The 70,664-nt window shown below is 48.1% G+C and overlaps 3 protein-coding genes and 1 long non-coding RNA gene across 10 annotated transcripts in view; 2 read left to right on the forward strand and 2 right to left on the reverse strand.

The window, feature by feature from the left end:
- Positions 1-3,914, forward strand: part of LOC128800298 (gametocyte-specific factor 1-like) — a 9,045-nt gene extending 5,131 nt beyond the window's left edge. Inside the window, exons 3-7 of one of the 2 annotated variants that reach the window (XM_053965423.1) lie at positions 272-398; positions 1,019-1,105; positions 1,785-1,845; positions 2,628-2,708; positions 3,233-3,914. In XM_053965423.1, the coding sequence (XP_053821398.1) occupies positions 272-398; positions 1,019-1,105; positions 1,785-1,845; positions 2,628-2,708; positions 3,233-3,251 (375 nt within the window). In that variant the 3' untranslated portion in view covers positions 3,252-3,914. The remainder of the gene's footprint in view (positions 1-271; positions 399-1,018; positions 1,106-1,784; positions 1,846-2,627; positions 2,709-3,232) is intronic. The other variant, XM_053965422.1, reaches the window with a different exon arrangement.
- A 2,935-nt stretch (positions 3,915-6,849) lies between these two features.
- GOSR2 (golgi SNAP receptor complex member 2) lies at positions 6,850-23,847 on the reverse strand. Of its 4 annotated transcripts, none has more exons than XM_053965412.1 (6): positions 23,789-23,847; positions 21,408-21,472; positions 19,275-19,383; positions 17,831-17,963; positions 14,932-15,072; positions 6,850-10,926 (listed from the first exon to the last, which is right to left on the reverse strand). In XM_053965412.1, exons 1-6 carry the CDS (start codon positions 23,815-23,817, stop codon positions 10,765-10,767), a joined length of 639 nt encoding a protein of 212 aa, XP_053821387.1. In that variant the 5' UTR covers positions 23,818-23,847; the 3' UTR covers positions 6,850-10,764. The 4 variants fall into 4 exon arrangements, with proteins under 4 accessions (XP_053821387.1, XP_053821388.1, XP_053821389.1 ...); XM_053965413.1 differs by lacking the exon at positions 23,789-23,847 and adding an exon at positions 23,690-23,709 and having other exon boundaries at positions 21,408-21,471; XM_053965414.1 differs by lacking the exon at positions 23,789-23,847 and adding an exon at positions 23,594-23,600.
- Positions 23,848-24,081: 234 nt separating this feature from the next.
- LOC128800339 (uncharacterized) lies at positions 24,082-30,802 on the forward strand. 3 transcript variants are annotated; one of them, XR_008434947.1, is made up of 5 exons: positions 24,082-24,241; positions 24,542-24,766; positions 24,994-25,235; positions 25,590-25,666; positions 30,736-30,802. It is a non-coding gene; the product is annotated as an uncharacterized LOC128800339 (long non-coding RNA). The 3 variants fall into 3 exon arrangements; XR_008434946.1 differs by lacking the exon at positions 30,736-30,802 and adding an exon at positions 26,021-26,111; XR_008434945.1 differs by lacking the exon at positions 30,736-30,802 and having other exon boundaries at positions 25,590-25,784.
- A 35,494-nt stretch (positions 30,803-66,296) lies between these two features.
- WNT9B (Wnt family member 9B) overlaps positions 66,297-70,664 on the reverse strand; it is a 7,888-nt gene continuing 3,520 nt past the window's right edge. The window contains exons 2-3 of the mRNA XM_053964924.1: positions 67,742-68,007; positions 66,297-66,773 (exon numbers count right to left, since the gene is read on the reverse strand). Of these exons, the coding sequence (XP_053820899.1) occupies positions 66,297-66,773; positions 67,742-68,007 (743 nt within the window). The remainder of the gene's footprint in view (positions 66,774-67,741; positions 68,008-70,664) is intronic.

Below are 70,664 nucleotides of genomic sequence, written 5' to 3' on the forward strand. Positions count from 1 at the left end.
GCACTGCAGGCAACTCTAGGGAGTTTGCTGAGAGTCTTTTCCACTTCAGTCAGGATGGCTCAGTTTCTGTGAATTGTGTTTGGAGGAAAAGTCATGTTCATTTCCCCTTTTGTATTTAGTAAGTGTCTAACCAATACATTGCAATTTCTTGTTTATTTTTGTATTTTTCAAAGCAACACCACAAATATACCAGTCTTTTTTTCCTACTTATCAACAAGAGATAAGTGAATATGAGAGATGTGGCACATAATTTTGGTTTTCCCATGTCCAGAGCAACCCTGAAATTGCAAAGAAATTGGCCACATGCCCCTTCAATGCTCGTCACCTGGTTCCTCAGGCTGACCTCAGCGACCACATCATGAAGTGCAATGACAAAGCCTTCGTGGAGCAAGATGTGGGTAAGAGACCCCCTGTGCTCCTAGGGAACTGAGGTGTCCTCGTGGAATAACCCAAAAGTGGGAGGCAAATGGTTGTCTATAGTTGTGTGTGACACAGCAGCTTTGGGGAAACTTGATCTCATTTGCTTGGCTTCATTGGGCAGTTTCTTGAGAACATGGCAGATGCTCTGGGTAGGCCTTGCATGTATTTTGTTACCAGGCTTGTTGAATGGAAAGGTTTTACCCAAAATAGTACAGCAAGTGCCTCTGGAAGGAGGAGTGGGATGCATTTATGGCCACAAGGATGGGCTGCTCCTCTTGCAGCACTGATCTCCATTTAACTCTTGCACACCACAGGGCACACAGTTTTCTGTCTTCTGTAGAGGTGCACAGGCAGTGATGCCTGCATCCATGTCAGCAGGTTTCCTCTTCACTCCAGAATTCCTGCTCAGGTTCCAGAGAGCAGAGTCTTTTCCTTTTCATTGAAAAAGGCAAATTTGAAGTTGCTGCATTTCAGCTGTCCCCAACCTGTTTGCTTTGGGTGGGGCTTCCTCTAAAGCCCAGAGGTGTTTTGCAGCTTGAGCCAAAGTGTTTAATGGATTTAAGGACTGCTGGTCACTGTGTTTTCTGTCTTCCTGAAGTGAGCCGGTCCTGTGAGTCCCCACAGGAGCAGCTGAATAATGGGAGCACATGGCAGGCACCTCCATGTGCTGAAGACTGGGAAACAGGTGAGGAACTTGTCCATCTGCTGCCTTCTTCCTGGCCATGTCTTCCAGATCCTCTGGGGACAGTGTGAGGACAGGAGTGCTGTTTGCTCAGGGCTGCCTTGTAGGACACTTTGCTTATGCTCCTTCATATGAACATGGATCTCTCCACCCAGCAGGCTTGGCTTGCTATAGAGAGCAATCCAAAATGCCTGCCAGAACGAGCATGGGAAAAGATTTCCAAGCATCCCTTCCTCCCATACTTTTGTACCTTATGTGTGGTGATAGCAATGGAAACATGTTCCTCAGTGAAGCAGACACATTCCTCATAGGTCAACTTTTCCTCTCTCTTGAACATGGAAAAATATGAGAGAGATATTTCTGATCACAGAATCCCTGAATGGTTTGGCTTGGATGGCACCTTAAAGTTCATCTCATTCCATGGGCCAGGACACATTCCACTATCCCAGGCTGCTCCAAGTCCCATGCAACCTGGCCTTGGACACTTCCAGGGGTCCAGAGGCAGTCACAGCTGCTCTGGGCACCCTGTGCCAGAGCCTCACCACCCTCACAGAGAACAATTCCTTCCCAGTATCCCATCCAACCCTGCCCTCTGGCAGTGGGAAGTCATTTAAGGCACTGATCTGATGGTGGTTTCTGGGGTTTCTTAGTTTTGGGTCACAACATCTGCTTTCTTTCACAGACTTGCTAGAGGGATCTGAGTCTACTTTTGTGTGGGGTGTGATCAACTCTGCCATGAAAAGGTAGGGAATGCAAGTTTGATTCTTTACATCAGTGTTTATTTATACAAATATTGCAGCCATCTCCCAGCCTCACCTCAGTGGCTGGACAGGAGCTGTCTTTGCTGCTGTACAACCCTGGGAGGAGAGATACTGTTGGTTCAGTGTGTCCTGCTTCCTCACATGGCCTGGACCAGAGCAGGAAACCCTCAGGAGCACTGATACTGCTCTTGTGTGCCTGTGGCCTGTGTTCAGGGATGTCTGATGGCTGTCTGGGCAATGTGCAGAGAGAATAGTGGTCCCCTTGAGTCCTTGGGAGATCTCTTGTGAGCTCCTGCCTCCTGGGGCCTGGCAGATGTGCTGAAGTTGGGCCCTGTGTCAGCAGAACCCTCCCTGGTGCCCTTTCCAAAGGGTGGTCAGAGTTTGGGGCAGGGGGAGCAAGGAGCTCAGTGCCCAGCTGTGAACAGGAAGGGGCTGCCCTGGCTGGCTAGGGGATGTGGTGAAACCACCAGAGCTGCCCAAGGTGTTTTAAGGCTTATTTAACAGGTTCATTTACAGTCCAGCAATAATCCTGCCCCTGGCAGCTCTGAGTTCTGTGTGAGCTCTTCCATAGGGGCTGACAGCAGCACTGCCTGGTTCCACCTTTCAGGCTCTTTACAAGACCTTTGAGTGTTCAGAGCACATCCAGCTCTCCTCAGCACCACCAGCATGGTGGCACAGCACCATCCCCCAGGGCCTTGCTGCAGTAAAATGCATAAATGTGAGCCAGTGCATTTGCCAGAATAACCAAAGTCACTTAATTCCAGCACCATCAGGGACCAGAACAACTCCTTGCCCTCACGGATGCGGCCCCCTGAGACTCTCCCGTACACCCTGCCTGCAGGCCTGTGAGTACTGAGCATGGGGCTGAGGCACCCAGGCCAGAGCTGGGGACAGCTCCTGAAATCTCTGGCTGTAGCAGCACTTCGTGGCTCCCACTGCATGGACAGGAGGGGTTGTATGGAACAGCTGCTTCTTGAGAGCAGCTTCTGAGGGAATCTGCTGCTGGGATCGTCTTCTGTGTCCTTCCTTTGAGGCATCCTCTCTGTTCTTTCCTTGCTCCATTCCTGTGGCCCAGGTTAGGCAGAGCTGCTTCCTGGCCACTTCCTGTCTCTCTAAACACACCATTCCACAGCATCCCCATTATCCCCTTTCACCCCCCACCCTGCCCCTGACTTAAACCAAATGGTTCCTTTGCTTTGTGCTCTGTTCACTGTCAGGCCCAGCTAAGTCAGAGCTGAGGTGAAAGACAGTCCTTAAACCAGCACCACTGGGAGAAGAAGCTATCAAATTCCATCTGGGGGAGGGAGAGAAGGAGCTCCCCATGGGGAAGCGTCTAATGCTGAAATCAAAGATTTTTATTTGCCTTTAGCAGCATAGCAACAGCTTAAAGATCCTTTGAGGAATGATTGTCCTGGTTCCCATTAGGAGCAACTGAAGCTGGTGCTCTCGGGGCACTGCGGACACAGCTCCTGCACAGCCAAGGACTGCAATTGCCACAGTGTTGGGCTGAGTCTGGCAAACCAAACTGAAATGCCAGTTGTAGACAAGCCTTGCTGCCAAGGGGACAAGTGCTGCCTCTGCACAGGCCACTGTCCCTTGGGGGAGCGGGGGAAGTTGTTGTATCTTTGCCCATCTCATGCAAAAATTTTACCTTGTCCTTTCCAGAGTTCGGAATATTAGTTCCTCCCCTTGGAACTTAGTTTTGCCCCAGCAGTAAGTGTCTCCCTGGTTTGGATGGGAGAGCTCCTGCAGAAGACAGGCATGCTCTGGACCTGATGGCAGGACTCTACACCTGGCTTTTATTGCATGATGTGTTTCTTGTAATGTTTGAATATGTGGAACTGTCCTTGGTTACCAAATGTTTCCCCCAACCACTTGTTTTAAAAGTTACCCTCACCTTTACTTGGTGAATTTTGTTACTGTTCTTGAAAAAATAGACTGATAAATGTACACAGAAACCTTCCCATCCCAGCCCTGGTGGCTCCCTGTGAACAGGAAAAACATCATAATTGCCAAGTCTCTGGTTTTTGTAACAGGCAAACTTAGAAGTATTTTACTGTGTGTGCACTTTTTGTTTTTATTTTGTTGGAGTCTGAGTTTGTCCACTCGGGGTATGGCAAATGTTCAGGTTGAGTTTTAAATCGTGTTGTCATTTGCAGAGACTGCTTTGAGAGCATCCTGACCTTAACTTTTGCACCTTCACACCTTAAGCCTTACCTTTGTCACCTTAGGCCTTACTTTGTCTCCTGTGTGTGAGGGACTTCTCCAGGCAGACCTTAACAGAGAATCCTCTGCAAGTTCCTTGCATCACACACAACTCCAAACAGGGGAAGTTTCAGGAGGACACTGAGGTGTTTTTCCAGTTTCCATTAGAGTTTTGCAGTTTTCTAATGCTTGAAACATGTTTAAGAGCTCTTGGGTACCTGTTCTGTATTAGGGGAGGAAGGGAGTAGGAATGGTTTAAATCAATAAAAATACATGTTTAGGACTGAAAATGTTCAGATCAAGCAGTACATTTCTAAACATGCAAAGTACAAAATGGGATCTAAAGATACAACTATAAAGAATTAAGAAGCCAGACATAGTGTTTGTCTAGAAAGAGATTAATTCCTTCTTATTTTCCCCTAAAGACTGGATTTCCACCATCTGTATATTAACACTAGAAAATAACTACATGTTGACTGGAATGTGCAAAATTAGGATTCTTTTAAAGTTCTGTCAATTTATGTCAAGGTTCTTGTTGGCAATTTAGAATAAAAATGTTTTAAATGCCTTGACACAATGCTTTTCTTTAGAGCCAATAAGTGCTGACATGGGAACCTTTCCTTTTCACCTTCATTTCTTTTTTGTCACTTGGAATGAAAGTGGTGACAAACACCAGCTGTGATTGTTTCTGCTTTGACAGCAGTAGCTCATTTGTAGATTTGTGGGCCAGAGCACTAGAGTTTTACAGGTAAATGCCATAATTGGCAGTGGGTGAAAGCTGCTCCTGTTGGGACTCACATTTCTGTGCTGTGGAGGAGGAGCCATTGTTCCCTCAGTCTGGGGTGAATCCAGCAGCCCAGCCTTTCTGGAGAGGACCAGGCTTGGAAGGTTGTGGTTGTGATTTCCAACACCCCACAAGAGCTGGTGGGTAGGGTCCATGAGAAGGGGTCTGTTTTGTAGGGTGGGTGCAGCCCGCCTGTGACTGACACCTGAGATCTCACATCCCAGAGTGGCAATCCCATATCCTTCTGGGCAATGTCCTCGAGCACATCCTGCACCTGCCACCTCCTGTGAAGGGCAGGGGGGCTGTGGCTCTGCTGCTCCTGCAGTGCTTTAGGAATGTTGGGTGAGCCTCCCCCAGCTCTGCTTGTGTTGTATTTGACACATTATTCAGGGGTGTCACAGGGTGCCTCCATGCTGGTGACAGAGAAAGGATTTTGCTGTGACATATCCTGGGTTGAATCCTCAGTTTCTTGTGCTGGGTGGGTCGTGCCGTGCCAGAGCCTTCACCCCATTCCCCGGAGGCTGGATGTCCTTGCCAGGAGCAGATGGGATGTAGTCAAAATCACAGACCTCTCTGGAAGGGACCTTAAAGCCCATCCAGTGCCACCCCTGCCCAGGACAGGGACACATTCCACTGTCCCAGGCTGCTCCAAGCCCCAGCCAGCCTGGCCTTGGACACTTCCAGGGATCCAGGGGCAGCCCTGGGTGCTCTGGGCAGCCTGTGCCAGGGCCTCACCACCCTCACAGGGAAGAATTTTTTCCTAACATCTAATCTAAATCTCCTCATTTAGTTAAAAACTGTTCCGCTTGTCCTATCACTGCCTGTGTAAGAAGTCCCTCTCCCTCTTTTTTGTAAGCCTTTAGGCACTGGAAGGGGCTCTGAGGTCTCCTGGGAGCCTTCTCTTCTCCAGGCTGGACAGCCCCAGCTCACTGTTCCTTGCCACCATTTCTCCTTTCTGTTCCATGAGCAGGGTGCTCTCTCCTTGGCCCTTCTGTGCTGACCTATATCCCTGCCGAGTGCTGTTCCCTCTGTGCCTTGGCTTTCCTGACCCCATCACTGCACACCCGATGCAGACATCCCATAATGGCCCATAGCAGCAGATCCCTTTTGCTGTGTCCAGCACAGCCAAGGGCTTTGATGATATTCCTGCCCCGCATTTGCGACTCCAGGATAATTTCCAGTCCTGCTGGGCTTTAATTTCTACTGCCCCTTTCCAGAACATTGATACAACTCTGATCCCTGATTCCCCTGTCCCCCTTCCATTCTCTTGGCCCTTCCCCTCCCTAAGCCAAGGCACAAAGATATCCAAGAGGGTGTAACAGGAGCCCAACGATGCCTGGGGGGGAAGAGGGAAGCCCCATGCCAGGATTCCCGTGGGGTGTAGGGCTCGCTCAGGGGGCTGGAGAGGGCTCCGTCACCCACGGACTTTGTGGAGAGAAAGTGAGGCAGGAGCGGGGAGCTGACAGAGCTTTTCCCTTTGGCTGGGGAACCACAACACCTTCACCTTTTATGGCCTGGGAAGAGCTATTTTCCTCCTCCAGCTGAGACTTCCAGCCCTGGGCAGTGTTACCATGGGCTTCTAAAGGAGGTTGATTTTTAACACATGCCCTTGTTCTCAGACATTCCAGGGTTAACCTGAGGAAGAGTGAACAGGGAGAGGCAGACACAGAGCAGGCTTTGGGCCAAGTACAAGCATCCTCTGGTACTTATCTACACTATCTTCCTTCTAAATTAATTATGTCCCACCCAATCATTATCTCTTATCACTCATTATCTCCCCCTCTATTCTGCACATACCTTACCCCCATTTCATGGGTTTTAAGTACTCAAATACTGACTGGTTTAGTTTGTTTAAAAACCTTTCCCTCTCAGATTTAACCCCAGCCAGCAACTAAACATCACAGCTCACTGCCCCCCACGCAGGGAGATGGGGGAATTGGGGCAGGGGGAAAAAGTAAAACTCAGGGGTTGAGATAAGAACAGTTTAATAATTGAACCAAAGTTAGATATATTTAAAAATAATAAAAAAATAATGAGGGAGGGAGAGGGGGAGACATAAAACCCAAGACAGACAAGTGCTGGCCAGTACAGTTGTTCACCACCCTCTGACCCCTCCCAGCCCATCATTCCCAGTTTATATACTTGGAATGACTCTCTGTGGTGTGGAATATTGCTTTGGCCAGTTCAGGATACATGTCCTGGCCCTGCTCCCTCCCAGCTTCTTGAGCCTTTGCTCACTGGCAGAGGCTGGGAAACTGAAAAGTCCTTAATTTAGAGTAAACACAAACCATTGCTGTGTTATCAACATCACTCCCATACTGAATCCCAAACACAGCCCTGGGAACAACTGCTGGGGAGAAAATTAACTCAATCCCAGATGAAACCAGGACATAAAACCTTTCCTGGATTTCTTCCACATGCCCAGTCACACTCACACCCCCTCCTGAAGCATCAGTCCCATTTCCAGCTGCTGCTCACAGTGTCAAAGCCCCTCAGGGGCCCACCCTGGACAGGACCCAGTGCAGCCCCATCCCAGCACTGCCACAGGCTGGTCCCACCTCTGCATCAAGTTCACACATACAGCACTAACAACTTTCTGTATTCTTTGCTGGGTATTTTCTGATTTAATGTTTTGTAGCTGTGGGCACTGGAATTACTTCAAAACAATTTAAGAGCAAGAGGAAGATAATCCAACCCCTTGATCTTACATTATAAACCCACAATCTCTTCAACAACCACATTTTGCTCTCCAAGCTCTTCCTTCACTTCTCCTAATTAGAACCCCCTCACCTGCATCACTAGCAGGTAGAGAGGAAGGTCAGGCCCTCTCAGGATCTAAGGGGGAGGCCTGGATGTGCCCCCAGCTGCCTCCCATCCTGTTCCATCACCCACCCCTTTCACCACAACTCTGGGGCTGCCCCAGCCTGGCACATCCCACCAGTCTGACCAGTGAGGCCCAGCACAGGCTCCTACTCCTTCCAACCCCAGTGCAGTGGGACCCATTTCTTACTGTGACCCAAATGGGAGCCCCCCACAGCAGCCCCCTCCTCCATCCACACTGAACCAGGAGCTGGTCCTGCTCATTTACTTTGGCCCCAACATGTTGGCTAAGGTAAAAAAAAAAAACTTCATTTTGCTTGAAAAAAATCTTTATTCACAGAACATCACATGAATCATGTCCCACCCTTGCTCCTTTATGTATAAAATACTGGTAAAAAGTTTTATTCCAGAGGCAAGTGAATTCCCACAGAGTCCCCTCCTAAGACCAGCTCACCCCAGAGCTGGAACTCGTGCCACAGTTTGGAAGCAGAAGTGAGGTGTTTGGTGAGGAAGGAAACACCACCAAGCTGCAGCAGCAAAGCCTCCAGGGCTCCAGCTCGTTTCCTTTGGCAGGGACAACAATCCCACCAGGGCTCCAGCTCATTTCCCACTGCATCCAAAGGGGAGATGTGGGACTTGAAGGAACCACCCATGTCCCTGCCATGTCCCACTGCCATGCAGGTTTTTGGGTTTCACACAAACCACCTGAGCTGCCCTTGGAATCTCTTTGGATTTACAGGCACCACAAACGTGTCTGATGTCACACGTCCCCAAATCCAGTTCCCCAGGTGGTTCCTTCAAGCCCCCTGTGTCACCTTTGGATGTCATGGGTAGCAAGGACACTTGGCTCACCAAGGGGAAATCAGCCTGTGCAGGGACAAGGAGACTTCAGAAGGCAAAATAAATCAACAGGAAAACATCTATTAAAATGCCAAGCTAGGCTCAGAAACAGAAAAAAAAAATCCAGTTCCAAGTATCTTATGGTTCCTACCACAGCCCAAAAGGAAAGAGATTGTGTGTAAGAGCCAAGAGATTGGCTCCATCTTGGTGTAAGACAAACCCTGCTACACCAGGTCACAACTAAAGAAACTTTAAACAATGACAGCCTTAAACCATAAACCCCAACACTGTAAAATCCAGTGGAACTGGATCAGTTCATTAGAACTGCCAGGGACCTCATACAAGTGCTCAGCTGCCCTCTCAAGGACTGAATCCATCAGATTTCATATCCAAAATAAATTTCAGGCAAATTTGGATTTATGATTTCTATTACACAGCAAGACAGATGCCCCATCACTGCAGATTTCCTCTTCCTTTTAATTCCTTACTTCCTTGGGCTCAAATGAAAACCAGTTCCATGCTTTGCTACAGTATTTCCTTGGAAAACCTGGACAAATGGGGAACTTCAAGAGCAGGAAACACTTCAGAAATATCAAATACGTGGAGAAGCCCATAAACAGGGGCCACTGGTCGCTCCAGGTGTCTGGCTGGGCCCCACCTCAGCTCTGGTCACCAGCACGGCCCTGTCTTATAGGCCATATTCCCTAGAATTCCTTCTAAAATTTTTTTCTATTATTAAAACCCTTTCTCCCAGTTTGCAACAGTTCACATATTGAAAGCAAAGCTCAGTGCGGTCAGCAAATGTAGAGCTTGTGATTAGTTACTAATCCAGAGACCCACAACCATTGCAGACAGGAAACAGGGAAGGAATTGCCAGCACGAGGCCACATCATCTGGGTATGACACTTCTGTGCCACTGTCAGACATCAGGGAATGCTCCAGACTTGCCACACATGGGATAGGAACGGATCTGTGGGGTGACTGAAATGGATTATGCCCAAAATGCCAGGATGGCCCCTCTATCAGACACGCCCAGGCAGCAGGGGAGGCAGTGCCAGGCTGAGACAAGGATCTCACAGCTCCAATGTTTCACTGGGACAGGGAATGACCCCAAGGGGACGAGTGCGAGCCAGGAGGAGACACATCTGAGTGTCCTTCATAGGACTCCAGAGGTGCAAAGGGTACCACAGGGAACGCCCTTCCCAAGGGTGGAAACATCCCCATCCCAAGGCACAGACTTGAGGAAACTCTCCTGATCAAGCTGATTTTCAGTGCCAGGGCCTGTTGTGCTGATCCCACCATTTCTCTGGCCTGTTCCAGCTCTGTGGATAATCCCACATCTCCAGGGAGTACAGGGGGACTCACCTGCTCCATCCACTCAAAAGTTCCAGCTCCAGAGCCCCAAACCCAACCAGCACCTCAGGAAACGAACGCAGCTCCCCAAACCTCTGTGCTCCAGCATTAGAAATGTCAGTTTTGGAGGCTGGATTTGGCAGGAGGCCCAGGGAGATGCCACAGGCCTGATGTGTATCCCAGTGGAAGCAGGAGGGAGCATGGCACTCAACATCCCCTGGGAAGCAGCAGGGCAGAGAGAGGCACCAGAACACCCCTCAGAGGAGCAGAGCAGCATTTCAGTCTAAACCAGAGATCTGTGCTGGCTAATACTGTGTGTGAAGTTAACTGAGGTTATAACCGTGTTCTAAGACTCTTCCCCACACATCCTCCTCCTCCAAGCAAATGGAAGCACAGATGGGAGCCCTTCACCTCCCAACTCTTTTTGCACACTCAGTCCCACAGGCTGAACTCAGGCCCATGAACACTGTGAAATTCTCTGTGCCATTCTTGCACTGTAAAATGCAGGGGTCAGGTCAGTGCTGGCCAGCACAGGAAAGACTCGCTGCATCCTAGGCCGTGCCTTTGCATCCTCCCATCCCTGTGTGCCCAAAGGGACATTCCTGCCCTGCTACAGCTGGGCACAATGTTCACTTCTGCTTCCTATTAACCAGACCATTAAACCTGCAGGCTTGAGGGGAGAGCAGTAAAGGCCAGGGGTTATTTTCACAGGGCCATTCTCAAGCACAGTGTCCCCAGACACATCCATTTCCAGATCCATCCATTTCCCGACATGCCTTCCACGTGACACTGTCCGAGTGGGATTTGTAAACTCTGAAGTCCACGGGAAGGGCTCATCCAAAGCAGCACTCAGAGGAAAGTCAATTCTGGAGACAGTCCTCTTGCAGGAGGTGAGCAGCTCATGTCAGGTACTGCACAACGAGGAACATGATGAGGCAGGTCACGGCCATGCCCCCCAGCATGAGGAACTTGTCCTGGAAGGCGCGTTTCTCGATCAGCCGCATCACCGTGTTGGACAGGCCCAGCATGTTGGCAACGTCCAGGATCTTCTTGTGAGTGCCCTGAGGACAACAACACAGTAGAGACACAATCACCCTCATGCTCTGAGCATTCTTACTCCACAGTCCAAGAGTATTTCACCATGGGTGGTGAGTGATGGATTGTAATCCATGGAACTTCTCTCAGCCAACCATCCCTACCATTCCACAGGAGGTGGCCATGGGACCCTGGGAACAACTGGGTGTTTGGACTGATTAATTCATACACATGAACAGGAATATGGTTAAAGACAAAACAATCTGTCTGGACAGAGACAACATAAAAAGTGTCTCAGAAAAATACACTCCTTTGGGAGGAGTAAGAGTTCTGCTGGTCCTGTTCCAGTCACAGTCTAAAAAGAGCTCCAACCAGCCAAGGTTTTGTGCAGACCTCCCCTTGCTAAAGTACAGTTCACACCAACAGACTGAGAAGGTCCAGACACTAGCAAGGTAAATAGCAGAAAAAAGGCAGATAAACATGTAATTAATGCCATGCCCTGAAATCCTTCCACAGAAAAGCACAGGGTGCTGCACGCAGGACACCTGGCATTATTAGGAATATGGTGTGATATAGATCACCAATAGGTAATCTATATCACCTATTGGTGATCTATATCCACCATAGATGAGCAGCAAGGACACAACAGGAATCCTCCTGCTTTATTTCAGGGAAGTGGTTGGAGGAAACAGTATGAAATACAGGCACAGAGATGTGCTCCAGGCACAGGTCAGGGTGGGATATTGCCCTGAGTGGGGAGAAGGGAGAGGACTCAGGGATGCAGAGTCCCGGTGGCACAGGAGGTGAGAAGGACCCTTCCTGGAAAGCTGGACACAGTGACCCACCTGTGGGCAGGCAGAGCACTGAGACACTGTCCAGGACAGTGGCCAGGACCCTCCTCACACCCAGGTGTGCACAGGGCAACTGCCAGGAGGGACAATGGACAGTCCCTCACAGTGACACCTGGGCTGTCCCTGAGAGAACACCCCACTTGAGGATGCTGTAACACTGCCTTCATCTCTGAGCCAGGTGAACAGCACAGATTCCCATCACACTGCTGAATCCCATGCTTTGACTTTGAAATAAAAACTTCAGCCTCTCTTCTTTAGCCCACATTATTTTTGGTCTCAAAAGAGTGAAAATGTGAAAACTGGATTTTTTTTTTTTGAGTACAAACCTGACTCAAGATCAGGAAGGCTCTCCAAGGACAGAATTTAGACCAACTTATTAGACTCACATGCAGAAGTTTTTCAGTCCATAAAACAGAGATTTGCAATGCCAAACTACATTATCAATGCCTTGTGTTCAAGGCAGTTCAGGCCCCTCACTGACGTCAGGCTGTGTCTCTGCTAGTCCCAAGTAACCCATCTTTTCCAGTTCCCACACCTCCTATTAACCCCCTGCACACTGCTCTCAGGCTCAGCACCTCCCTGTCTCTGCAGAATCCTTCCACAGTGCTTCAGAACAAAACCAAACCTTGCTGGGAGAACAGAAACCAAATATGAAGCTTTAAAATGAAAGCAAACAATAGAAAGGGAAAACTCCTCAATTCCTGCAGTCATGGAACAGTGGATTTGTACAACTGGATCAGTTAAAGGGACAATCTAGGGAATACTCATTCCATACCTGTCTATTTATACCCAATATACACAAAGTTACAGAGAATAAAGCTATTAGTGTGCAAAGGAGGGACACGAGGGTGGGGAAGGGTCTGGAGGGGCCACAGGAGGAGCAGCCGTGGTCGCTTGTTCAGCTGGAGCAGAAGGGACTGAGCCCAGACCTCCCCAGGGGCTGCAGCTCCTCCTGAGGGGCAGCTCCAATCTCTGCTCCGTGACAGGGACAGGAGCCAGGGAATGGCTGGAGCTGGGCATGGAGAGGGTTGGGTTGGATATCAGGAAAATAATCTTCCAGCAGTGGGTGCTGGCACTGCCCAGGCTCCCCAGGGAATGGTCACTCCTGGAGGCTGCCAGAGCTCCAGGAGCATTTGGACAACGCTCCCAGGGATGCACAGGGTGGGATTGTTGGGGTGTCTGCAGGGCCAGGACTTAGACTCAATGATCCTTGGGAGGCCCTTCCAACATGGGATGTTCCATGATTCCACATTAACACATTTCTCTTTGTAAGCTGTCTCTACAACAGCTGCTTCTGACAGATGTTCTCAGGCAACAAAGTCAGTCTCAGAGTAAGAAAAACTGAGTTAAGGGGAAAAGGAACATGAACAGACATTTCCTCACCTGCGAGGGAGAAACAACATGCCCCTGAACACCCAGGAACGTGATGGCCCCAAAAGCACAGACCCAGCAAGTCCCTGCTGCAGGACTGGCCCAGAGCTCACGTGCCTGGCAAAGGCTGGAGAAGAGCCAGGAGGCCCAGGGAGACCCAGCAGGAACCAGGCAGTCACTGCCAGCCAGCCAGCAAAAGCAGCCACGCTGGACTGGTGCTGCTACAAGAAACAGCATTTCCTCATCCCTGCAGGGCACCAGCTCCTGCCAGGGCTCCTCTATGGCACCTGTGAGCTCTCCTGTGGTGGGATGCACCTTCTTCTCAGGAACCCTCCAGAATCCATGTGCTTCATCCAGTCCTTCATGAGAGATTGCCTTGGATCAGTGATTTCCCAGCTTGGAGAATCAACTCCACTTCCCTGTGTGCAGCACAGGGACACTGATGATTGGATGTTTCAGGCCAATGTGAACAGTCACCAAAGCAACCCAGTGCTCAACACAGTGGACAAATGTTTACAATCCTCTCAGGGGTGCAGGAACTTCAAGGAAGGTGCTCTTTCCAAAAAGCATTCACAATCCCAATCTTCTCCATGCACTGAGTCCTTCCAGCCTTTTCCTCATGAGCTGGCAGCAGAACCCCTCCCTCTCCCCATCACTCCTGTGGCCAGACTGCTCAGCAACACCATTCCTCTGCAATGAACACTGAGCCACCCACTGAGTCCTCTTCAAGGTTTTTCTAGTAATGGACCTTGTCTTAAAACAAATCCATACTCACCAGGTCAGTGAACAAGTGACCTGAAGCAGAAGCTAAACCTCATCTTGGAAAGAACTCAGCTTCAAACTCTGCTTTAATGTCTCCACATAAGATCTGTGAGTGCAGGGCCTGCTCACCAGACTAGGGAGCAGGGAAGGAGCTGCAGCCCTGCTTTGGGCCTGTGCTGGTCCTGTACAGGGCTCAGGGAACACCAGGCAGCCTGGAACCCTGGGGTCAGGACAGCAAAGTGCCCATGCACACCCAGCTCAGCTCCCTGAGTGCAGACCCGGCTTGCACTGCCTGCCACACCATGGAGCTGCAGGTGTGACAGACCTGACCAAATCTGGGATTTATGTCATTAAAAATGCCTAAATCTGGCAAATACATCCCAAAACAAAGCAGTGCCACAAAACCGAGAACAGCAGTTATCCCCATCTGAAGATGAATACAAGAAGCATTTCCCTACATTTTTCTCAAGTCCAGTTTCTCCCCACACACTTCTTATTAAAAAGTTTTTTATATCCTTGAGCTTTTCACTCAGAATTGACCATCACTTTCAACAGTATACAAAATAAAATAAAAGGCAAATACTTGCTATGAAGAGACATGCAGAAATGCAGCTGTTGTCAGCAGGGAAGGAGGAACTGTTGAGGTGCATTATCTTTATTACTAATCTTAACCACTGCTCTACAGCAGCTTTTTGGCTGCTTGGAGTGATGCTAATCTGAACCAACATCTCCCTGCCAGCCACTTACTGCCTTTCCTGAACCTTAACAAACAAACAACAATCACCCAAAGAAAAACAAACATAACATTCAGCACTCCAGATGCTGCCCTGCAGGTGAAGGCCAGCCAGCCCCAAGAGATCTTAAAGGTATTCCTAACAGGATGGTAAAATGTAAAGATTTCAAGTTGTTTAAATGAAGTTTGGGCCTTTCCAGCATCCTCAGCTCAGAGCAATGTACTGAGACAATACATATATTGATTCTACTTAGCCTGTTCAGCATGAACACAGAAAAATGTGGGGTCTTTCTGGTAAAAAATGATGCCCCCACCTTTAATGTGACTCTCTGGTCCCTCAGCCCCGCCAGGATGTTGGTGCCACTGCCAATAAGCTCATCCATGCCTCGGTGGGCACTCTGCAGGGATTCATTAAACTGCAAGGTTTCGTCGATCGGGATGGTGGTGTCAGAGTCCTGTGGGGAAAGCAGGGACTCAGTTACCTGCTCACTCAGAAACACAACATGCACCAGCAGACACGGCCAGAACCCAACAGGACTGCCAGGACTGTGCTTACACTTTTTTTTTTTCATGGTGATTTTAAATACAACATTGATATTTAAGTGAAAAGAGTCATTTAGAGAAGATAAGGAGGAAGCCAAAAGGCAAAGCTGAGCAGCTGCTCAACTGTAAAGAGATCTCAAGGATGAAAAGAGTAAAAGCAGAGAATTTTTATAATCTCAGCAGGAAAGGGTACTGCAGAAGAGAACGTCAAAGCTAACAGAAGGTGTTTAAGAAGGTGTTAAACTCCAAGAAGGTGCTTAGTCATTGATCACTACAAGTGAAAGACTTGTAGAAGATTTCACACCACATTTCTGAGCAACAAAAGGCCTGAAAAAATGTTTGGAGATGACATTCTAAACATTTACAAAATAGTGCAAATTTCTGGCAGTCCAGACAAACAGACATGAGCCTGGTTCCCTGAGCTCTGGCTCACTCATCACCCAGGGCCCTATTTAAAAAAAAAAATTAAAAATTAGAAATTTTCATGTTTTTCCAGAAAAGATGCATTCACTCAACTAGGAACTGGGAATCTTGAAATGGAAATGACAGGGTAAAACTCTAAGCTGGACTGCACAGGAGGGCAGGGATGGGATCACCCCTGTCTGCCAAAGGTCTCCAGGTCACTGTTTCTGGACACCACTCCGTCCAGAGAGGCAAGGAAATGGCTCACTACTCCCACATGGTTTAGAGCAGGAACTGGTAAGGGGCAAGTGTTGGGAACACTGATCACCTGCTCCAGGTGCTCAGAACAAGAACCCCCCAAAGGCAGAACTCACAGTCATGTGAATGAATGGCACCCGGTGTGCCCAGCAGCTGCAGGTGACACACACATACAGCACAATGTGTTCTGCACAGACTCTTTGGTAAAAACCCCAAATGTTCATCTGAAAATGCCATGCAGGACCTAAGGTCTGATGCTGCCCTGCCTGGGCAGGGGTTTTACTCACTGTGGAGAAGGAAGAATCAGGGACAGAGCTCTCAGGGGCCCTGGATGAAGGGGCTATGGCAGAACACACAAACCTGGGCCCCTGTGAACACAGCACCAAGGCTCACACAAGTTTCTGAGCAGAAGCACTTAGATTTCCATGTGAATGGCTCTTATTCCAGATATTTAACAACTTTCAAACCAGCAGATTTCATTTCTGTACAAGTTTTTTTTATCCACTATAAGGCAGCAATAAAAATAGAGAAGTAGATTTGTGACCCTCCTCAAGGAGATGGGATGGCACCAGAGCTGTTTTTCTGCTTGTGATTTTCTCCAGGTACAAGGAAAAGCTTTAAAGATGAATACCATTTTTAACTCTTGAATTAAGCAAACTGTTCAGAACACTGCTACAGATGTGTTCCAAAAGCTGTTCTGGATGTTCCAGTGATTTACTCACACACTCAGCTGACATCTCTGATAGAATAGGGGAGTATATGAATAGGAACTGTGGAAAGCTGTAACCAAGAGAGGCTGATAACTGATAAATAAATCATCATTTTCCTATTGAAGGATCATTTTAAAGCCACATTTTTGTAGCAAACTAAAAAGAAATCCATATTTTGTATTTTTTTCATCTACCATACCTTTCAAGCCCTGAAGGAGAAAATAACCCATTTGCACATGGGTTAGCATGCTGTAAGCCTGCTACTGCTCTTTAAACTATTCCACTCACACACCTTTTGTTTTTGAACAGCAAATTTTCCTGTAGGAAAACTTGTCCCTACTTGCAGGGAAACACCACAGTGTTTAAAAACAACAAATTGCAGTGTTTCCTTCAAGCCTTGTTTATAATTTTGAAATAGCCAACAAAATACCAGACATTATCTTTATGGCAGGCTTTGAGAAATGCATTAAACTGCCCAAATCTCAGTTAATTAGGATTGCTCACATTCTTTCTTTCTTGTGTTAACAATGACTTACAAAATGTTAGGTGAGATGCCTTTAACAAAGAAGGGAAATAAAGAGGGAAATCAAACAAAAATGTAAAAATAGTATTAAAAAGCCAAAAACAAACAAATAACAACAAAAAAAAAAACCCTTAACAAAAAACCAAACAAACAAAATTTAAAAAAAACCACTCAAAAAAAAACCCCAAGACTAACTTTTCAATTGCAGAAAGGTGAAATCTAAAAGCAAGCCTACATTATTCAGAGCAAAATTCCCCCAGCAATTTGCACCGGGGGACTTCCTAATGGAGGAACTAACAAGAACAAGTAGAACACATTCATGTTATTGGGAACTTTTGACTCATTTCTAGGCAAAAAGCAAGGGCTTTGTCCCAGCTGTGTGATTTGTGTTTGGTTACACTGAAGTTTGCTGACACCTGCTGCCAGCAGGGTGTGTAAAAGTCAGGCTTTTCACAGATCTCAGGATCTGGCAGACATTTGACACAAATCCAAGTGAAATGTACACTTTGGTACCTACCTCACTGACCCTTTTACAACTGCTATGTAAATCCAGGTGGATTGCACTGAATAAAACAGGAGCACTCTGGAGCCTTTTCCTGTTATCTTAAGAGCCCAGCTTTTCCTCGAGAGCGGTACTTTCTCCCCACATGTTTTGATTCCTCTCTACCTTTACTCACACTCTCAGCAGCTTCCAAGAGTCCTGTTTACACGCTGCCTGCCTCCCCCCTGCTGGAATTGAGCTGCTGGAGCACAGAGAGCCCCAGCAGGGATATTTACGTTGGTGGTGAAGGTGCGGGCCAGCAGCTCCTCGCGCTGCCGCTCCTGCTGCTCCCGCAGGTACCGGCGGTGCTGGAAGTTCCTCAGGGCTGTCTGCAGGTGCTGCACGTCGTATTTCAGCTGGTCCACTCTCCTGCAAAGGACCAGCAGCACAAAAACACTCTGCTTTTCTGGTGCTTTTTGTACCAGCAAAGGAGCAATTAATTGTAAATTAATAGCATTGAACAAGTAATGATGGACTCTGCTTCACTACAAGATGCAGGACATCCAGTGCTAGGCTGAAATTCCACACCTACATCCTCCCTGTCTCATTTTTCTACTACACAGGTGATTATTCATTTTAATCGATTATTTAGCCTTCAGGCTAATGACAGAATGTGAAGCAGATCTCCTGAGCTGTCTTGGACAACCTGTCCCATGGATTGTCTCTTCAGGTGTTATGTAACTATCCATTACTCATTTAACACAGATTTGGGAAGATGGTAGCATTTGTACAGGTTCTATTTTAGGACCCTCCCACTTAACATAAAAGATGATGCTTTACAGTTTCTTTAATTAGCAACATGTTCTAATTTGAGGTTTTATTAACAGGAGGTTAAAAGTTTGATGTTTTATTAAAAGGAGCTCAAAAGTCAGTGGGCAATACAGGAGACACCTCAGACATCTCCACCGGGCTGAAACAAATCATGTCCAGAACTCCACTGTCCCTAATTAAATGATTGATGAAATTTTATGTGTGATCACCAGACTATCCTGGTCTAGTGGAAGGTGTCCCTGCCCATGGAGGGGTTGGAATGTATCTTTAAAGCCCCTCCCAACCCAAACCATTCCAGGATTCTACAAAGAAATCAATGACTACTTCAGATACTGGCCTCTTTCTTTAATACAGGTGACATGAAATCCACCCCTACTATCTACAAGGACCTTTTTGGACTAAACATTAATAACTGAGTCACACAATTAATTAAGAACAGCAAGTCCTGATGTCTGTGGTCCAACATCTTGCTCAAACTATTGCTCACTTTAGAAAACTCTTTATTTCAGTCACCAACAGCTTGGAAAATGGCCCAGAGAAAATGACAACAAATGAAGGAATTTTACTCTCCACCTCTAAAATGCCATTAAAAGCAAGTGACAGAGAGAGCACCCAGAGAGAGCATGTTCTGCTCATCTGAGAACAGAGCCATGAATCCAGCTGCATCACCAGTCTGGACTTGATGATCTTTGAGGCCTTTTCCAGCTTTAATGATTCTCATGATCCTGGGGTTAAATGCAGGAAAGTGATTTTGCCTCTGTGCCTCAATTTTGCTACTGTAGTGCACAGAGATCAGTTATGCAAAGTATAAAGATTTCACACAAATCAAAAGGCAAAGGGCTTCAGTAAATTTAATTAAAATAATTACAAAGACTACCCTGCACAATCACAGCAAAACAGTGAACTCACAGTTTGGCACTCTGCCTCTTGTTGGGAGGTTCTTTGCTGGACAGGATTTCCAGACGTTCCAAGTTGCTGAATATGGTGTCTATTCTTGCCTGAATCTCATTTTCTACCACTGCAAAGAAATAGAAACAGGATTTGACTTGAATTAGACAACTGCAATCTGATGAAGGCAAATGCTCAAAAGCATTCAAAACAATATGCAAAATCTGACAGATGCAAATCTTTACTGGATGAAAATAACCAGGTAACTGAGAACTATAAATACAATGAAATGTCACTTCTTTAGGTCAGTAATTTGACACTCTCCCCTTTCCCTCCTCCTCTGAGAAGGCAGCTAGGAAAGCCCCTGCTCATTCCAGACATCTGAGCCTCTTTCCCCATCAGCTCCATGAATTAGGATTTCAAGCCCACACATTCCCTCTGCAGCCCTTTCCTGATCCCTCAGCAGGATTTGTTGTCACAAGAACAGAGAGAAGCATCATCAATCACCTGCCAACTACTGCACACACCAGGACTTCCCAGAAAACCACTCTCAGCAGCACCCAGAGAAGCAAAGAGCACACACGACCTTGTCTTTGCCCCTGGATCTCACACAGACAAAGAGTGACTGACTCACAACCAGAGACAAATCAATGAAATTGTCCTAATGCAGCTCTCCATCATTTACTGCACTGAATTCAACACAGGAGAGCTGACAGACATTCACAGCAACTTTTGTCAGACCAAACTACACCACTACACATTTTTCTGAGCAAGAAGGGACTATTTGCTCCAAGTTGGAAAAGGCAAACTGCAAGTTTGATTTCCTGGACCCTATTCCTGCTTTTCAACCATGGATAATCCTAGTTTCCATAAATTCTGAAATACACTTTATAGAGAGAGAAATAGATACATATATTTATTCATTTATGTTAACTGGCAAACCAACTGTAAACGATGGAAACTACATAATGCTATCTCTTGAAATGGTCTCAAGTAATAGAAGAAAAACAGCAAATTATACTAATTTTCAGGGCTTTCAATATCACTGCCAGTGAACAGCAGTCTGGGAAGTCTGGCATTGTAGAAGGAGTAGTACAACTACCACAGAAACCACAACCAGAATTAGTAAGTTACTATTTATTGATGGGATATTTATCAGAGCCCTTCCTAGAGCCCAGTCATGTTTCACAGATATGTTTAAGGTAAGAAAAGCCAGTGAACACGTGCAGAAATTAATCCAGGCAATGCAGTGTCCTTTCACCTCAGAAGTTCCTGATGAAACCCATTAGAAGTGACTCATGCAGGAATTAATGGTTCAAACTCGGGTCCAAAATACACATGCCAATTCTACACTGGGGTAAAAAGTCCTGCCACAGATATCAGAGCATCTTATTATTGCAGTCATTTATCAGCACAGGGTTATAGTCCAAATTTACTGAGGCAATTTCAGACCCAATGGCTCTACACACTTCCCATAAGCAGGTGGAATTACAGGTTCTGACTCTGATGTAGCAGCAATGTCAGGAGCATCCTGCTGAAGTTCCTGCACACAAAATCACAGCATCTTCCCCAAAACTGCACTGAGCATCTTTAGGGGAAAGCTGCCAGTTGGTGGATGCTGAGGGAATAACACCACAGCAGGGCAGGCTCAGACACATCTCAGCTTTCCGAGCTCCTCACAAACCAGCCCAGAGGTGCTCTCAATCTGCAGCTCTGCCCACACCAAGGTGTTCATTAATTCCAGGTGTTCAAAAACCTCCACAAGTGCATCACTGTGGGGGCTCTGATCTGTTTGTGCAGAGGGCCTGCACAGACACCCTGACCATGAGTTCCAAAATCTAACAGCACCAAAAATCTGGCATTCTACCACGACATTAAAGAAGCATCCACAGCAAGCACTCTCTTGACAGTTAAAGGATTACAACAGGAAGATGAAACAAATTCTTGTCCTGTCTTTTTTGGTCTGAGCTCATACAAAACACCACCTTATTGAATGCACCTTATTTCAATGCATTCTGAATTGGTGATGTGTCTCAGCAGCTGATCACAATGGCTCAAGAGCTAAATTTGTTCCAGTAATGACTGTAAATTTAATGAGAAGGCATACAGGGTTAAAGATGTAAACTAAATCAACCTCCCTCCCTCATTACTTACAGTGCACTGACTCTTTGTCTGAAGTCTCCAGGTGCCCCATGTAAGACTGGACCTCATGGACCTGCCTGTCAGGACATAAAAAGAAATGAAGAGAGAAGTCAGCTAACAGACACAGAATCATTTCTCAGCACCTCGCTTTTCAGCTCTTTTTACTGAAATGCACTTTTTAGAAGAGCACAGGAATCAGCAACACAGTGTCAGAGCAGACAGCCCATCCCTGACCACCAGGTCCTCAGCAGGAAGCAAGCTGTGCTCTCACCTCATATGCACCTACAAAGTAATTTAATTTAAAAAGAAATCAAGGTGAAGGTTACGAAAAGCACAGAACAACTTTTCTACAAAAACAAGCTGTTCAGCTTGGTCTGGAGATGACAGTGGGAATGATTTTTACAGTCTCACAACATGTGAATTCACAGGCATTAACTGAAATTAAAAGCTTTTAATTATAATTAAAAGTTACTGTGGCTGGACAAGCAGTGGCATAGGAAAACAAAACAAAAAAAAAGTATTGAGGCTTGTTAAATTCTTCTGGAACTAGGCAGGCTTTAAGGTGTCTTCCAACCTGAACCATTCAATGATCACAAAATAAGGCACTACAGAAATGGGAACAGGAGAACATCCAGTCCCCATATCCAGAACAGCTGCTGTGACATTCCTGCATTTCCAGATCTCCAGAAGGATGTCCTGCTCTTCCCTACACGGTCACTCTCTCTCATTATTCAGCGACAGAGAAACAATAATTCAACATATAATTCAATTCAAGTCTCTTACCACCCCACCTCCCTTAACAAAACCCCACAAAGATGCAAATTACCATGGGAATTTGGAATACTGACTTAACTGTGTCCTTTGGCCCCTTTCCCATGAGTTATTCACATGGGTTGCCAACAGAACCGCAAGAATTTTTGCCTTATTTTGCAATTCCCACACCACTCCTCCCTCTCCAGAGCGGCATTATCTGTGAAATGTGGGATTTATCCTCAAGGAGCCACACGCCTCCCAGAGGTGGTTTAAACTGTGGCAGCCAGACAGACCCCTTAAACCCTGCTGCAAAAATCCTTATAAGCGGGCGTGCTTTAAATAAAGCAGTAAATAAATCAGTAAGCGGGAATCGCCGCTCCGGTGCCCCGGGCCGGCCGAGCCCTCGGGGCTGATGTGGCACACGCGGTTCGGGGTTCTGCTCCCTCCGGCCTGGGGTTTTATGGGGAAACGCTTTTCAAGGGCGCCGAGGTCTGTGCGTGTCGGCCCTGGGCTCCCGGCCCGAGCTCCGCGCACCCCCGGCCCCTCACACTTTAAATAAAGTTATTTTGAAGGTTTGAGGCGATGCCCCCGAGCCTCCAGACAACGGCTGGTGTGACGGGACAGCCCTCACCCCCCTCAATCCCTCACACTCCCCCAATCCCTCACACTCCCCTCAATCCCTCACACTCCCCTCAATCCCTCACACCCCCCTCAATCCCTCACACTCCCCTCAATCCCTCACACTCCCCTCAATCCCTCACACTCCCCTCAATCCCTCACACTCCCCTCAATCCCTCACACTCCCCTCAATCCCTCACACTCCCCTCAATCCCTCACACTCCCCTCAATCCCTCACACTCCCCTCAATCCCTCACCCCCCTCAATCCCTCAAACTCCCCTCAATCCCTCACACTCCCCTCAATCCCTCACACTCCCCCCAATCCCTCACACTCCCCTCAATCCCTCACACTCCCCTCAATCCCTCACACTCCCCTCAATCCCTCACACTCCCCTCAATCCCTCACACTCCCCTCAATCCCTCACACTCCCCTCAATCCCTCACACTCCCCTCAATCCCTCACACTCCCCTCAATCCCTCACACTCCCCTCAATCCCTCACACTCCCCTCAATCCCTCACACTCCCCTCAATCCCTCACACTCCCCTCAATCCCTCACACTCCCCTTAATCCCTCACACTCCCCTCAATCCCTCACACTCCCCTTAATCCCTCACACTCCCCTCAATCCCTCACACTCCCCTCAATCCCTCACACACCTCAATCCCTCACACTCCCCTCAATCCCTCACACTCCCCCCAATCCCTCACACTCCCCCCAATCCCTCACACTCCCCTTAATCCCTCACACTCCCCTCAATCCCTCACACTCCCCTTAATCCCTCACACTCCCCTTAATCCCTCACACTCCCCTCAATCCCTCACGCACTTGTTGGTTTGCCGGTACAGCCCCTCACACCTCCCATCCCTCACGCACTTCTTGTTTTGCCGGTACAGCCCCTCGCATCCCCCCATCCCTCACGCCCTTGTTGGTTTGCTGGTACAGCCCCTCGCATCCCCCCATCCCTCACGCACTTGTTGGTTTGCTGGTACAGCCCCTCGCATCCCCCCATCCCTCACGCACTTGTTGGTTTGCTGGTACAGCCCCTCCATCCCGCACCGGCTCCGCTCCGCACACGTCACCTCCCGCCACTTCCGGCCCCGCCGCCTCTCGCTGCTTCCGCTTCCGCCTCCCCCGGGCCGCGGTCGAGCCCCGCGGACCGCCAGGGGGCGCTGCAGGACCGGCGTGGCGCGCGCGGGGCGGGGCCGTGAGGGGCCGGGCGGGGCCGGGCGGGGCCGGGAGGGGCCGGGAGGGGCCGGGCGGGGCCGGGCGGGGCCGGGCGGGGCCGGGCGGGGCCGGGCGGGGCCGGGCGGGGCGGCCCTTCCCACACGAACCGTGGGTGGCTGCCTCCGTCCGCCGCGTCGGAAACAGCGGCTGCAGCCTCCCGGCACGGTCACCGAAAGGGGTGTCAGCTGCGAGAGCCGCGTGGGGTCGCGGAACTGCATCCCCCGCACGGGAGCACGGAATGGATTCATGGTACAGTGCCACTGTCCCCTGCCATGGCAGGGACACCTCCCACTGTCCCAGGCTGCTCCAAACCCTGTCCAACCTGGCCATGGACGCTCCCAGGGATCCAGGGGCAGCCACAGCTGCTCTGGGCACCCTGTGCCAGGGCCTGCCCACCTTCCCAGGGAACAATTCCTTCCCAATATCCCATCCAGCCCTGCCCTCTGGCAGTGGGAGCCATTCCCTGTGTCCTGTCCCTCCATCCCTTGTCCTCAGTCCCTTTTCAGCTCTCCAGACTCTGAGCTCTCCCTGGATTCTTCTCTTCTCCAGGTGAACACCCCGAGGTCTCCCACCGTGGTTCCATGCAGGGGGATCAGCCCTGGAGCAGCTCCATGGCCTCCTGCCCTGAGCAGCTCCACATCCTCCTGATGCCGAGGAGGAGCTGGACACAGCTCTGCAGCTGGGACCTCCAGAGGTCACCTGGTGACCAACACACCTGGAGATGCAGATACTGAGCTGATACCTCCTTCCTCATAGGATGAATCCTTCCTCCAGGTATCCCTTCTAAAACAGCTCGTCCTGCTCTTTCACCATTACACCTGTCCTGCACCGTGTCTTGCTGTCCTGTTCAGTGTTTCTTTGCAGGGAACTGCCTGCACTTCACAGGTTTGTTCACACATGGGCAAGGTCACTTTAGGGTGTCTATCCTGCAAATAGGTTTGCTTTCTTAATAATCCTGTTTTTTCTCTATACTTAGGGATACACTAAATTCTCTCCTACAGGATGTCACCCATTCATGGTGGAACTGCAGGTTCCTGCCCTATCTGACAGAGCTTTTCCCTGGGGCTGCATGAGAGACTGCTTTTCAGTTTACTCTTCATTGTTTGGACCAGATAATCCACCACAGTTAAAGCCACACCTTTTCCTTGTATTGGGCTACAACACCCAGTATCTTTATGGTCAGAGTCTGCTGAGCCACCTGAATTCCTGTCACCTTTTACTTCATGGGAAAAGCAAGGAGAAGGTAAATTATAAAAAAAACCAACGTGGTGGGAAGGTATAGCCCAGTTAGTCAGGGCAGCAGGATATCAGAGGCAGGATATCAAAAAGCTCAAATTAGGACCATAACTCTGTCTTGTCACTGTGGTTTAATGGAAAATAGTTCTTGTCAACAAATGTAACTTCATGCTAATAAGAGCTTGATTGGGAAAAATTGGGAAAGGCTTGTATTCTGTAAAACATTCAACTCCATACCACAAGATCAATAATTGAAAAGTCTGTAGCCTCTGTCCTCGTGGTCCAGACAAGAACTCAGCTCTCTCCTTCTCCACTATTTCTTCCTTCTAATAAATGTTGTCATTTTATACTTGTTCCTCAGGCTTTGAATTCCCCTGATGTTGAGCTGATTCTGCCCTTTTCTGGGTTTGTGCTGCCTGTCCCACCTGTGATGTGAAGGTAAACCTGCTTTATCAACAAGAATTATGTCTTAAACTGGGTCCATCCAGATAAAATGCTCTAATACTATTGAATAAAATGCAAAAAATAAAATACACTGATTTAAGTCCTAAACTTCCTTCAGCATCCTCAGCCTTGTCCTGCACTTAGCTTAGGCAAAACCGAAATAACTGTACAGCAAAAATTCAGGCTACTGAAGGGTGACAAACGATGGAGGAAAAGTGAGAAAATACTTTCAGAGGTGGGGAAGCTGAAGGCAGACACCTCCTGATGTGAGACTGGGCAAATTGGGAAACCTGGGGGCTGGAACAGTTTCCAAAGTGTTGGGTTCTTTCTGTTGTTGCTCATTTGCAGTTCAGGGTGAGCACCTGAAGAATGCAGCCTTGTCACAGGAGAACACATCCCTGAGCACCACACAGATATAAAAGAGGGAAACAACAACACATCTTTAATTAATGACAGATTCTGTCCCTGTGGGTCCATCTCTTGTGTCTCAGATGATGCATCAAACTTAGTCTGCCCTGCCCTGCCATGCAGCCAGCCAGGCCTCTGGCAAGAGATTATCCCCTGGATGTCAAACAGCAACTCAAGCCCCAGAAATCAAATCAGCCCAAGGATAAACAGCATATCAACAAAACTATTAACTGCAGCAGTAACAAACACATCCACTCCTGTCCTTTGCTCCCCCTTCCCTGGGCCATTAGACCCCATTTTCAAACACTCCTGGAAATAGGTTGAATGGAAATAGACTCTGGGATTCCCTCCTGGCCAAGGCTGCGAGAGGTATCACAGGAGCCTTGATGAAATGGCAAGCACTGAAAATACAAGAGCAGATTTCCGTTCTTTTGTGAAAAAAATTGATTTTTGTCAGAAACAACATGCTGCAACCCAGCGTCTGTTCTTGTTAGACTTCAAGTCCTTCCAGGAGGAGTTCTTCAGCAAATTGGCTCATTTAGACACAACAGCCAGGAGCATGGAGAGGAAAAAAAGGGTTTTGTTCAAGGAAAGCCTCTGTATTGTAAACAGGATAAAAGGGGATGGAGAGAGTCACTTATCACTGTCTCTCATGTCCCCAGGTCATTCCTGTGTAGCACCTACTGGAGAAAAGGGATTTTATATTCCCTGCTCTCGAAGAACCCCAACTGGGGGATTTTCTATCACACAATCTGCAGACCCCGTGTGCATTCAGCAGCAGCTTTCAAACCCCATTGCTGTTGCCATTGCTCTCCTCTGCCTTGTGAAGCCTGGCAGCACCCAAGGTAGAGCTGGATCCTCACAGAGTCTCCTTTGCTCTGCCTGCATGAGCCCATGTCCCACTCACATCCATGGCACTTGGGTTCTCCCCAAAAACACTGATGCTCTGTTTAATATCAGACCCCAATAATGCGTCTCTCCCTGTTTCTCTGAGCGTGATCCCACCAGGCACAGAAACTCTCTACCCCCTCTCTCTTTCTCTTCCCCCCTCCCTCTCATTTTGGGACACTCTCTGCATGCTTTGCTGATACAAATAACTGTGACTTTCAAAACAAAGGAGTGCCGAACCCCAGGGCATTCCGCCCGGGAGAGACGTTTGGATGAGTGCTTGATGGAGACTGCAGTGAGTCCAGCTGCAGGCCATGGGCTGCATGTCCCAGCTCTGACAGGTTCCTGGACACAAGGCAGACCTCACAGCATGCCTCTCAGCACTTCCAGCCTGGGGAAGGGGGCAAAACGAGAAGGGGAGACATGACAAGAATGCTGGAAACTCATCTATCAAATTTCTTGGGCTCCTGGGTGATGTGCTGGACCCAGGTCTCCCTGGGCAAGGAGCTTTTTAAAGACACATTGCACCTTCCTGCTCATCTTCCCAAAATAAGAATGTTTCTGCACAACTGTCACAGTCAGTTTAGAGACTGATCTGTGGCTGTGAGAGTCACAAATGCTCAGACCATCATTCCCTTCTGCATAAATATCTCAGGGAAAGGGATGTGGAAAGGATGGGGAAGGCCAGGCCAAGGGAAGGAGTCAAGGATCATCTCTGCTATTTCACTCCCTTCCTCCCTTCTGCAATGAGGCAGGGAAATATAGCAGGAATAGGAATAAAAACAAAATATACCCAGTGGTGAGGAACACTGCAGCATCCCCCAGCCTGAGGGATCTTTGAGACACAAATGGCTTGGAGGTTTGGAGAATCCTGGGCAAGTGTATTTTCCTCGTGCTTTCATCCATCCCTGGTGGTACACGGGGCTGCTGGAGGTGAAATACTGACCTTGATGGATTTTTGATGTAGACACTGCCTGGCTCTGTTAGTAGCCCCATGCCTCCACTGTGCTATAAATGTTATATTATCATAATATTGATTAAACACAACTCAGTTCTCCATGTAGGACTGAGTTCCTCATGCCTTTTCCCTGCTGATCCTGCCTGTTTGACCTTTTTGATGAAATTCAGGAGCAAAGAGCCTCCTCCAACATAGCCAAGGAGGCAGAAGGGGCAAGAAATTACATTGCCTTCCCAGACAGTGCACAAATGAAATGTCAATAATCCTGCCACTACACCTTCCTTTTGCCCAGCATCAGGAACCTGTTAGGAACCTCAGCTGCCTTCAACTGAAATGGCATCCCCCCTCAATTCCAAATCCCACAGAAATCTCTGAGTTTTGGCCTTAAAAGCTTTGGCTTTCAAAATCTTTTGAATTTATTTACTGGGCAACCCTGTTTAATAATAATACATAATACATATATTATGGCAGATTCTGTCTGGGCACTATTAACCCTGAAGTGGATGTGCATAATGTTACACTTACATAGGAAAATCTTAAAATCAGTGAGCAATACCATGTACCTTTATCCTAATTTTTCCAGGGGTCAAATCTCTCTGAAATGTGTCAAGAATTCCATTGAAATTAGACAACATCATCAGCTGCTTTGGGAAATTTTAGGGGCAGATCTTTTATGTTCTCTTTCCCACTGAATAAGCAGCCATTTCCTGGGTCTAATTTTGGTAAACCAATCTGGATAACTGAAGTTCATTAGCTTAACAGGTTAATGCTGAACTGTTTCCCAAGTCAAATCTGGATGTCAGTCTGCCTCGTACTCACATTTTGTCAATATTGGGGATCTTAAAATGAAAAAAAAAAAAAAAAAAACACCCAAAAAACTGAAAATTGTTTTCATCTGCATTTCATCCACGGGGTAATGCAGGCATGCGGAGCTGGCCATGCCGGGTCCCTCTCCCTGTGTCTCCCCGCTGGCTGGGATGCTGCAGGGGCTGTGCTCTGTTTGTTGTTAAAGCAGCCTGACACAAAGAGGCCCCGGGAGCTGCATGCACCCACAGGATGGATGTCAGCTCCTGTCAATCCAGCCCGAGTCCCCCAAGAGGGAAAACGGGATTGTCTGCAGCGGTGAGGGGGAGAGCTTTCTCATGCATGTCATAGAGGAATTTTCCTAAAACCTTCCCAAGGCTCTTGTGTTAATGCAGACCAGGAGAAAGTGTGGGGACAGGATGGAGGCATAAAGGATGGAATTCACCATTCAGTCCTGCCTGGCAGCTCCTGTGCTAGTCACAGAATCATGGAATCCCAGGATGGTTTGGGTGGGAGGGAACCTTAAAGCCCATCCAGTGCCACCCCCTGCCATGGGCATGGACACCTTCCACTGTCCCATGTTGCTCCAAGCCCTGTCCAGCCTGACCTTGGACACTTCCAGGGATGGGGCAGGCACAGCTTCTCTGGGTAGCTACTGTGGGTCCATAGTAGCCAGCCTGGTGTGGCTCAGTGTAACCACAGCAGGGTGGTGCTCTCCAGGCCGTTTCCCAAGGCCCAGGTAAGTCAGGTGCTCTGTGAGAGGGGTCCCAGGAGTTTCTGATAGCCCAGGAAGCTCTGGACTGTAGTGACACTCAGGAATGCACAGCACAGTTGGAGATAGGGATCCCTTTGGAGTGGATCTCTTTACCAAGCTTGCACAGAGTACCCAACACACCCCACTGAGGAGAAGATCCCACTCTAGCACTGACTCTCCTGATGCTCTTACAAACCTTTTCCTCAGGAATTTAATTTCATCATCTTCTCACAAGATGGTTTTGGTACCTGTGGGTAACATGAATCGTATTTCCTTGGGTCTGGAAAACACCTGCCAAGGGATGGAGAGGCAGATTGTATCTCACGAGCTTTTATATTCCCTAAGATTGAGGCTCCCTCAGAGGCTGAGGTTGGCCGTGGTTTGGCTCAGCCTCCTTGGCAGCGGGGCTGCACCAGGCACTGCTGCCACAGCTGGAGCTGCACATGTCCCCTGGGACATGAGGTCACCCCTTGGTGCCGTGGCATTTCCCCACCTGCCGGGACAGGACAGGACGTCTGCAGGGACAGGGATGGTGCCACAGCGGGGCTGGGAGTCTGCCTGTGTTGCAGATCTTATCTCCAGTGATTAGCTGGCCCCGCTGTACTGCTCCTGCTATCCTGAACCATCTGTCAATTTGCTGCTTCTATTTCAAATTCAGAGAAGGGCTTGTTTTCCCTACAGCTTATCTGCTTTTTCTGACCAGACTAAATGGTCTAATCACAAAAAAAATCTACCCCCAGCAGCCAGCCTTGCATCTCTTACCTCACATTTCAGACTCCTCCCAGGTCCAGTTGCATTTCCCACTCCAGTTACTGATCCCACTGGCAGCAGGGTTTTATCTGCCCCACTAAAAGGCAGATGGATTTAACACCAAATGAAATCTGCAAAATTACTTCTACCACTCTTCCCTGTTTTAATGAAATAAATTTCATAGCTTCTTCAAGTTTGCCAACACTGTCCCACTACCCCAAGCATGATGGTGCAGCAACTGGGGACATAAGAGGTGGCACAAGAGTGCCAAGATTTATTGCTCTCTCCAAGTGTTTTGGATTATCCCATAATCACTTTAGTCCCTGGTAAATCAATGTGTCCTGAGCCTACTTAGGTGTGTTCACCTCTCTGGTCATGCTGCCCACAGCCAGGGCAACTCCATTGACAGCAAAGTGAAGAGCACTGACATGCATCCTGAAGAGATTGATTTTTTTTTTTTTAACATAGTTCTTATAACTTTTTCTTCTTATTTTTGGAAAGGTATCTGGAATTCAAGAACACTCTCTGTTGGCCACATCCACCACTGAATTGGCTGAACTGGTTATAGCTTACTATCCTTGTCGATCTGAATTTTGCAAGATAAAGTTTTAATGCCTGCTGGATGGTTTGATGAATTATGAAAAACATGTAATATTATAAAATTTATGCTATAATTGTATTACTGTAGATTATAAATGTGGGTTGGTAACAAGCACTCACAGCTTATCCCTACCTGTCTAGTCACAGATTTTTCTGCATCACTTCCCCACAGCCTCCAAATCAAGTTCTTTGTTCACAGCAAATGATGCAAAATCAGCCCATCTTCACTGATGGCAAAAGACTGGTGCATTTCCACCTGCCAATACCCTTTTCCCAGTGTTCATAGCAAGAGCTGGTTGGGAGAACCACTCTTGTTTCCCCCAGTCACTTTACTTTTCTGCTACAGCTCTTTTAAAACACTGAATTTTTGAGTGTTTCAGATGCCACAGCCTTCTTGCATAACTATGAGCTAAAATTAGAACTATCACATGTATTTTTTGGGAATTTTTATACTCAAAATAAAAATATCCTTTTCATTGCAGGTTAATTGCTCTTGCCTGTGTCAGGTGAGGTGATACCTCAAACCTGTGTGATAAATGCCATTATCTGAGTTGTCAGGCTGAACACAAGGATGCTCACAAAGTCTCCACTTTGAATCTCCAACCCTTTGTCTGAAGGGAGACAGAGGAACAACAGAAAGAGATGAGCCAGTCTTATGTAATTACCAAGCACATCACCCTCAGCAAGGAGAGCTGGGTTTGCCAAGACCACAATAATGATTGTGCTGGCCCCGGGTGCTTGAGCTCAGCCTTGTGTGGATTTGCAATGTAAATCCCTGTCTCTGCTCCTGCCAGCACTGCCTCCCTGGGATCCACAGCAGCAGCAGCAGGAGGAGGAGGGCCATTCCTGCATTCTGGCAGCTCTGCCTTCCCTGTGCCCCAGCTGACACTGCTCCTGCCCACACTGCAGGGCTGGGCACAGAGAAGCTTGGCAGGCACAGAAAGCTCTGTCTGCCGGGGCTCTGCCATGGGCAGGCAGGACGTGGCTGGGGGTGATTCAGGGTGGAGTTCCCCACTGCCCAGCGTGGAGTGGAGCTCACCTTGGGGTCTCCCTGTGGGGGCAGAGCTCACCCTGGGGTCCCCCCCTGCCCACAGACAAGGCCCAGGGAGGGGACCCACCATGGCAGCACAGCGGGCTTGGCGTCAGGAGGTCACATCTGCCTGCAGAACCGTTCATGCCTCAAACCTCAGTCGTGAGAGTGGCCAGGGACAACACACCTTCCCTTCTCCATTCCCATCTTGGGAAGTGGGGATGCTCTTGTCACCACACAGCCCCAGGGTGGGAGGTTGCTGGAGTGGAGGGCTGGAGGTGGAGCTGGTCAGCAGGGTCCTGGCCTGGGTGACACAGTCACCTTCTCCCCAGTGTCATCCCTGGGAGTGCCTCAGCATGTAAGAGATGGGGACAGAGCAAGCACAAGGGCAAGGGGAAGCCTTTGAGAGGGGAAGCTGGGACCATCAGCTTCCTGGGCAACTGGAGACCAGTGGTGGGCTTGGGGCTGAGGGTTTTGTTGCAGGTCTCCAGCTCTTCTTCAGCTGCTGGCACCCTGAATATTCCCAGGGAAAGGCAGAATCACAGAGTCATGCAATCTCTGAAGTATTTGGGTTGGAAGGGACCTTTAAGCTCATCTACTTCCAATCCCCTGCCATGGGCAGGGACACCTTCCAGTAGAAAAAATCCAGATTGCTCCAAGCCCCATCCAACCTGGCCTTGAACAGATGCAGGGGGGCATCCACAACTTCTCTGGGCTTAGTTTTGGACTGCTGGTTAAGGCCTGCCTGTACTGGGTGGAAAGGACTCAACAAAGTGAGGGAGATGGGATTTCACAAGCTGCCCAGAGCACAGGAACATCTCTGCAGTGTTCCCACTGCCTGTTCCTGGTGTGCTCCTGCTGCCAGTGTCCATGAATGGTCCTGTACAGCCACACCTTCCCTCTTCTCATCATTACATTGCCCACAGCCATCCAAGTGCTCTCCCACAGATAGCAAAGTTCTATCTGTTTCTTTGTTGGAGGTTTTGAGGCAGAAGGAGGAGATCCCAGTTGCCCAATAGTAGATTTGAGGAAAGACTTGAGCACAACTCTCCTGGTCCTGCTGCTCTGACCCCACTGGTGTCTCCTCCTCTCATCACTGAGGTGCTGAGTGTACCTGCAGCCCTGACTGGGATGTTTTGCCCAGTTGCAAACTGGGGAGAGCAACACTGCAGCTCCTCCCAGGGAGCTCAAGGAGCGGCAGTGCCTCAGGGCACTCAGTAAATGAATAAAAAAACAGTCAGAACTGATTAGGGAGCTCAGGTTTTGGCTCGGACTCTCTAGAGCCTCCAAGGCATTGCAGAGGCTCAGAACCTCATTACTTCTATAAAGTGGATTCAGTAATTAGCTCAGGTCAAAAGTTTACAGCTTGGAGGCTGCTACTAGGGAATGGTTCCTCCTGGACATTAGAAGCCAAACTGCAGAAAGCAGGAATTGGCATCAAGGCAAAACACTTAATCAAGGGTCTTTGGGATGAGATTCTCTTGCTGTATAGTCTGACTGGACAGTGATGTGCCCTCAGAAGGAGAGATACTACACTAGAGAAGCAGACAGGACATGGCCACGAATCCTTGTGAAGCTGGGAATTGGCTCCCTGGGTCTGTCCTGAATTAGCAAAGCCAAAATCCTGCCATGGCCAGAACAAGGTTTTTCAATCAGGCTGCAGAAAGCTGCAGCAGGTTCAGTCCTGCCCTATTCCCTCCACACAGCCCAGCTGAAGAGACCTAGAGCAAGAATCGCAGTGGGACAGGGCTGGCATCAGTGTAAGTAGCCAATCACTGCTTAAATGTTTCTATGTTCCTGATTTAAAATATTGCCCAAAGCAGCAATTCTGCATCCTTGATTCATCTGACATACAAAAGACTTCCAGTGACTGACAATTTTTTATTTTCCAATTTCATGTAATGTCCTCCACTAATATGTTATGAGACAGGAAAGCCCAGCACCATTTGCTGTTCAATCATTTTGGTTCTGTTTTAAATTATTCACCTGACTCACAGACAATTCATTTTCCTTGTAATGATCGGACCTCTGGGTCTCATCCCATTCTTAGTGGCTTCTGCACCTCTGCTACATCCCATGTGTGTAGCAAGTCCAAATTGCCAGCAACCAGAGCTGGGCTCTGGCATGGAACTGGGGGATTTTCCCTCCCAGCATTTCCCAGGACTCCTAGATCCTGTCCACCTGGAGACCAGGACCCAGGGACTGCCACAGTGCCCAGCAGGACGCCCTGCTTGCTCTCCCCTCTTCTGACTGTGCCAGAGAGAAAGTGGGACGGGGAGGAGGGAAGGGAGGGGCTGAAGGATTAAACAAGACAGACCAGAAAGCTTTGCATTTTTCCCCTAATACTCAGCTATTTAATGACTAGTTTGATGATAAGCATGAAATTAAATAGACAAAGAGAATTCTCTCATGTCTAAGAAGTCAGCAGATAATTAGGCTTTGATGGGGACATTCTAAGGCAGTTTCTACTTATTTTGTGAGGCTGATTTAATGCAGGGGCTGTCTCAGTTGTCCCTGCAGTCAAGCTCTGCTGATCTCTCCTGGCCAGAGCTCTGAGAGATGCTCATGCTGGCTGATGCTTCCTTATCCAGCAGGTGCTGATTCCCTGGAAGAGCCTTCTTTAACAGGAAAAAGCTTTCTGCCCCTTTCAGTTTCCATTTCCCATGTTCATCCGATTTTAAATTCCACAGAACTCACTTCACCCAGAGCAATAGTAGCAGAAACTGTACAAGGAATTTGGAATTCAGATTTGTCTTCTCTCCTTGTGAGGGTAAAAGCAGCAGCAGTGTGAGGAGCAGTCTTTCAGCAGCTTTAAACCCAAACTCATTCTTTCTGTACCTATTCACAGACAGAAGTCCTTCATTTCAAGTCCAAAAATTTTGAAATCCAGAAAATAATCAGGTCAAAGTTTCAGGCCCAAATCCATCAGCTCTGAGGGTCCAAGGACCTAAAGAAGAAAACCATTGCACATCAGGTAGTGGGAATGCACAGCACCCTGGTTCCTCCAGAGGCAGCCAGAATCTGAGCACTCCTAAGTGTCAGGGGTAAAAAAATCCCTTTTCTCCCATTTAAGCACTCATAAGTATATATTATGCTTTAAAATGCTGGTTTGTTATGGCAACACTTCAAGCAAAAATCAAAAATGAAAACTGTCTCCAAAGCAGGAGCCATGAAGTCAGAGGTGACCAGGGCTGCCAGCAAAGTGAGGCTCATCAGGCGTCTGCCAGGAACATCTCTCAAACCTTGGGGTAGGACAGCGGTGGTTAAAGGAGGGAGAACTGGAAAATAGGGGAGAAAGGGAAGGAAGGAGAAAATGCAAGAAATCCCTTTTGTGAAGCAAAAGGGAGTAGGATGTCTTTACACATGGGATTTAAAAAACAAAGCAAAGATGAGAGCATGAGAGAGTGAACCAGGGCTGCTGCTTCTGCACTGTGAACTTTGGGGTTGGAGAAAAGGAGGAAGAACCCAGTGCTGACAGCCAAGGGTCATCTGAGAGTGTAGATGGAGCAAGCTGTGATAAAATCACTGTCCTCAGAGTAACATCTCCCCAGGATTTGAGAAAAAGTTCTTATCATTCCAGTTAAAATGTTGGAACTGGATCCAACTCAGTGTTAAATTCTTAATTATGACTGTCCACAAGGTTTCTTTGTTTTTACAGGTTAGAGATTAGCATGTATTTTAATTAAAGCATGATTCTATTTTGACTGAAATACAACAATAATCACAACAACATTAATAGCAACAAATTATTGTTATTGTTATTGTTATTATACCTCTCTTCAGGCCTAAAGTGAAGCCTCTGTTTTGTTGCCATATCCAATCCCATACTGTAAAAGGCTTTAATGGAGTCATAAGCCTAATCTTAAACGTTTAACTCTGATGCTGAGTCAGATCTTGAGCTTCTTGTTCAGTCTTGAGTGTGGCAAAGCTCTCCCTGAGCTCTCTGCAGCTTTGTCAGATCCTTTAGGATCTTTCTCATAAGCATTTTCCTTTTCTCTCCTTCTCAGTGCCGGACATAAAGCACCGTCCTGTGATTGCTTACCATCCACCAAGTTAAATTTAAATGACAAATCTGATAGACCCCCCTGAAAAATCAAACTGACACCCCATGATTTCTGCTTTGATCACAATATATGATGGGAAAAATTCAAAATCTTTGAAAACCTGCCCCACAAAGGAAAGAAAACCCATTTAAAACCATTTCCTACTAAGCCCTGATCTCAAATATATTTTGCTGGTTTTTTTTGGAGAGAGAAGACCAGCAAACTTGACAGTGCCCACAAGGAATGTCCAGCTGCCAGCAAGCTGTTCACAGCTCTCAGGCTGCTGGAGGAGTGATGGGAGGCAGAGGGAGCATCCACTCCTGGAATGCTGCTCCCCTGGGTTGGACAGGAGAGACCCCCGGGGAGGCAGCGAGCCCTGTGCATGGCCTGCAGCTATCCAGCGACTCAAAGCTCAAACATCCCATGGAAAGGTTAGCTTTTAATGGATGGTAAATGTTTGGGGAGACCTTTGACCAGCACTAATACTGCAGCTGACCGGGCAGGAGCAGGGAGTGACTGACCCGCATTAGGCTGGGCTGCTCACTTTAGTGAACAATAACTGTCAAACCTCCTGCCTAACCCCCCCTCCTCATCCCCTCCTGCCCTCAGGTGCTCCTTGGACAGGTATTGACGGGGTGAGAGCTGGCTTTGGGTCACCCTTGTTCTGTACAACCATCAAACCAGCTCAGAGCACCACGCTGGAGTCAGAGAAGGTGCAGGAATACTTTCAGATGCTTCCAAAAATTCCTTTTAACTGATTTTTCAAGCATCCAAATTTGTTTCAGACCTGGAATTGTCATCTGCTCTGGCAAAGATAAGAAAGCAGTGAGTGTGGAGGACTTGGTTCCTGACGGGGTCTTTCTGAGGAAGGCATCAATGGAGACATTTTGCTTCCTGTGTCTTAGCGTACACCACTGGGCTCAAATTCCTCTGAGAATCTCACACTTTAGGGTGTTCAGCATTCCCTGAAAATCTTCACAGTATTCTCTGTCAGTATTCCCACAAGCATTTTTTGGTCAAACTGGAAACTCCTGGAGCCCCTAGATAAGACATCACTCACAGTAGCCCTCTTATGGTGCTCTCTTCATTACTTTCACATGTCAGACATTTCAATCTTTTCCTCTTTAAAAATTTAAACTCTTTCGAGACTTTCAGCTTGGCAAAAATAATTCTGATTATTTTGCAAAGCCGTTGATGCAAAATGAGTGTCTTTGTCCCCACTGCTGAGCACTGTGCACAGGGCAAGGAGGGCTCCTGTTGTGATCCTGTGGCTCTGAGGACTGACAGAACAGCAGCTTCCATGGCTTTCTGCCCAGTGTCTTCCACGAGGAATTTTAGGGGAAAATATTTCACAGAAAGGGAGTTGTGAATGGCTCTTTAGGAATGAATGGGAAAGAAGGCACTGTATAACATGATGATGTATCATGGAGGAAATGTGATTAAAATGAATGTGAAACAGCAGGAACAAGGCTTCAGGCCTTGGGCCAGTTCCTCAAGAGCCCCTCAGAGCAAATCCTGGATTTGTTCTCTCTCTGTGGTTACAGATCATTGTGTGGGTTCATGATCCAGTTTTCCATGATCCTATTACCTTGGGAACAGGAGAGAGACTCTGTGAGTCTTCTGAAGTGCCACTATGGGAGCAAAAAGAAGAGGTTGGACTAGGGTCAGGGAATTCACCCAAAACTCCCAGCAACTACACAAGCTGTTCTTGAGTGTCTCTGGTTTAAGAACAAGGAAGGAAAATCATCATGACTGATTTACAGAGATACCCTGATGAATGCTATCATAACCTGACATTTTTGCCTGGAGAGAACAGAAACAATAAACTTGTGATTTTGCTCCATTTCTTATTGTCAGGTGGTATTTTCCCTTGCAGGCCCCTGGATCAACCCTGCAGGTTCTGCCAACTGAATCCTTGTGACTTTTAAAATCCCAGTCACAGAAATAATCTCAGTTCTCATGGGAATTGAAGTATTTGCTGTCATGGCAGTGCTAGAACCAAAGCCATGCTCAGAAGTTCAGTGGAGGGAAGAAAAGAGCCTGAAGGGTCACTCTGCAAGAGTCACTGCAATGAATGCACAGAGCTTTGTGTTGTCTGACTTTGTTTTCTGAGCACAAGCCAGATCTGACAGTAGGAGGCACATGAGATACTGGGAAGAGAGAGGGTGATGGTCCTATGGAAATATCCCATATCAGGCTGTATCACAGTCAGAGGCCAATCTGAGTCGGATTCAAAGAGCTCTGAAATGCTTCACTTTTTCCAGAAGAGACATAGATTCACCTTCCCATGGATTCATCATCACAGGCAGCTTCTTCCTTACTCCAGAGTTTTTCCACACTGTGCATCCACTCTGGGACAGTGCATCCCAACCACAGGTGTCACTGATCTTTAGCAAGAGAAAGAAAGTGGTCATCACAATCTTTATAGCTTGTGAAATGAATCTTTCCTCCAGACAGTCAACAGGTCCCTCATCATGACCTTCTTTGCTCCATTTCCAGCTGGGGTGGTAGCAGGTCCTCTTTGGATGTCCCTGAAATGAGTAAACCTTGATCAGGTTTGGGAAAATCCATACCTGGCCTGGACCTTGGACCTGTGCTTGCAGGGTGAGTCCTGGGATGGATCTTTGGATTCACATCTGTGGGACACAGATGTCTCCACACACCCACTGCCCTGACACCTCTGCTGCTCAAGGAACCCCAGGGGCTGGATGCCATGGCCCTGGTCCAAACTAACTATGGCATGGTGAATAGATGACCAGGATAAGAGTATGTCCTGTCCCAGGAATCCTGTGGGCATTGATTCTGGGCATTGCTGCTGGACACTTCACAGAAGGTTTGGGTTTTTTTCAAAGAGAAGAATTCAGGGAGACCTTAGAGCCCCTTCCAGTGCCTAAAGGGGCTCCAAGAGAGCTGGAGGGGGACATTGGACAAGGACAGGATAAAGGGGAATGATTTCCCACTGGCAGAGGGCAGGGCTGGATGGGATATTGGGAAGGAATTCTTCCCTGTGAGGGTGGGGAGGCCCTGGCACAGGGTGCCCAGAACAGCTGTGGCTACCTCTGGATCCCTGGGAGCATTCATGGCCAAGCTGGGCAGGGCTTGGAGCACCCTGGGACGGTGGAAGGTGTCCCTGCAGGGGGGTGGAGTGAGATGGGATTTAAGATCCCTTCCCAGCCAAACCATCCTGGGATGTGATATGTGCCTGTGGCTTTGTGCATGTGAGTGGCTGCACGTGTGCAGGTGTGTGGTGTGCACGTGTGTAAATACGTGTACAGGAACACACACGGGGGGTGGGTGTGTGGGGCTGTGGGTGTGTGGGTGTGTGGGGCTGTGGGTGTGTGGGGCTGTGGGTGTGTGGGTGTGTGGGGCTGTGGGGCTGTGGGGGTGTGTGTGCACACGGCCATGCCTGCATTTGTGCACAGGCATCAATGTGCACACTTTGGAAAAGAGGAGCTTCTCTGACTAAGGGATGACAAGTAAAGCTCTCAGCAGAGCTCTCAGTGCTCTCAGTCTGGAATTGCTCACTGTGGTGGGAGGCAGGGGGATGTGGCATACCCTGACCAAAGCCTGGCACAGGTCCTGGGAGCAGCAAAGCACACAAAGATCTGGACAGTGCATGCAGAATGATGAAACAGGGCAACACATCTGGCTGGGAACAACTAAAGAGGCTTTTGCATCATCATTCCCAACAGTATCAGTGGCAGTCTGGGAAAATCTGCGCAGGAAAAGCAGAAAAAGCAGAAAACTCAGCTGAACCTGGAACAGACTGGCTGAGATGCAATACTGCTGCCAAAGGCTGGTGGTGATGGAGGATGCCAGTGTGAAAAGGAGCTGGCAGTCGTTCACTGCAAACAAGACAAGCTGCCTGCTGGAGTCTGTGTGGAGGAGAACAGCTGAAAGCAGAAGGAAGCTCTTGTCAGTGCTCAGTGCCCCTGGAACACTGCGTTCAGTTGTGAGCTGCCAGTTCAGAAACAATGGGGGGAAAATGCAGAGGGACCAGGCCAGGCAACCGAGATGGTCAAAGCCTGGGGCACATGATCTGCCAGGAGAGGTAGAGGGGGAGGCTGGTGGGGCAGAGAGGTGGAGGGAAGGCATCACCTCTTCTGCTGGGCAAAAGGAGACTGAGAATGTCTTAGAGCAGCCTGTGACCTTTTGAAATGCCAATACACAAGGATGACAGAGCCAAACTCTTGTCACTGATACCAGACAGTACAGGAGGGGTCAACAAACACAAACTGGAGCTTGGGAGGTTCAGGTTAGGCATTAGGAAACATTCACTGTCCAGGAGGGTGGTGCAGCCTTGGGGCCATTGCCAAGAGTCTTTATCCCCCAGTATTTACAGGGTTCAGGTGTACAAAGCCCTGGTTATCCTGATCTAGCCCTGGGATCATCCTGCTCCAGGGAAGGCTGGCCTGGACACTTCCAAGGGTCTCTTTCCACCAGCACTGTTTTGGTTCCTATGGCTCAATTTCTTTGAGAGTTGCCTTCCCATGGATGTGCACTCTTTCCCAGGTTGCCACTCTCTCGTGGAGGGGAAGGAGTTTTTAACACTCTTGCAAGGCTTCCCACACACTCTCCATGCAAGATCGTCATCCTGTCACAAATTCCAAACAAGATCCTTGTTGCACAGACAGTAATGAGTGGCCACCACTATCCTTGTCCTTTCTATAGGCTTTCCCAAGGGTTTCTCCTTGCTCCTGCACTTCTCCAGTGTGGCTTCACAGCAATACCCACACATGACACTCTGCCTGGAGTCCATCAGGGAGCAGAATCCTGTCTGCAGGAGGTGGAAGAGGGATGTTTTGCTCACAGTGGGACTCACTGTGGCTGGGAGTGGGAATCTGGCCTGGGGAGGACGTGGTTGGGTGTCACCAGATGACACAAGGAAAAACGACGCACCACAGCTATGGTCACGATGAAGAGACTAATTTATTTCTTCTGACTCCAATCATTTATAGTTCTCAAAAGGTGCCAGTGGATTGGAGGGTGAACGTTCCACCTCGCCAATGACACTGGACAAACTACCAGTACATCAAATTTCTCCGCCTCGATGAAAGATTGCAAAACAATAGGTTGTTTACAGAAAGTTGTGTGAGAAAGTTCTCTACAAGAATGTAAACTTAGAAGTCTTTAGAAAAGTCTTAAAAATCAGGGCGACAGTTGGGAAGGTTGGTGTTGTTGTGACAGTGGAGGTGATGTGGGAGCACCGAGCCAGGCAAGGCCCACGGGAAGGTCCATGACAAGGACAAGGAAGGTCCATGACAAGATGTTGAATATGAAGTGGAAAGAAACACAGAAGGTTGTGGTCTACATCTGGGGGAGGTGATGATGTGTGGAGGCAGCGACTTGAAGGTTCCATGGGTGGGAGGAAAGCACCAAAGGCTGATGGAAAGGCCCCCAGACAGGCTGAGCAAGGTCCAACAAAACTCTGCTTCTCTTTGCATGCTGATGGCACATCAGACATGAAACAGGCTGGCACAAAGTTAACCAATCAGCCTTATTTGAGCAAACCTGAGCTGGCACAAGAAGTTTATTCCAGCTCAGCTCCCTGAGTCGGGAGTCTGGATCACTGAGAGCCCTCAAGTCAGATTTAGCTATCACTGAACTGCAGTTGTAAATCACAACCTCCCATGTACGCCTTCCTTTCAGAAAAAACAAGCATCAAAGGATTCTCTTAAGAGCTTCCCCTCCTACTCCTTCTATCTCATTTTTCAATTTGAGGGAAATCATTGTATGGTAATTTCACCTCCCTCCTCTCAGTTCCTTCCATTAGGCTGATGCCTTTGGACACTGCTCCAGTGTCAGTGAATATGCAAATGCCACTTTGTTTGTCTTGCCTTGGGACAATGAAGGCTTTGAAATGTAGATGTGGGAGCTTCAATTTGTCTTGCTAAGAACCTACTTTCTCTTTAACTCTTAAGTTTTTATACATTCAGTTGAAGGACTCTTTCACTCCCAACTAAGCCATTCACCCTCATTTAGACACAGTGGAATATATTTCATCTGGTCACTGGTTTTGTTTGCTGAACTGCATCACAAATTAGATGTTTTTAAAAGCTGTTTCATTCAATCCTGGGCAGCATGACAGCTGTCTGTTTTTTCCCAGAATTACACAAAGTGTGTACATTACAGCTAAATATAGCTGAGAGTTGCACAGGGTGTACAGAGCCCTCCTGGTTTAGACATGAGGACATAGGATTGTCAAATCTCCATCAAGTCCAAGATCCTTTTAGCCCAGTGCCATGTCCCAGGCTCTGCCCAGGTGAAATCACTAAGGAAGGTGACAGGAACAAGCTGGTTAGAGAATGAAGCCAGTCAAGAAAGTGCCAGGGCAAGTATGTAGCAGGAGGTACTTGTGTTGTGCTTTAACCCCAGACAGCAAATAAACACCACAGAGCCTCTCACTCACCCCATACACACCCCCAGTGGGGAGGAGAAAAAAGTAAATAACTCATAGATTGAGATAAGAACAGATTAATTATTGAAACAAAATAAATGTAAGCAATAATAATGATAATAATAATAGTAATGAAAAGAGGACAAAGGACTAAAACCCAAGAAAAACCAGTGGTGCACAACACAATTACTTATCACCCACTACCCACAGCAATCATCAGCTCCTGGGCAGCTCCCTCAGTTTCTCTCCTGGAAATGACAGTCAATGGTGTGGAATATCCCTTTGGTCAGTTCAGGTCACCTGACCCAGCTCTGCTCCGTCCCAGTCTCTTGAGCACCTGCTTGCTGGCAGAGCCTGGGAAAGAGATTGATTTGATTTGAGGTAAGCACTGCTCAGGAACAGCTAAAACATTGGTGTGAAATCAACATTACTCTCATACTAAATCCAAACACAGCACTAAGAGGAGAACCAAATCCATCCCAGCTGAAACCAGGAGGGCCTGTGAGTTTGGTGCCTCCATAAATGCAGTGAGTGTGTAATTGAGAAAGGACCAGTGCAGAACAGGGCCCCAGGTGTCAGCAGACACCTGTCCTGGTGGCAGGACCTCATTCCTCCAGAAACCCCCACCTAGAAGAGCTGTCAATCCCCATGGTGAGAACCATTCCCCACAGTGCCTGCTTGTGGGGTACACCCTAGTGCCCTCAGCACAGCCCTGTCACACCAGAGGAGTGGTGACAGTCCTGTTTGAATTAACAGTGAGAGCTGCATGGCTGCACTGAGACTGAAGTCCCTGTGCTCATGAGTCTCTCCCCATTTTCACGTGGTTGTTTCCAGGGAGGACAATCCCTCTGCTCTGGGACACTTCTGGTGAGGTACCTCAGTGTGGTGGAGTTCAGGATGAGGAGCTGCTCTATAGGTGCCACCTCAAGAATGAAACTGGTCACTCACCTGTCACAACTGCCCTGATCCAAGCCTTCAGTGTCACTCACAGCCTGGCTGGTGACACAGCCCCAGTGACCCAGGGCTGACCTCCTGCCCTGCTTCTGCAGGCACAGAATAACTTGCTACAAACCATCTCCACTTTGCCCTTCTCCACAGCCACCCTGACCACCACCAGTGAATAACTCAGTCCTTGACATCAATTTTCACCCAACCTGCCCATGTCTGATCGCTGTGATCTATCTTTACTCTTCAATGACAAGGTTTCTGTTACTCCAGAAATGTTTTCTTCCTTGAGCCCCTCAACTGGAAGTTCTAGAGACTGGAAGATCAACCTGTGGAAGTCTCCTACCTGCTTGCCCTGTTCACATATTCATCCCTGAGATCTGTAAGGTGTCCTTTTAGTCCAAGGTAACTGTTAGGTTCTTGTCTGCTTGGTTAACTCACAAAACTTTTTCTGACAAGCACATGTACAGGTTGTTTTTAGTCCTTGGGAGAAAAAATTTGTCCGTATCTCATCATCCCATGCAGAATCATTGTCTTAGGTTAATTGGGTTAAGTAAAGAATGCCACAGATTGAATTCTTAACTGAGTTCTAGCTGAATTTTTTTATGACTGCTTTCCTCTATGTGGCAAACCAGGTTTTATTTGAAATCTAAATTTTACCTGTGGGTTCAAATGTTCTAAAGCCAGCTTTTTTGCTTTTGATTATGTGATGCAGTGTTTGAGGAGGCTAGGGGAACTCAGACACGGTCCAACAAGGACTGCAAAAAATACATAGAGATCCACAGCATTTATTATGGTTTGACTGCCAGAAATGAAGTTCACTTCTGAAATCTCCAATAGGCTGCTCTCCACCATGTTGATCCATCATAAAATCTTAGGTTAAAAAAGATCCTCTTACCTTTGATTCCTCCATGAAGATATACCTAAATGGAATTGTTCAAAGCTCCCATGGTAAGCCTTGGCCCACACAACTGACTCCCCCCACCCAGACCTCTGAGTGATCGAACCTTGGAAGAATATTTTTGATTGAACATGAAAAAAATTATACAAATGACAGTTGGTGATTGAGCAGGATGAGCCCAGAGTCCAAAGTGGCCCCTGTCGAAGAGCTGGGTGCAGATGTGATGAAGGAATCTCTCCACAGGTGTGGCCCTTCCGCATCTTCATTCTGAGCCCTCTCAGTGGGTCCCAGCAGAGCCAGAGGAGCTTCTGAGGGCTCAGGGTTGTACTGAACACAACTCTGCCCTTTCTGCAGCTCCTTCTCCTCCCTGGTTAATGGACACCCACTGCAGGGGCATTTCTGCTGCTAATTCACAATGATCTACTGGGAAATGCCAAGACAATTTGTGGTTTCACTCTTGGATTCCAACCCCCTTCCCAATTCCTGTCCCAACGTGGCTCATGGTTTCAGTGCTGGCCCCATGGCCTATGACCCCAGAGAGACAGAATTCAGCCTCACCTCTTTGCCCTACCATTGCCTGTTGCCTGGTCCATCACCCCACGATGTCCTGCTTTGTGGGCAACTCCTCAAAAAAGCTGGATTTGGGATTGTGAGTGACTGAAAAGCCCAAGTCACACATTGCACAGTTCAGTCACCACTGCTTGAGCCCCTCACAAATCTCACCAGAAGTTTACAAAAAGACCCACAAGCAGATTTCCAGCACAAGTCAGGACTAGGGGAAACAAAGACTACAACAGGAAGCAGAAAAGAAAATCTGACAAGTAAAAACGGCTTTTAATTAACATACAATAGCAGATTCTTTTCAAAGATAATTTGGGGAAAGTTTTCATTAGGTTGTTATCTTTTAATTTCTTGATACATTTGTTCACTGTTGCTCCAAGTTCTCCAGGATTTAAGGATACTTGGAACACATTCCTTAAAAGAAAAGGAAATGCTCTGTATCTCACAGTGAAATTACAAAACCTCTTAAATATACTTTCAAGAATAGAAACAACCTTGTTAAAAGAACGAACTGCCAGTGCACTGAAGGGTGAAATGCAATAGGAAACTGACTTGATAAAAGGATAATTCCAGTAAATGAATAACACTTCCCTTGTATCACACAAAATACAAAATGCTCAGTTGATAAAAATAGCAACGGCAGCGCATGTTCTGAGCAGCTTTTCTGGCAAACTCGGGTGGGAGCCTGTTGAGAGGAAGCTTTACAATCAGTCCAGATGAGAAGTAAGAAGTGTCATGATTCAAAGCAATCCTAGATGATCAGCAGAGCTAAAAATTGTTTCAATTAATGTCATTCTTGCCATTGAAAACATTCATTCGTTGATGTCATTCTTGCCCTGTAGCACAGGGAGGATGCAGGTGAGTGTCCAAGGCCTGACACTGAGTGGATGGGATTCAGCTCCTTTCTGGGGCTGGGAAGGCAAGGATCAGCCAGTGACCCTGGGCTTTGCTCATGCTCAGGGAAGGGAAAAGGCTCAGGGCAACTCACATGGCCCTGCTTAGAGAGTGTTTGTCCTTCATGGGCCTGATTCTTCCACTGGCCAGAAAGGGAGCCCAGAGCTCAGGTGGGGCCATTGAAGGAGCTGAGGAAACTCTGACAAAGAGCCCTGACCATGTCATACAACCACAGGACCACAGAATGTCCTGAGTTGGACAGGACCCACAGGGATCATCCAGTGCAGCTCCTGGCCCTGACCAAACCCCCAACACTCCCACCCTGGGCACCCCTGGCAGTGCTGTCCAAACACTCCTGGAGCTCCGGCAGCCTCGGGGCCGGGACCATTCCCTGGGGAGCCTGGGCAGTGCCAGCACCCTCTGGGGGAGGAACCCTTCCCTGAGATCCAACCTAAACCTTCCCTGGCAGAGCTTCATGTCAGGACCCCTTAGGAAGGATCCCTGACTAAATGGCAAGTCTTGAAATGGTTTATCCTTGAAGTTCTTGCCACAAGGAATGGGGAGTGCCACCTTCACTTCATGGCTGCAACTCTGATCTAGCACTGTACTCCGGATGAATCTTGTCCTCTGCTCTTCCCTTTCTAATTGCCCAAAAACAGCTCTGAACTTGAGGCTCAGTGGAAAGCTGTGGATCTGGGCAAGTGAAGGGCATGATGTGCAGCACATCAGTCAGCCAGCACTGCTTCCTCAGCCCACACAGCTCCAGACAGGGTCCAAAGTGCCAGACACACCATTTCCCTGCCGCCCTCCCATCAGGCTCTGACGGCTCAGATCGTGGTGACAATTTGTGGGCACCCAAAGCCAGATATGAACGTGGTCTCATGGTCACAGGAGTCAGAGTAGACACGTTAGCACTGGGCATTAACACACTGATAGCCCTGCAGAGGAGGAAGGTGTGGGAGCTGCCTGCCTGAATCACCATCGAGACTGACTCCAATGTATTCAGAGCCATGGGATCAGCCCGTCCCACTAAGCACACCCCAAATGGAAAGTGTTTTCCTAATTCTGTGAAAATATTTGTATTCTGGTGAGGACCAATTTTAAAGGCTGGAGACATTAGGAATCAGCATAGCAAGCAAGGGGAACATTTAATCCTCCCATCTTGGAAGAGGTGTCCAGGTTGTACAGTAAATCTCCATGGCCTGGTTCTGGCAGGTGACAGGCACTCATGGGACAGTAGCCAATGCTTCTGCCACACTGTGTGAGCACTTAGGCTGAAGTGAGGAAGACGAAGGCTCTGTCCTGCCAGGTGCTCTGAAGAAATGGTCTTCTCTTTCAGCATGGCCAACCTCTGCAAAACTCTTCTTCGAGCTGCTCCGTTGGTGGCAGAAGCAGCTGGAGCCCTTCTGAGGTCAGATAGTGGAATTTTAGCTAGAGGCATTTTTTGTCTCAACAGAGATGCCGCCAGTTTGTTCGGCTGAAAGATCTAAAGTCGAGGCCGCTGCCGCAGAAATCCACTTGCTTGGGCCAACCACTGCCCACCCACCCTGGAATGACTCCAACACACTCCCTAGACCCCCCAGCTCTTGTTTAATCTTTAATGCACCTCCAGTCGCCCTGGGCTGGACAGCACAGCGAGATAGCAGCGATGATTAGCTGCTGACCCCTGGGCTGTGCTGGGCACTGGGAAATGCTGCTGACCCTGCGTCGATCCCGCCGTGTCCTCCGGGCAGGAGGAATCATTAGCGCTCCCGATGGAGGGGCCTGCAGTGCCTCTCACTGCTGGGTGCAGGCACACGGAAAAGCCACAGGCACAGCAGACCCGTCTTACCTGCTCCTGCTGCCCTGGCTCTCAGTCGGGCTGTTCTGAGGTGTCTGGTGGAGTAAGGGATGGGGGAGGGATGCAGCAGCGTGCCCTGTACACAGCCCCTGCGGGGCTGCCCTGCATCCTGCTCTCGCTGTGCCACCCGCCCCGTGACGAAGGGAACCAGCACAGCTGTCCTGCCACAGCAGCCCCTGGCAGACACAACAGCTCAGAGATCCCTGCAGACAACTGCACTGCCCAACCCCTGCCATCTGCACTCAGCTTTGGTGCCGGGATGGAAATACACATAGGGAGGGAAAAGGATCAGGAGAGCCATGGGCCCACCAAAGAGGAACTTCTCCAAAACTGGAGAAACCCAAGATCTAGGGTCAAGCATCATTATATATGACAACAACAGTGAGGGAACTCAGATCAGACAAGGCAACAGAAAACAGCAAAAGTAACAGATGTTATGGCCAACATGTGAAAAAAGGGAACTTCTCTCTTCCTAGTGAACAAAAGAAACATTTGTGACAACAATAGAAGGGGTTGAGAACCCAACTGTAGAAGAAGAAAGTAGAAAGAAAATGAAGAGATGAGGGAGCTTAAAGATAACTCTATAATTCCAATGCGATCATGTCCCATGGGCTGGACACCAACAGGGCAAAGGCTTCCCCTTTTTTTAAATTCATCCTTAGATAATTGAAAAGAATACTTTCATAATAATAAACAATTATTACTTATAATATAAAATAATTTCTATTTTAAAATTACATCCTAAATAAGTTAAAGACAAATTTCCCTAGGGGAAATGATTTCTCTAAGAGCAAGCACCAAGTTAAGCATTACTGAGAATGTGTTTTGTGCAGGTTCTATCCAGGGTCCATCTGGGGGTACTGCTCTGGGTGGGGATCACGCCTCAGTTGTGATATGAGAATAGACTAACATGGCAGGAAGAAATTCCCCAACTGAAAATATCATTCCAAACACCAGTGCAGGAGCCTGGAGGAACAAGGACTTTGTTGTGAGAGATTTACTGAAGTCATGCGTGGCAGCACGAAGAACAGTGACACCCGAATCAGTTAATTGGCTGCTGAAACAGAAATGAATACCTGGAAATGGTCCTGCCCACAGCAGCCTCAGGCAGACAGGCCTGGCATGGGCAGGGGGACATTTCCAGCAGGTGTCAGACCCAGGAGAGGACACGTCCTACGAGGTGAATGCCCATCCCAGAGCAACGACTGAGCCCTTGAGGATATGCAGGTCACAGCCTCTGATTTACTCAATAATCTTGGGGCTCTCCACACTCAGTCCTTGTCAGATCAATGTCACACCTGCTTCTCTGTTCCTCCTCCATTTGAAAAGGGTGGTTGGTGATGGCTGGGCCCTTATTTGTTATCCAGCAATACCCAGAGCAATTACCAAGGGTCAGCCATGCTGCATTGAAAATATTTATTAGCAGTATGTTCATAAAATTTTCTTCAGGGTTATAGCCCTCTCCTTGTACCAGAGAACACAAGAAATTACCCTCCTCAATCCCATCATATGGATGCCAAACTTAATAATCACAAGCCAACACCACACTGAAGGGATCTGATGGTAATAAACCTTCTACGTTTGTGTGGTTGCTCTCTTCTTTCTCCTCCCCTACTCTTCCCACCCTCTGAACATCTCCCTTCTGCATTTCATGGCTGCAGCATGATCTGCTCAGTAGCTGGGTGTACTCGTAAACTTTTCTTCTCCTCTGATGCTTTCCAGAGACAGACTCCAAACTGGCAGCAGAATGGGCTTTGAGGAGTTTGTAAACATGCATCACCCCATCCTCTATTCCTCAATTACAGCCCTCTGCTATTACAGTGTCAGGGACATGGAGACCCCCAGGATATCACTATTGCTTGTCTGGGCAGTGCCTCCCACCGTGGGGCTATTTACACATTATATAAAGATACAGCTGACATGGATTTTTCAAGAAGAGATGCCACCAAAACTGCTGAGCTCCGGGGTGAGGGTTCTGTTACCTCTCTTACCTGGTGACTGTGAGGGAAGCAAGTGGATTTATAGATCTTGTTCTCACTTGAGTGACTGAAGTTGGGTAGAAAAACATAGGTTACCTCTGGTAAGGAATCACAAGGGAGTGATTATGAAGCTTCATTATGAATCTTCAGGTGACATCCCTCTGTTCTGGTATTATGAGAATTTGTAAGAGTTAATCATTAGTATCCTCAAACAAAGAATTTCTTTCTGAACTTGTAAGTAATGGAAGTTAAAGGATCTTCTTCCTCCATGTTAGAAGACAAGAGGTTAAATTCATTTCAAATTAGTTTGGAATTCAGAGTTCTTAGGAAAACAGTTGCTTTATCTAACACTTTGATTGGTCTAGCACAACTCTCCTTCTACAAATCAGTTTTAGCCCACTCCCACTTCTTCACTGACATATTCCATCAAAATCCTTTGCTTAAATGTTGAATCAAATATCCAAACCTACAGCCACTCACACTATGTTTTTTCTCTCTGTTTTTATCCCAAGGTACTGATCCTTTCAAGGTATGTGGGACACTTTGGTGTGATAAAACCACCCAGAGCCTGCCTGACGTAGGACGACCAGCACAACTCCATAGTTCCCTCCAGGATGTGGATAATGCAGACACTGGAGTGAGGAGGAGCAAGGGCAGGGACTCAGCCACGGCTGGGAGAAGAACAAAGGACTGATACCTTGATGTCCACATTGCCCACAGCACCAGGCTGTTCCCCAACACAGGAATTCTCTTTTTCTCCCCACCTGCTTGCCCAGGTGATGCAACTTGTCCATTATTTTATCCTCCTTTATCTGACCATCTCTTCCAACCGTGCAGTTCACACAAGAATTTCCCAACTTTCTCTTCCATCTCTTCCATCTCTCACTTGGTTTGACTTTGTCTGAGTCACCCTGGGCTTTAGCTCAAAAGGATTCCCTGAACTTTGGTTTATCTACTGGGAGGAAACTGTTTTCAATAAATGCACTCTGAGGGTGGAACATCAAAAACCATTCTCACATCATCAAGTCTGATATTAGCTGTGGACCTTGATTTTATTGGCACAGTTTACCCTTCTTCCCAGAAATGGGAATTCTATTCATGGCCGCCTCCATTTCTCTCTGGGTAGGTCCTGCTTTGGCAGGAGAGCTTCAATCCATCCCAGCATTGTCAAGGACAGTGATGGATACTTTTGTTTTTATCACTATTGTTTTTATCAGCCTCAAATCCACATTCCATATTTCATCCTCGGTAGGTGTAACACTTCTAAGTTTTTTTGAAACTTCTTTAAAGAATTACCAACTTGTCAAATTCCCAGTTAGAAACTAATCTCCAGTGCATAGAGATTGCAACAGAATTAATGCAGAGATATCAACTTAAATCAGGAGTGGGTTTGCTCTGTAAAATACAGGTGTTCAGTCTATTCCAGTATCAAAATCTGAGGCTGACAAGTGGAAAAATTGTTGTCTCAGTTAGCAAAGGAAGCCCAAATGGAGTTACAGCAAATATCCCTCATTTACAGGGAACATAGATCCAGATGGAAACACAACACTTCACATGAAAATATGTCGGAGACACTGAGAAATAATATTTTAAATAATCAGGAAATAAGGTTTTAAAAAAAGTAAATGCCACACCTATGTTGTCTCCCACAGGAAAGCCAGAAGGTATAAATCCTATGAGATAAATGTGGCATGGGTGCTTCTCCAGATATGTGATTTACAATTGCTTCTGCTCCGAGTTGAGACAAGTTTGGGGTCTTATATAGTTCAGAAATTAGTTTTTGAGCTGCAGGAGTTGTAGTGGCAGCCGATATTGTGAAGTCAGGGCAGAAGCAAGTGTGTTCCTCCAGCAGAAATCACTCAGGATTTCTGTGCCCATGTCCAGTCACTCCATCACTGGAAATTTCTTCCTGTCACAAAGACAGTAAAAGGCAAGGGACTTGCATTTCCATAAAGCAACTTTAGCAGGACATTCAGTTCTGTTTTAGGTGTTGGGTGGGGGTTCGTTTCTCTAACTGGAATGACAGAAATTGCCTAGATAACTGTAGAAACGTCACTGTTATCTCTGCTCAAGCCACAGGCTTGTCTTATCTCTCCCACAATACCACACTATGAGCTCCCTGTTCTCCCTGTACTGTTCACTCCCTCCCTATATTTTTGCTTTTCAATATGTCCTGAGGAATCCAATAAAGGCTCCTTCAGGAATTTGCAGCAACACATTCCTTTTCCATCATCATCTGCACTTTGAGAAAAGCTCTTCTCTTATATATCTCTTCTGACAGAATATGAAACCACAAGTATTTTAAGCTGAGACAAAGAAGGCAGAGGGCTGTAATCCAACCTGACAGCAACGTTATTAATTGGGGAAGAAGAGGTTGAGCAGAGCAGATTGCTCAGAGATCTAAGAAATGGCATCTTGTTGGGAGGGGGCTCACAGGTAGTTCTGGGCACTGTGGATGGGCTGCAGAGCCTCTCACCCGGAGGACACACAGCAGTCCCCAAAGGCAATGGTGAGAACAGAGATAGGAGACCACACAGGGCTGAAGTGCACCCAGTCCCAGCATCTGCTTTCCTTCAGAGCCCGCTCTGAGCGCTCTCGCTTTGATCCGGGGGAAAAGGGGGGCAGGCACTCTTTTCAGAATGTCTTTGTGGGATTTTTACCAGCACAGGGCCCTCTTCCTCACAGTGCTCAGTGCTCTCCTGGGTGCAGGTTTAGGATCTGGGTGCAGGTTGTGCCATCACTGACTGGGTCAGGATCCGTGTGGGAGGTGGCTGAGCTGTGTTGAACCCACAGCTGGAAGGGGATGAACACTGCACCCCTGCAGCTGGACAGGGACTCACCCTCCACACTGCACGTGCCCAAGCACTTGGATAAAACCCACTCCTAAATACCTGTTACAGGTAATGGAGAAAGAAGGGAGTTGCATTCAAGACTGGGGACCTGGTGAAGAAGATATTGAAGGGTCCACAGGGTGCTGGTATGACATGGATGGTCCTCAACCATGATATTTAAATACTTTGGTTGTGATGTAATCCTTCTTTAAAACTAGCTTCTGGTTTTTAATTACACATTTAATTACGCAAAATTATTTGGGTCTTCTGCAACTTTTGCTGATAATAATTTACACCAGTCCCATCACCAGTAGGAACAAACCCTGCAAGGAATGTCCCTATTACAGAATAATTCTTTTGCAATTCCTTTATCATTTATATTGATTCATAATGGGCAATCTTTATTTTGGATTTTTAAAACAGAATATATGCTGTTACTTCATCAAATGAATGACAGAAAGTATCCTTCATACCTAGAAAAAAACAGCATATCCTTCTGAATTGATCAAAGAGGGAGATAAATGGCAGACCTGGCAGAAAGAGACTTCCAAGATCTGTTTATTCTAACAGGGAATGGACGATGTGAGGCAGCAGTTTGCAGCTGAGGCTACACAGATTTATATTCTATCTCCTGTCAGCTTTTCAATCATCTCCTGGGCATCAGTGAAACCAGCCCATGATTCCACAGGACCTTTTCCCCTCCTCCCCACTTCTCCAGTAACCCAAGGTTTGTTAAACATCATTGCTAATGACCCCAAGCTTCCCAGACATCTCCTTTTAACTTCACAGCAGCAAATTACTTGGCCCAGTCAGTAGAAAAAATACAAGAGACCTTGTGTGGAACCCAAAGGGACAGGAAGGAGCAGGGTGTTGCAGGTGAAAGCAACTGCACCTTTACATCACTGGTCTGCAACTCTGGCCTCAGAGAAGGCTGTCATGTTATTCTATTTCCATTTATTAGCAGAGAATTATTTCAATTGAGAAGTGACTCACTCTATATTTGCCTCTCTTCATATCAAAGAAGGAGAAAATGAAGTACAGGAGAATTAAGGAACTGCTTCCAGTCACTACAAACCTCTTTGGTCTCGTGCTTTAGAATCTCTCTTTTTCTTTTCTTACATTTGATTGCTTTTTAAATGACCAAATTCATCCCTTGGGAAGAGCAATACAGAGTGGTAACCTGAGCAGTCTGTAGGTGGCTGTCACAGGTTGTACCTTCTCAGGACCATGAGGACATCACATGGTGGACCTGCAGCCAAGACCAGCCAGAGTTAAACTTCCAGGGGAGATGAGGTTGGAAAGCTGTGCCTCGTTCACGGGCTGAGGTGCTGGCCCAGAGCACACTGACAGCTGATGGAGGAGGCAATGAGGGTGGTCCTCTTTTCCTTCAGAAACCCTTCAGCCACTGTGGAAGTTGAGCTTTTTTGGAGGTTTACATGAATTCTTACTGAAATCATGGCAATGGTAGACAGCCCAGGACCAAGTGCTCCCACAGTGTTCATTACTCTTCCCAAGCCCCAGGGTGCTTTTAGGCCAAACTGAATTCCACCCACACACAGATGCAGACCGGGACAACATCACTCCTTCAGCTGGAATTCAGACTTATCCTCCAAAGCTTCCACAGGAATGCACATGCCCTCACTTACTAATGCTAAAGGCAATTGATGTCTGTGTTATGTGAGCCTCTGGAGGCCTCCTATGAGCCTGGGCATCTTTGTGCTGTCCTGCCCAAAGCAGAGCAGGGCCTGGAGGAGCTGCCCACAGTCCCAAACACATCAACAGCAGAGCTGAGGAGGTGATGTTGGAGTTTTGCCTCAGAGGACACGAGGGTGGCCCACCCTGCTCATCCCCAAACCTCTGCTCGGGGGGCGTTGGGTTATCTCTGTAAGAGCAGCCCAGTGGGACATGTCACTGTCTGTCTCACAGAAATCTCATTTGACCTTGGGCTACGAGCCCCAGACAAAACCTCCTGTTCAAACCTGACCCAGCTCCCTCCAGAGCCGAAACGTGAGACCTGACGCTGGCAGCTCTGGTTCCTGACGTGTGTCACCCCCTCCAGCAGCCCCCCCATCCTTCCTGGGGCCGGGGTGGGAGCAGAGCCCTCCGTGCTCCCAACACCTGCACGGGCTGAGGCTCCCGGAGCCCCTGGGCACTCGCGGGGAGCAGCTCGGCTCAGGGGCGGGAAATGCGCTTAAGGAGATTTTTTAAAAAAAAAGTAAAATGTGCTGGTTTCAAGTGACCTCAGGGTGTTTTTAGATAGCAGGGAGGGTATCCTTCTCCCCCTCTCCCAAGTCAGTAACACAAAAGTCACAGCCTGGATCAGTACAAGCCACTGATCTTTATTTCCCTGTCTTCCATGCTGCTGGGCTTGTCCAGGGAAACAGGCAAGCCTGTCCTGGCAAACGTGGTTGGGAAAAGGTTTCCCACCTCATCTGCACTTGTGTCCTGCCTCCTGCTCTCCCTGGGGACCTGTTGTCTCCTTAGTTGTGTGATCTTACAGTTCCTTAGCCAAGAGGAACTTGCTGCTCTTTTTCTTTTCCTCTGTTTCCTTCCCTCCATCTCTAGAATTGCAGAATTCAGGGAGTGGATTAAACACCAGGAGAACTTGTCCCAGAACTGAAAGAGAGGAAAACCAAAACAAGCTTGATTTTGGACAGCAGCTGAGGTTCTCAAAAGGGGACAAGTACGTGTTTCTATTGCCCAGCTCTGGCACCAGGTGACTCTGATGGACACAGAAGTGACTGTGTGAGTATTGACACCAACCCTGTTGACAGCTGTGGCCACAGCAGGAGCTGAGAGACCCCCAGCAGTTCTCTCTTCCACACAAGGCCTTTTTCCAGCTGCCTGTGTGTGAGATCTGGCTGCAGCCCTGCCTGTCCTACTCACCCCAGCCATGCCCCCGTGCTCCCAAGGTATTTTTGTGCCGGAGTTTGCCTGGGGCAGTGCAATGCCATGAATAACTTCCCTGCTAAAAGCAAGAGGGGATGGAGAAATGGAAGAGGCAGGTAGGTGGGTTTTGGCAAGTGCAACACAGAGGGAAAGATAAAGAATTTGGATTAAGTCGAGGGTTGGGAGAGGAAACAGAAACTGGATAAAAAACAAAGGGAGGTAAAGGACATTGGAGGAAAGCCAAATCAGACCAGGCTGCAGGCAAGGAGAAGTTGGAATTGAGACAACACCAGGGCATGGATTTGTGTCTCTACAACAGGATCAAGCAGGATCAGATCCATGGCAGAGCCAGCAGGTGACTCAGAGTAACTGAATTAATGGGCAAGAGCTGAATCCAAGAGCTTATGGAGACATTTCAGCAGTGTAGGGTTGAATTGCCCAATTCTCCATCCTGCCCATCCATGGAGTTGTGTCTCCAGATCTACCAGGGTCAGATGGAGACCAGAAAAACTCTGCAGAGGAAACACCTGGAGCAGCTGGGGGGATGTGGGGTGGGATGGGGGGACACAGCAGAGCTGTTCAGCAGAGTTTTCCACAGCCATCTGCAATTTCTTTACATAAGCACCGGTCTATCAAGGTGCAAAGCAGTGGAAATGTGAGAACTCTCATTCCCATCTCATGACACTGCACCTGGTGCTGCAGTAAATGTCTTCTGGCTCAGCACATGCTGGGCCTGGGATCCAACAGCTAAAATCCATTCCCAGCTGCTTGTAGGGCTGTAGGAAAGCAGTTGGCAGCAGATAGAGCAAAGGTGACAAAATCTAAGGGCTGTGTTGTACATTCAGCTAAAAGCATCCCTGTAGGTAGAATATCTGGCAAGGGTTCTGCCAGGGCTCTAAAACAGGGCCAGCAGCTGAGCACTTCTAATGTGCCATTGAGGACCTTTCCCATGGAGTCTTGGGAGGTTTTTCTGCATCCAAAATGTTTCACCAACAGATATTGACAACACCATCAAGATCTGGTGGATCCAAGGCATCAGATTCTACAGACCTGATATCCACTAACCAAGACAAAAAGGAGAAGAATCTCCAAAATCCTTTGGAAAACATTCATAGCCCTGGGTTGAAAAAGAGCAGAGAAATGTAATTTCATTGGGAAAATACCTTACTAGGAAATTAAGATTGTCAGTAAGTACAGAAACTTGGGATGTGCCTCTATCCATGGACAAAAGGTCTAGAAAGTTTTCAGCTATTTATATTTCATTGGGTAGTTTCTGTCTCATGTGGCTGCCAAGATTTCTTACCTATAGCCATTAATATTTCAAATTGCTGTGTCACAGGGGATGCTGATAGGAATGCATGGTTTGGCTGGGAGCTGGCTGAGGTGATCTCTCCAAACTCACATCCCAGGTTTCTATCAAAGGCTGGAAGCCAGAGCCAGGCCAGGCCAAGCAAAGCTGGCAGAAGGTTTCATACATTTCAAAAATGAGGCCTGGCAGAAACTTTTACCCAAAGCCTTTCAGACAAGTGCAGAAGAAAGGCATTAGCAAACACAACACAGGTTGCAGAGGCCACTGTCCCAGGCACGGCTGTGGGATTTAAAACTTGTATAAGCTGGGTAAAAAGTAGAGTGGAGTTCATTTGTCCTAAACCTTTAATACACCTCCTGCCTGGGAGGTGCCTCCTTCTTTTCCTGGGCTCACTCAGATTTGCAGCTCGAGACACCCAGGGTTAGGCTGGAAGCCACAGAAATGGTCAGTTTTAGAAAAGTGGAGCCTGGAGCACGCACAGGCATAGGGTCAGGAACATGTCCTGGGGCCTGGCTTTGCCACAGCACAAACCAGGGCACAGAAAGGGGTTTTGCAGGAGCAGTACAGGGAGCACAGGGATTTCAGCCAGCCATCACCCCCACATGTCAGAGCAAACAGCCTCAGGTGGTGTTTCAGCAGCCAGGCTGAGAATGGGGACAGTGGTGAGATGGACACACAGTTCACACTTTGCTGCTGTCTCTGTAGGGGGTGTTGGATTTACACAACCATTTAGATGCAGTTGTGGAGGAGAGGGAAAAATTGCTTGACTGGGAATTGCCAGAGCCCCCCAGTGATGGCATGAAACAGGATTGTGATTTGTGCTATTTATGAAATGTTTCCATTGAGCTGCTTGCCCCCAAAGCAATGGTACTTTTGTCTTCCATGATGTTGCTTAGAGAAGGAGCCTGACTGGGAAGACACTGATGTGCCAAGATAAGACATTTCCAGCATTCCCTATATTTAAGGTGTGACTTGCAAACTAACTTGTGTTTTCTCACAGAATCACAGAAATGTTTTGGTTGGAAGGGACCTTAAAAGCCTTTCTGTGTCCAGGGTCCTGCTGCTCTCCTGTGACTTCAAAGAGCTCCCTGGAGTCCCCAGTGCCTGGGGAAGAGGTGGCAGGAATGGCTGGGAGCTGCCACAGCGTGTCTGCCCCAGCCCAGCATGTCTTCCAAACCACAAGACCCAGCCCCACAGGTCCTGATTTCCTGCACCCAGCAAAGGCCAGGGATTTTCAGCGTGGCCGCACAAATGAGCAGGGATCTCTCTGGCCTGCTTTGCCAGGAGCTCTTTCCCATGACACTTTAATCCCACTGTGACAGCAACAAGCAGCACGAGGAGGTTTCACTGCACCCACCCAGTGCTCACACGACCCCTTCCACTCAACACCACAAAGAAAACAAATTCCTCACACCACCATTCTCCCAGGAACAGATGATCTCAGGAAAGCCATCCCCCTGCTAAGGCTGGGCTGACCCCTTGTGTGCCCAGGCTCTGTGCTGTGACACTGCTGAGGAAGAGTGGGACACTTCCCCATGTTCTGCAACCCAGCTCCCCACTTTTCCCTCTAGGACCTTTCCCTCTCACAGCAAGACCTGACATTTCTGTTTAGTCCTTGGGCCTAAAGCCCTGCTGCCTGTTGGTGCCCTGGAAGAGCTGAGAGGCAAAAGCAGCCCAGAAGGTTGTGCTGAAAGTGACACTGGGACAGTTGTGTTCCAGCAGAGAAGCAAAACCTGTCTCCCCATAGCTCCTCTTCCTGATCCCTCTAAAGCCCAGCTCGTGTTGGCCTTGTGCTGTGCCCTGAGCACCCAGGAGAGCCTGGAGCCACTGCTGCTTCCCAGTGTGGGAAATGGATTTGTAGAAAATTCTCAAAGCCTGACAGAATGCTCACATAGTGTGCATCTGTATGCAAACCTTGAGTTAAGAAATGCTGACTTAAAAATGCCATGGAATAGGGCAGATATTGTTGAGAGAGAAATGGAAATAGAAACAAGTTTGAAGAATTTCCTACAAATCTACTTTCCACACCCAGGGCAGCATGGCCAGGCAGGGTAGGGATTCCTAACGCACCCTGGTACTGTCTGTCCCAAAAAATCACTTGAGTCAGCACCCTTCATCCACCCAAGAGGTTCTGTAGGTACCACACTGGGGCAGGAGAAGCATTAACTGGAGATAAGCAAGGATACAAAACAAGCCCAATGCTCATCCATGAGGCAGCTGAAAAGGCTGATACCTGGGACCTGTGTGGCTTCCCTGAACCTCCAGGGATGGTGGTGACCCCATTTCAGTAGTGCTGGTTTGGGGGAGAAGGGACATTCCTGGGGATCCCAGGCTGACCCAAGCCTAAGCTGTGCTGGTGCCTGTGACAGACAGACAGACAGACAGACAGACAGACACAGTGTGAGATGTGAGGTCTGCTCCCCTTGGCCTCATCCAGTCCCCAAGAAAATGCCACTGACCCAGTTTAGCCTGTCCAGAGAGTTCTGCTGCTGCTTTAGCTTTCCAGGGAAGCAGATTTGTCACAAACTGCACCACTCTGAGGGACAAGCTGGGCAGACCTTAGGAAACAACAGGGAAAGGTAAAGTAGAGCCTGAAGAGTCGGTGTGGGAAAAGGGCTGGGAGAGGAGCTGTGAGTGTTTTGATATATTGATCATCTCCAGTGCACTGGGGTGCTTTACCCAGGAGAACCCAACCCCTCTGGGGGTATTCCTGGCACACTTTCACTCAGTACAGGCCAAAGAGCTGGACAGCCACGTGCTGACACATAGGGCTGGCAACACCCTTCTGACAGTCCAGAAGGGAAATTCTGTGCAGAGGATTCAAATGGTGGTGGGGAAAGAGGGACCAAGTAATAGCATCCCAAGCAGAAGGAAAACCACAGTGTGAAGTGGCTCTGGTGTGGCCACAGTTGGCAGCTCTGGGCCTGGGCATACGCTGGATGTGCCCTTAACCACACCAAGCTTGGCCTGGGCATCAGACACAGCCACGGCCAAGGCCCTTCCTCTGGCCTCGTGGTGGTGTTGAGCACCACAATGTGAGGAAATGTCACCCTGCCATGGTGGCCTGGTGCCAAACCAAGGTCTGGAGGAGCTATTTGGGACCACCTGGTAAAGGCACTCTCAACCACTGCCAGAGTCAGCAGCTCCTGTGTGCCCAAGATGAAGGGCAAGGAGCCCCTGGTGTGGCACGGTCACTGCAGCACGAGGCCAGTCCATCATCCCTCCCTGCACAGACTGAGCTGGGGTTCCACAGCTCCCCTGGGAGAGCCTGCAGAGCACAGGGCACCTTGCAGTCATGTCTTTGAGGCTCAACAAAACCCGCCCCAGTTCCATCAGCCCAGTTCCCAAGCTGCACAGGCTGTCACACCCAAACACGTGGCACGGCCAAAGGACAGCAACCGGGCAAAGGAGAATTGTTTGTTTTGCTGCTCCAGGAAAGCTGCCACTGACATGTCCTGGATGAGGTTTGGCTCACCACAGTCACATTTCCTCAAGGCAAAAACACCTGAGCTCAGCCCACCTGGGCAGCCCTCACAGCTGGGTGGGCAGGAATGGGCATTCCCAGTTATCTCCTGCACAGGGTGTCTGAAAAGGAGAACTACAGGAATAACATCATTGTGACTGTGGAGGAATGGGGTTAATCAAAAGTATTTCCCAGAGGTGAAAGGCAGAAATGAACATTCTTAAAAAACAACTGGTATTTATTGACTGACAAGAACACAGCAAAACAGACACTTGTGTAACACTGGACAATAAAATATGCACATTATCATCAAAATGAATATATAAAAATTAACACAAGGTACAAACAGGACTGTAATGCAACTTAAACCCCATAGCACCACTTCCTTTCTAGAGGAAATACAAGAAATATAAATAACACCCATACGTCTTGTCACACAAGTTGTACATCTTGAGGTAGACAAAAGTTTTGTTTCCCTTAAAGCACAGACTTTTTTTTTTCCCAAGTGACATCTTTATTATATTGCTGAAATTGGCCTCCAGGTCTGACATGAGGTGTAGAGTGACTCTTGCAGGAGTGGGGTTTGTTATTCCCCTCATTGTTGGGATTTGGTTTACATGGCCCTTTTGGCCCTTTTTGGGCACTGCCCTGCCCTTCCATCAGAGCAGCGGATCCCTGGATAAGCCTCCAGGAATTACTGGGCTATAACCATTAGATGGGGCAGCCTCCCAAGATGAGATTTCTTCCCAAGCAGGTTCAGCTCCTCACTTGGGGATGGTGGAACCCATAAACATCAGAAATGGTTCAGTAAAACTTTTTATAGAATCCCAGAATGGTTTGGATCAGAAGAGACCATAAAGCTCCCATTCCACCCCCTCCATGGGCAGGGACACCTTCCACTATCCCACGGTGCTCCAAGCCCCGTCTGACCTGGCCTTGGACACTGCCAGGGATGCGGCAGCCACAGCTGCTCTGAGCAACCTGTGCCAGGGCCTACCCACCCTCATGAGGAGGAATTCCTTCCCACTATCCCACCTAAGCCTGCCCTCTGGCAGTGGGAAGCCATTTCCTCTTTCCTTGTCACTCCATCCCCTTGTAAAAAGGGATGGATGGATGGATGGATGGATGATGGATGGATGGATGATGGATGGATGGATGGATGGGGGATGGATGATGGATGGGATGGGATGGATGGATGGATGGATGGATGGATGGATGGATGGATGGATGATGGATGGATGGATGGATGATGGATGGATGATGGATGGATGGATGGATGGATGGATGGATGATGGATGGATGGATGGATGGATGGATGGATGATGGATGGATGATGGATGGATGATGGATGGATGATGGATGGATGGATGGATGGATGGATGGATGGATGGATGATGGATGGATGGATGGATGGATGGATGATGGATGGATGGATGGATGGGTGGATGGGGGATGGATGGATGGATGATGGATGGATGGATGATGGATGGATGGATGGATGGATGATGGATGGATGGATGATGGATGGATGGATGATGGATGGATGGATGGATGGATGGATGATGGATGGATGGATGGATGGATGGATGGATGGATGGATGGATGGATGGATGGATGGATGATGGATGGGATGGATGGATGATGGATGGATGATGGATGGATGGGGATGGATGGATGGATGATGGATGGATGGATGGATGATGAATGGGTGGATGGATGATGGATGGATGATGGATGGATGGGATGGATGGATGATGGATGGGTGGATGGATGATGGATGGATGATGGATGATGGATGATGGATGGATGGGATGGATGGATGATGGATGGATGGATGGATGATGGATGGATGGATGATGGATGGATGGATGGATGGATGATGGATGGATGGATGGATGATGGATGGATGGATGGATGGATGATGGATGGATGGATGATGGATGGATGGATGGTGGATGGATGATGGATGGATGGATGGATGATGGATGGATGGATGATGGATGGATGGATGGATGGATGGATGGATGGATGGATGGATGGATGGATGGATGGATGAGGATGGATGGATGATGGATGGATGGATGGATGGATGGATGATGGATGGATGGATGGATGGATGGATGGATGGATGGATAGATGGATGGATGGATGATGGATGATGATGGATGATGGATGATGGATGATGGATGGATGGATGGATGGATGATGATGGATGGATGGATGGATGGATGGATAGATGGATGGATGATGGATGGATGGATGGATGGATGGATGGATGATGGATGATGATGGATGGATGGATGGATGGATGGATGATGGATGATGGATGGATGATGGATGGATGGATGATGGATGGATGGATGGATGATGGATGGATGATGGATGGATGGATGGATGATGGATGGATGATGGATGGATGGATGGATGATGGATGGATGATGGATGGATGATGGATGGTGGATGGATGATGGATGGATGGATGGATGGATGATGGATGGATGGATGGATGGATGGATGGATGGATGCATGGATGCATGGATGGATGGATGGATGGATGGATGCATGGATGGATGCATGGATGGATGGTGGATTTCTATTTCCTCCCTGCAACAGACCTGGTGGATCCATGACTACCAAGCCCAGCAATGCAACACACTATTCCACCAATAAAAGCTGGACTAGGAAGTCCACAGAGGGACAGGGACTTACCTGTGTGAGCAGTGTAGCCCCTGTGTGGGCAGTGAGGACCCTCATTTGGAGCTATGGCTGTTCCCAGGTTATTTGGATTTTAGGTGCAGAGGAAAAGATTCAGCCCAAATCAAAACACTCCCAGCAAAGTCTGTGCAGCTCAGACTTTTACCATCAGTAGTCAATGAGGCACATTTGCACTTGGAAAAGGGTTTTTTTTATAGGTAGGGTATGAGGTTTCAGATTTGCTGCCAAGAAGATTTCTTTGTCAAGACTAATGCAATCCCCTTGTCATTCCAGTCATTTACACATATAACCAAATCCACGAGATTTGCAGTACATTGTAAGGTGTGTGACACAATTAAAAAGTCCAAATGGACTTTCAGATCTTTACAGCCCAGATCTCCAGGAGGTGGCAGAAGAGCTTTGCTCAAGATGATGCTTGGTCTTGGTTCAGAGGAAAATACAATTCAAGCCCAAGAATATTGAGGGCCAAACAGACTCAGGTTTTGCTCCCTGTTCCCACTGCTGTCAGTTGAATTAAATCACATTTTGGAATATCAACCCAACAAAACAGCCCTGGACAACTGAATGAAATAAAAACCTCAAAGCCACAATACCTGTCCCAAGCAAACTTTGTCCCTCCCTTATCCATGGCACCATTTCTAAAAAACTCAATGATAAAAAAATCTCTAAAAATCAAAAGGATTGACATCAGTGTTGCCTCAAACTAAAACCATGCTCAAGTCTTTTCCCAATCCTCAAATCAGGCATTTAAAATTATTTCTTTCCCATCAATGTTCATCATTTGGTTTCCAGCCCCTGAGGCTGTGCTGCCTGGCAGGGGTTGGACAGGAAGATTTGCAGCAGTGTCAGGAGGGGCTGAAGAGGGCTCTGAGTTAACCAGAGCAAAGCTGGGGGACATCAGATGTCCTTATCCAGACCTGGCTTCACAGTGAACAACCCAAATTCACTCCAGCCCAATGCCAAACCTCCACATCCCACTGAGCCCAAACCCACCCCAGGGTACCAGAGAATGAACCATCTCTTCCTCAGATCTTCTCCAGCAGCTCTAAGCCACACAGGACAAAGAATTTCCAAAAGTCCCCTTTGGTACACGAAGAAACTTAATTTTCCCTGAAATTTGGTTTTGTCCAGTTCTTATTCAGCAATTCCTGTGCAGATTTGATAAGAGCAAGAGGACAGAGTGATGTCTCCTCCACTTGCTTCCCAAGGAATGGGATCCAGCTCTTTCCACTGAGCCACAGTCCCTGTTTAAATGGGAATGATCCATGTAATGGCATGGGATCCCAAAGAACCCTCCTGAGATGGGGTATTCCCTTCCTCTCTGGTGCTGGACAAGGCTGGAGGTCAGTGGGGCAGAGGGTTTGGGATCAATAGTTCAGCCACAGCGAGTTTCCTGCTCATTTCACTCACTATGCCAATTTTAGCTTATTTGGAAGCTTTTTCATTGAGTGCTCAAAATTGAGACTCGTGGGAAGATTTCAACTCCAAAAGGATTAAAAGTAACATATAAATAATGGTCTGCTCTTGGGTATTTAGGAGGTAAAAAAAAGTAAGGCTAATTAGGCCTATTTGCAGTATTATGTCTGTCATAAACTCTTTAATTCAGTTCAAGTCAACTTGAGCCAGAAAAGGGATAAAAAGGAATAAGCCCTTTAAAAGACCTGTAGCTGGTGAGAGGGAAGTGGCCTCCAAACAGCCAGTTTGCTCAATCTGCCCTGAGACTGCCCTGTGCCAGCACTGGAGGGAGCAGAAGTCAAAAACAGTTGTAAAAACCAAAAGGGCAACAAAGTCAAGGTAAAGAGAGTGTGAGCACATGCTCCTCACTGCGGGGAATTTCTCAGAGCAGCTGTAATGAGTGGCTGAGCTGCCCCACTCCAGCAGCTCCACGCTGCCAAGCTGAGCACCCAGGCAGATCCCACACCTCTGAGGAGGGCTCCATCCTATTGGAATGCAGCCAAATTGCACCTGTGGATGAGCCCATCTGGCTACCCAAACCAGCATCTTCACCCCTTACACTGCCAGTGAATTTGGATTTGAGCTTTAGGATTCCCATGTTCTTTGCAGCACCAGCCCATCTCCACTCTGGCTGGTTTGTACCTGTTGCCAAGAATGAGTAAATACAGCAAGTTTGTTACCTCAGGGACAATCCAGAGCTGCTGCAGGATGAACCACGAAAACCCTGGAGCAGGAAAATGCACTGTCAGAGAGCTGAACACCCAGAGAGGCTGTGCTACACCTGCATTTACCTGGTGGCCAGGTCTGGGGGTGCCTCACTGCCATTCCCAAAACTGCTCCCTAAATCACAAGCAAAGGAACTGAACAGGCTGTGTCTGGTGTGTTCAGCTAAAAGTCAAAGGGAAAAACAAGGTTCAAAGTCAGGGGCTCGTGACTCTCCAACAGCCTGTGCTCTTTTCCTTGGGTCACCTTCCCTCACCCTGCAGAGCTGGATATACCCAACTTCTCAGGACAGGGATTGTCACTCGTGACTTGCACCTTTTTCAGATGCCCCGGTTCCTGTGGTTCCTAATTCCCTTTCAGAGCCTTTACGTGTCATTGGCACAGGGCAAGACTGTGGGATGGGACACACCTCAGGCACGAGGCTGAGTGTGCTGCACATAGGACAAAATGGTCATTCATTCATTCATTCATTCATTCATTGACTGATTGACTGGGGGGGAGGAGGAAGAGAGGTGCATAACTGGCACCATCACCCTGGATCACCACCAATAAATACCCCCTGTGAGGCCACATGCTGCAGAGCGGTGGCTTCACAGCCCTCAGCTGAGTTCCCGTGGCTCAAACACTGTCACTGCAGCAGTTCCAGGTGACCTGGAACAGCAAGGTTAAAACGTGGTTAAAATGTACCTGGAGTCCCATACCCGAACTACAGACCTGGGAGGTGATGAACGTGAGCTCCCTTCGTTTGTAAACTGGTATTCCTGAGGCACAATTCCTGGGCCAAAATGAGATTATTCATCAGTGTGTTGGTGAATTGACAGCAGAAAGGGTTCAGCTAGCTCCCAGGGCACGGCACTGGCAATCCCCCACCGCCAGAGTCCTTCTGCCTCAGTGCAGGAGCACGGCTGGCCCTGCCACACCTGGAGCCAGTCTCTGGTTGTGGCCTTCCTGGTCCCTTAATTCTCTTCTCTGCAGGATCCAGGGCACAAGCCTCAGTGTCCCAGTGTCACTACCCCAGTGCATCTCCAGGAGTGCACCTGAGGGGTGCAGGAGGATATTCCCTCACAGGTGAGTACAAGTTTGAACTTGAGGGACATTTGTGGCTGCATCAGGGTTTCTGCTGTACCCACATCCCCCCTGTTCTCTGTCCCTCCTTCCTGACCCCATACCCGACAAAGCCTCTGGTTTTCCCTGCTCACACAGGAGCTCTCCCCAGGCTGGAGCATCTCAACGCTGAGGTTGGAGTATCTCTACACCAAGGTTAGAGCATCTCAACGCCGAGGTTGGAGCATCTCAACACCAAGGTTGGAGCATCTCAATGGCAAGGTTGGAGCATCTCAATGCTGAGGTCTGGAGCATCTCAATGCCGAGGTTGGAAGAGCAATGCACACATTTGGTGGTCTCCTTTGCCCTCACTCCATAGCAGAGAGTCGTGTCCCTGTCCCCCTGCTGCTCCCTTGGACTTGCCTCGCCCCTCGGGGCTGTCCCTACTGCTTGCAGCTGTAGACCACCTCCTCCTGCATGCACTGCTGGCACTCCACGTAGCAGCACCACTGCACCTGGCAGTGGCACGAGAAGGTGACCAGGCGGCTCTGGGTGTTGTAGCCCCGGCCGCAGCACATGCTGTCGCAGTTGCCCTCGCGGGAGCAGGTCCTGCCTGCGGTGCCCAGGGAGTATTTGCTGGGCCGGCAGAAGCTGGGCGAGTCCTCCACGTACACCAGGTCCGTGGGGCGGGGCAGGGCGGGCTGCTTGGCCGAGTGGCCGTGTCTGTGCGGCCCCACCAGCTCCGAGTGTCCCACAGCATCGTTGCTGGTGCTGAAGACCTTGACGGCGTCGTCGTAGCGCAGCTTCAGGAGCCGCCCGATCTCGTGGAAAGGCGACAGCTGCTTCCAGCACGTCCGCACCGCACAGGAGCCGGACACGCCGTGGCACTTGCAGGTGGTTTTGAGGCCGTTCTTCACTGCCTGATGAGGAAGAAGAGTGGTGGTTATTATCTGCCAGGACCTAGTTCTGGTAGAGGCAACACCTCAGATCGCAGACAAGTGCTGCAAGCACTTCCGTTTTATTGGCATTATTTCTATTCTGTGGAGGAAAAAATGTTAATAATAATACTTTTTTTTAAAACCAAACAAAAACTAACAAACAAAAATTAAAAACCAAAACAAAAACACACCCAAAAAAACCCCCAAAAAACCCTACCAAAGAAGAGGAATAGCTACAGAGTTGACAGATGAGCCAGAGGGTGGATAGCCTGAGGACAACCAGCTAAACATCAAGTAAGTTCTTAAATAAGTTCTTATTAATTCTATTTGGCACAGTAGGAGTAGTCAGTCATAAAACTGAGTATCTCCAACATGGTGGATTCCTTTTGGTATATTCAAATGAAGACAGTGCTCTAATTAAACAATTTGACTCAGTAAACGGAAGACAATGATGAGTCAGTAGCCTGTAACCTACAGGTCAAAATGTTCAATGTGATGGTCTCTCTGACCTGAACCTGTGACAGGACTCGTTCCATAGCAAGTCACCAGCAGACTCATAATTGATCTCAAGAGTTTCAGTCTTTAATCTGCTTCGCACATGCCACCAGCTCTAAACTCCAGCTGTCCTCAGAACCACCTGTGGCCCTGGCATAACCCCTGGAGTCATTCAGCTGCGGAGGTTCACCGCTGTCACTGCTTTGTGTCTCCCTGTCACCCACCCTGGGACCACTGGAGGACACAGGATGTTCCTCTGCCACTCAACTTGCATCACCTCACACAAGAGCTCAGGAGATTCCCCAGGGACTCTCAGCCCCATAAGGCCCAGGACACACAGGTGAACAGGTCTGGTGTGTGAGCAGGGCAGTGAACACTCCTCTCACACACAGGATGGGTTGGAAGACTCACACTGAGTCCAAACTTCATCCCAAGCCCGCCGGTGCAGCTCCTACCTTGATGCCCACGTTGGTGTTGTGGATGTCCACCTTGGCCCTCAGGTCTTTGCCGATCCTCTTCTGCCCCAGGAACTTTTTCAGGAACTTGGTGCTGTACTTGAGGTTGTCTCCGCAGACGCCCCACTGCCAGGCCTTGCGGTTCTCCAGGCCCGGGGAGTCGTCGCAGGTGCAGCGCTCCATGCGCCCCGCGCTGCACGCCCGCGCCAGCGAGTGCGTCAGGGCGGCCGAGGACACGGCGTACAGGAAGGCTGTTTCCTTAAAACCTGCACGGGAGAAGGATTGGGAGATGGGAGGATTAGAAAAGGCACCTCCCTGCCTCTCCTGCCTAAACCCAAGCATAATAATTAGAAGTACCAAGGGACCAAACTCCTGCGGTGCTCCCACACCGTCCCCAGCAGAGGAACTGAGGTTGAAGGGATCGGTGTAGTGACACCCCAGTCTCACCCGTGACTGCTTCAATGTGGACAAGGGAAGGGTGGCAACAGACAAACAGTCCTGGGAAAACACCCAACTGCAAAATATGACAGCCACCAAGCTCTGTTTGTCCCCAGCACAGAGGTGATTGGCGCAATGACAGACCATCATTGAAATCACATTATGTCATAAAATCAGGAAATCTGCAGCAGAGACTGAGAAAGTGTCCCAAAATCCAACCTCTTATTGAAAAAATGTTTTTAATTGGGACTGTAGTGGTATTTTCTATGAAAAGACCACATGTAGTTGGAATGGGAAGGGTTCCATGTTGAAGGACATCTTGGCCAGAAGGCAAATCACACACGTGTGTGGGTTTTCTGAATTCCCTGTAAATTATGTACTCCCAGTGACTGTGGGGGTGTGTTCTGAAGCTGTTCTCCTCCCCAAAGCAGGATTCCCAGCTTGGCTACAATCCCTGAGGTCATGGTGTGACTATGACCTTTTAACCAGGAATCAAAGTACAATGACTGAATGAAAATTGAGTCTAGAGACATGAGATCAGACAGGAATAGGAATATTGATACCCATGAGCTTCACAGAAGTTTCAGAAACAGTGACTGACACAAACCTGACCCAAATGCTAAAATATTTTTATTTATTTATATTTAGCTCATCTGCTATTCAGTCCTGAGGAAAATCTTAATATTTCCACTAGAGTTCATTTACAGGAAAAAAACTATTAATGCAAAATTGTTTAACAAGTCCAAAATTTAGGAATTAGTGCAAGGAAGAGAGAGACAGGTGACTGATCAATAGCTCTGAGTGCAGGAATGGATAAGATCAGACAAAATATAAAAAATTTGGTTTATGGAAGACAGAGCACTTACACATTGCATGTAAGAAAATATAATGAAGCAAACAAATATTCCACATGTGAAAATGCCAAATTTCCTTCCACATCAGAAGGAAAATCTGTTTTTTGCTATAATGGAAGAGAGAGAGACAACCACAGAGACTTTACCTAGACTTGCACTGAGCCCTGCCTGGAGCAAAGCATTGGAAGCCAGTTCTAGAACTCACCAAGTCCAACCTCAAATCTCTCCATCATTCTGTTCCCTCAGAGAACTCCCATGCAGCTGTAATAGTGGATCAGAACACTGAGTGCTGAAATCTGAGTGATGGCCACCATAAACATGACCAAGAGAGCGGGACAAAGAGTTCTCCTGCTGGTTGCCAGCAAGAAGAATGAAAAATGTGACTAATCATGAACATAATGGAGAGGCTTCATTAGCAACTTCAGTAGACTTCATAGGAGCTCTTTGGAATTGCAGAATTTTAGATGAAGATCTACCAACAGCATGGGCATGAGGGGAGAGCTGGGGAAATATGGAGGAGACAAGGAGATCAACCAACAGTCTGCCTCACCATTTTGGTTACCGTAACCACTGAGGCAATAATTTGCAATTAATCTTTCTGGTTGATGATCCTCTACAAAATTTCTCAGGGTACTCTAAAGATAATGAAAGAATGTCAAAAAATCCACCAAAAGTTTTGTAAAAGCTGGAATGGGACGTGGTCAATGCAGGCTGTGGACAGCAGCATGATGCTCACACGTTTTCAAACAGTGTCTAAGCCTCTCCAAAGAAGCTAAGAGAGGATAACTGATACTTGAGATCCTAAATCTGCTAAATCATTCCAGCAGCCAATCCCCAAATGCTTACCAGATTCCCAACATCCCCTCTGACACACTGATCCCAGAGGTGAGGAGAGCATTCCAGAGGTCCTTTCCCATGCCATGAGGAGCCAGCAGGCCCCGTCGGCTCCACAGCCCCTGCTAAATCTGACTTTGTGGATCACCACACTGCTCCTGCTATTTCAGATGCTTTGGTTTCCCCATGTTTTCCTGCCAGTTTTCAGCCCACTGGAAATCAGAGGCCATTGCTGTGGTCAGGCCACTGCAGACAGCAGCAACTGCAGATACCCAGCAGACTTTGAAACGTCTCCTTCTCCTTCAAACAAAGCTTCAACATCAGCAGGCTGCCAAATACTTGTCCGAAAAGTCTAAGATGATTCCCTCCACTCTGTCATGAGGAATCAATCACCATTTAATTGTTAATTCACAAAACAAATGAGGGAAGTAAAAGCTGTTCTTCAGCTCTTGTGGGCAGCATGGCAGAGCAGCTGCTGGAGCTGGATTTTCAGGAGGACACACCACAAATGGCAGTGATCAGCTCCAAGGAGCACAGTTTGGGATCTGAACAGAGGCTGCTCCATGTGTCCTGCTATCTCTCCTCCCACAGTGACAACAGAGCTCCTGTCACCACAGGCAGTGGGGCCTGGGGCCAGTTCTGGGCTCTCAGGGCCTGGGTTGGGAATGGGTCACTCCCCTGACCCCACTGAATGTCTTGTCAGGGACAAAATGGAACCTGAAGCTCTCAGTGCAGGGGGAACATCTGGGCAGTTTGGCTGCAAACATCCAGCACAGAGATGAATTTCAGGAGGCTGC

The sequence above is a fragment of the Vidua chalybeata genome, chromosome 26 (genome assembly GCF_026979565.1).
Source record: "Vidua chalybeata isolate OUT-0048 chromosome 26, bVidCha1 merged haplotype, whole genome shotgun sequence".
In the NCBI taxonomy this organism is placed as follows: Eukaryota; Metazoa; Chordata; class Aves; order Passeriformes; family Viduidae; genus Vidua; species Vidua chalybeata.

What these genes read in the sequence shown, in the direction of transcription:
- GOSR2 (XM_053965412.1), bottom strand. Translation starts at nt 23,817, where the DNA reads ATGGAGGGGCTGTACCAGCAAACCAACAA. An exon ending in AGACAAAGAGTCAGTGCACT is followed by an intron (nt 19,384 to 21,407) that starts GTAAGTAATGAG and finishes ATTTCTTTGCAG; the next exon opens with TGGTAGAAAATGAGATTCAG. An exon ending in ACCAGAGAGTCACATTAAAG is followed by an intron (nt 10,927 to 14,931) that starts GTGGGGGCATCA and finishes TGTTGTCCTCAG; the next exon opens with GGCACTCACAAGAAGATCCT.